Source organism: Phaethon aethereus (genome assembly GCF_964289735.1).
Source record: "Phaethon aethereus genome assembly, chromosome: 1".
Taxonomy (NCBI): Eukaryota; Metazoa; Chordata; class Aves; order Phaethontiformes; family Phaethontidae; genus Phaethon; species Phaethon aethereus.
Window position 1 is genome coordinate 25,342,243 of NC_138575.1, and position 72,089 is coordinate 25,414,331.

The 72,089-nt window shown below is 42.4% G+C and overlaps 2 protein-coding genes across 2 annotated transcripts; both read right to left on the minus strand.

Moving 5' to 3' along the window:
* Nucleotides 1-16,488: 16,488 nt before the first annotated feature.
* On the minus strand, nucleotides 16,489-20,409 carry LOC309416868 (hyaluronidase-4-like; the record flags this gene model as incomplete). Its single annotated transcript, XM_082014238.1, is given in 9 exon segments — nucleotides 16,489-16,596; nucleotides 18,588-18,626; nucleotides 18,630-18,799; nucleotides 18,802-18,835; nucleotides 18,839-18,889; nucleotides 18,893-19,221; nucleotides 19,224-19,291; nucleotides 19,470-19,531; nucleotides 20,338-20,409. Coding segments are annotated over 9 exon segments (933 nt in total).
* A 13,451-nt stretch (nucleotides 20,410-33,860) lies between these two features.
* LOC309416869 (hyaluronidase-1-like) lies at nucleotides 33,861-43,099 on the minus strand (the record flags this gene model as incomplete). The annotated part of the gene is made up of 3 exons (XM_082014239.1): nucleotides 33,861-34,289; nucleotides 35,433-35,522; nucleotides 42,182-43,099. 3 exons carry the CDS (start codon nucleotides 43,097-43,099, stop codon nucleotides 33,861-33,863), a joined length of 1,437 nt encoding a protein of 478 aa, XP_081870365.1.
* Between the last annotated feature and the right edge of the window lie 28,990 nt (nucleotides 43,100-72,089).

Genomic DNA, 72,089 nt, shown 5'->3' on the forward strand with positions numbered 1-72,089 from the left:
TCCATGTCTTGGTGATTGTTCAATAAAAGAGGTTCAGACACTTCTCTGCTGCAGCCCAGAAGGTAACTGATGGCCTTTCTGTCCCTGCCCAGCCTCCCCTGGGGCCTCCCTCCACCCCAGCCCATGTCCCAGAAACCCCATTTCAGCTCAGCCCAGGGCTGTTGGTCTTTGCCCCAGAGACATTGCAGGGGTACCCATCTCCTGCCCTGTCTCTGGCCCTGTCTTCTAGGTGGATGCCTTGGACCCATGCTGTCATCTCATCTCCAGACCCACCTCCTGCTGCTTCTGACTGGGCTCTCTAGGCAGCCCCTGGACCTGGCTTATCACCTGCCTCATCTGGGGCTGCCATCAACAGACACTGCTACCGGCACCTGGCTCTGCCCGCCGTGTCCATCCCCCATGAGACTGCGCCTTTTGGTGAGGGCATGGCCCATGCTGGGGCCACCCCTGGCTGCCCATCCCTCCTAGAGCAGCTGGCCCTCACAGCCCCAACACCATCTTTGGCTTTCTGTTCTGAGAAAATAATCATATTATATGTACAAAGAACAAAAGCTCCCTATTTTTTCCACAGTAATGTTTCAGCAAAAGGACTTATTTTTTGCATCACTATCTAAAGATAAGCTTAGTTAGAAGTGCAGGAGGCCTGGGTTTAAATCTCTGCTCCCAAACATCATCAGCAAACCAGTCTTTCAAATGCATTTCCTACAATACTAGGCTGTTGAATAAAATGAGATAAAGTTGGGGTTTATCAGGAGCAGCTGGTTCTCCCTCAGATATCCAAGAGATACGCTCTAACGACACTTAGCAAATCACTCTCTGCTGGTCAGATAGATGAGACTTCCAGAGAATCCCACCGAATCGTAACTGTGAAATAGGTCTCCAAGTAGCCAGGTAGCAAGAGGGTTCAGGTGGTGAGGAGACATTATGAGGAAAGCCTGATGTGCTAAAGGAATGTGGCAGTCTAGAGCACTAGGAAATACGCGAGCAGAGTTTTTTTAGGGGTTTGGTAACATCTGCATGCTCGGTGTGAGCATACTGGCTCACTGTGGTTGCTACCAGCCCACATCTATTAGTAAGCATAGCAAAACAAACCATCTGTGTGAATGTCCCCATGCATTAGGCCATGTCATTTCTTTTCTAAACGCAAATTTATGCAGACTAAAACCCCAAAACCCCAGTGCAAACGGTTGTAAAAACACTTGGTGATGATTTACTTGTCTATATACAGCACACTATAACTACCCTGTTCTGTCCCAGGTATCTCCATGGGGTTGGCAGATAGGAGACAGGATGCACAGGATTCCCACGTCCCTTCGGGACAGCAGCTGGAGGCCAGGTGGGATATACCTGAATCCCACCCTTAGCTTAGGAATGACCCAGCTCAAACAAGTAGCACGCTTAAACCTAAATAAGCAAATTCATGCAGAGTTTTTTTACCTGGTTCTGATGAGATCTGCTGCTTACAAGGCTCTGCAGGAGAGAGCTACCAGAACTGCCTGTTCCCAGGCTACCTTACCTTTATACTGGCTGGCAGAAATCCAGTTCTTCCAGTCCTTCCCTGAGTGGCACGGAGTGAAGTTTGTGGCACACCACTTATGCCCACATTCACTTGTTACAGCATGTACTCCCTGGCACGGTAAACAAAGCGATCCCAACCTCCTCCCAGCCTTTGAAACCAGGAGGGGTGAGGGCTCTCGGTATGTAGACGGAAGCACTTGGTGCCTTGTAAAAACTGAAGTCCCTGATCCGAGATGTAAAGAGAATGAAAACCGGCCACTGGAAAATCTGCAAGCCTCTGAAATGTCGGCACAAGTCCGAAGTGGGACGGACAGACGGAGGCTTGAAATGAGTGTGCTTGTACTTTGACTGGACTCCTCTTGAGCTACTGCATCAGGCCTCCTTAGGCAAGTTAGACATAACTCCCAGGCAAGCCGTGCTACGCAGCAGCAGGCTGTGGGGATGCTTGGGCAGCCCTAGCACCTTTATGAAAGCTCTGCCTGTATGCCAGTATGCCGCTGCAGACCCAGAAATGTTCTTTTCTGACTGCTCTGGAACCCCATCCAGCAGAAGCAGGGCAGAGCTGCCAAGGAGCTGTGCAAATGCTGCTCCTCATGAGCAGAGTGAAGTAAAGGGGTGTCCAGCTCTGCCAGTGTAAACGGGCTGCCTGTCTGCTTCCCTCTGTCTGCATGGCCGGGCGAATCGCACGGAGGAGTTTGGTTTGTTGACCCTGTTGCTGTGCTGCTTCAGCAGCCGCCCGGGCTCCTGCCCGCGGCACCGGGCGCAGGACGGGACGCGGAGACGTTCAGAAAGCAGAGCCCTGGAAGCTCCGGATGCAGAGTTAGAAAGCACAGTCAGAAAACTTTTTTTTTTTTTTTTCCCTATCACTTGAGTCATCCTGAAAATAGATTTGGATTGCGTTGTGTAAAATACATACTACATAGCGACGTCTGGAATAAGGAAGGGCGATGTCACTCTCCTGTTTTCAATCACCAGAAAGGTTTGCCTTGTTTTGGAAGTGGTCCTTCCCCAGGAAATAATATGAAAAAGTCATAACTCTCGCTTTATTTGTCCATTTCTGCACCATCAAATCTTTCGCTGAGCAAAGAGAAGATTAGAAAGGTTATCCGGCCATGTTTTTCAATGCAATTAATTGATCAGTGCTACAAAGTCTATTTAAGAAACCAGGTAATCACATTCCTCTAGGCAGATTTCAATAGATATGTGACTCTGTTCATGACCCTTTTCTGTCTGTTTCCAATTAATATTTTAATGAGCAAGTTTTCTTCAAAGAACCTCTTGAGGAAACAGCAGATTATATTTGAAAAGAGAGAAAATTTCTAAAAAGTAAATTTAACATTTTTCACCATTAACACTTGCCTTGAAGCTTGATTGAAAGAATTTGATTGATCTGGTCAGAAAAACCAAGTCACTCGGAAAACATGATAAAATTCTGGGTATTACTCAGGGTATTATTGATAACTTATCCTGAAAAAGGACAGAACATAATATTTAAAGATTTTAATGAAAAATTTGGGTACGGGGTACCAGCTATCAGAAGAAAAAACAACTCCATCCCAGCCGAAACCAGGACAGGGTTATACTCAAGAAGCAGACAAACCACATAAATAAAGCTAATCTGCTACAGCAAAGGAGATTTCTATTTCATAGGTTTGATGGCACCATAAATAAATACCTTTTCATAGACCGAAGTTCTTTCTGTTGATTTCTGTATGTGCAATAACATCTTCAGCAAGTAGAGGAGACAGTTCTCACAGTGCTTATTTGCCTATAACTTGGGTTTTAACACCGTGAACTAAATCAACGTTAACGAGGGACCACATGGGAGACTCACAGCCCTTCTCCCAGTGGTGCCATATGCCCGAAGGCGTGTGCTCAGGCAGGCTCTGACCCCACCGCTACAGACCAGGCTGTTCAAGAGCAGCACTGGTCCCTGTGAGCAGCCTGTGACAGCCAGGCAGGCCACCGAAGCCACTCACTTCGCAGGGATTTGAGAGATGCTTTTCAGTCGAGTGCCTCCTTGCTTTCTAGATCTTGAGCCTGAGGACCATGTTTTGAGGCGTGCTTCCACAGGCCCAGGAGTCAGCAATTTAGGACTTTCCTGTTCACTGGAACTGGGAGCGGACGGATAGGGAGAGCTGGGAATCCTGCTGTGGGTGTGCATTTAAGGTGAGTGGGACTGACTATATTAAAACCCTTGTTTGGCACTTTTATTCAAAAGCCTTTGCTCAAGTTGCTTTAAGTCACTCTAGGCATACAGGAAGACAGGGTGAATTAAAGCTATTTTTACTAGTTAAAAAGCGTTCAAGAAAGGATACGGTGTAGTTTAGCTAAACCAGTTCAGACAGATAAACTGCTCACAGCTTCCCTTGGCAAAGTCTGAAACTCCCTGCTGATTGCAATTCACGTTTTAAGTTCTTTTTACGCAAGTCTATATGTGGGGTTTTTGGGTGTTTTTTTCAATGAATGGAAGTACCCAGTACAGATAGACCACAGGTCGTTTCTCGTACCTTTCCTTGCATTTAGCTGCTTTTGGTGAGAACAGATAGGATCAGGAGCTCAGCAGATGTCTGCTGCTATAGCAGCACTGACTTGACAGGAACCAGGCCAGTGCTTTTAACTGCAAACACTGAAAAAAGCATGAGAAAGAACCCAGTGGAATCATTACAGATTTCTGAGGCAAAGGAAGGACCATTTGTCCGTTGGGCTCTCGCAGCACTGTGCTCTGGGATGTCTTCTTTTGCAGGATGTACCCTTGCAATAGTTTGTGATAAGGAAGGATCCTGTTCATCCTTCGGCTTTGGGGGTAGCACATTCATTTGGGGTCCAGGGGCTCTTGTCCCGTTCTTTGCTCAGCTACCAGCCAGATGCAAGATGAGCCAAGATAATTTGTCTTCTTGGATGACAGTTTGACTATTTGTAAAATGGTTGTTTATGGCCTTTGTAAAGCATTTCAAGATTCACAGACTGGATGTGAATCTTGAGCAGGTATTTACAGGAATCATTATGCAAGTGACTTGAAAGCCACCAACTATTAAAAACAATAGGCATTAAGCTATTACTGACATTTGACTTTATGGGTTTTCACCATATAGCTTAAACCTGGTGTGGCTTGAGCAGTGGTGGAGCACCTCTTTTAAGTGTTGGTCTTCTGGGGCAGAAGTTTTATAGCTAATCTGCAGAGAACACCTACTGTGTTCGAGATACATTGGATCTGGCATGAAATAAATGTGCTATATCTTGAAAGGGTCAGATTCAATGCTCAAATGTCACTTATTCGATCTCATCTGTAGCCACAAACATAAACAGAAAACCCAGACAAAATTTTCAGCCAGAAAAAGAATGCATGCTTGGAGAAGCCTGCCTGTAAGCTAACCCCAGCCAAATGCTCACCTTCATAAATTAAAGCTATTATTTCTTCTGTACTCTATCTCTTGCCAGCCAGCACTGGAAGAAATCCTCCAGGTATTGAAAAACAATGGCAAACCTGCAGGAGTTAGTAACGCTGGCTGCCCATATACCAGCCAAGGAGTTATATGATGGCCTCCAGCAAGTAGCCCAGCAACTCACCCACCAGTGCTTCACCCCGCTGCAGACCAGACAGGGCCACAGAGCCCAGCAGTCACATCTCACCTTCCCCTTGCCTCCAAAGCGTTGCACCGTTCAGCCACTCCATCTGGACGCAGCTCGGGTGCACGTCATGGCCGTTCCTCTCCCTGCCCGGGGGCTCACCAGCACCGCGAGGGTGGAGGTGGCGTGGACCAGGGTGCAGGCAGCCCAGGGTGTGGGCAGCTCCGGAGAGCACAGGCTGCTTGCAGCGCTGCAGCCGATGCCCGGCTCCACGGTGATGGTCGCCACTGCCCTTGCTGCTCTGCCTTCACATCCCACCACAGAGTACAGTCCCAGCTCTGCAAATCTGTGAAGTGAACCTGTTCCCCTAAAACCCTGTCTGCCAAGCTTGCACAGGACCGGTCACACTGATAGTTCATTATAAAGCCCTAATATGTATTTAATGACACCAATTTTTCTGTAGTGCCAGTCGGTATTTTAATAACCTTAATAACAGCACGTATTAGTAGCATTATTACTTGCTTGTGTAACACTCTCCACCTTCACTGTGCTATGCCAGCAGCAAATAATGAATGTACAGTCTAGGAAATTCATCCACCTGGAGCTGATTTCTTTGAGTAAAGCTTTAACCTCAGAGAAATGGGACGTCAGCTTGGTGTGGGAGTGGGCGTGAGAGAGACTTGATGCTCTTTTGCAGCTGTAGATCAGCTTCCAATTTCTGCTGATGGAGAAACCAGTTTAAAAATAGATAAGTCCACCTGGGTCATTTCTGTGCCTGCTGCTCCAGACCCAGCCAAGAACAGCAGACCTGCTGCGCAAGCCAAGCTGCTGAGAGGTAGGAATCCAAGATGGGGAGATGCCCATGTGCCATCTTTCAAATGGTCTTTTCTATCCATCCTCTATATGACTATTATTAGCTATTAAAAAAAGTATTAACAAGAACAGATGAAATTAATGATATTACTAGGTTACTATATCAGTCTGATGAGAGCAGCTCACCAGCAGCCTCATATATGCAAGCATTGGGGAAAAGTAGAAAACCAGGCCTAAGATTATTTCAGGTCTTCTGTTTGGCCTTGAATGTTCCGCTTTACCCAAAATACCATGCAATCATAGGCCTAATCTATCAAGTTGGCAAGATAAAATGTTAGATATATAGATAGCAGGAGCCAGAAGAAAGCTTGCTGCTGAGATAGGCCTCTGCCCCTGGGGAAATGCCATAACTATAGCTATAAATAGCATTTATTTATATAAATGCTATAAATGCTTTTGAGGTTGTTACTCAAAAGATGGTTGTTGGCAACTCCAATAGGAGCCCATACTTGGGTGATGCTGTGGACCCTCAGTGGGGGCAGATGTTGGCCAGCCTTGAGCCAACTTGTTCGGGTTGGATATTTGACTTTTGCTATCTGTTATATACTTGGCCCACTCAGTGAGCATCAATACCTCTACATCTTACACAGGTCATCCTTCACTGGCGCTATCCTTCCTGTGCCTGTTCAGGAATCTGCTTAGAATCAAAGAGCTGGTGCTAATTTTAGGCACACTCTTATGCTAAGTAAGACCTGTTTTGACTCATAGCAGCTCCCAGGATGACATGGGTGGGACAGCAGTTTGACACAGTCACCCAGGCTCCTTCCTTTGGTTCCATGTTGATAGTCAATCCTTTGCTTTTCCCTACCCATCTGCTGAGAGAAATGATCACAGCACAGAGGTCCCACATGGCTGTATTCCCATTTCCCCCCCTCCATGTACTTCCTGGCTCCTTACCCCCCTGCCTCAAAAGCATGTGAGGACATAGCAGCTGCTTTGAGCAGGACCTGTAACCACTACCTGGGCAGCCACTGAAACTGTGGAGACAATTTTCATTGCAAAAATTCCAGCAGAAAAGCCAGGGACTGAACTGGCAGTTGAATGCTATTTTTCACATACCGACTGAAAGTTTTTCCTATTGATTGGCAATTAGCCTGTTCTAAAACACTCAGGGTCAAATTCCCAGCTGGTATAAATCAGAGAAGTCCCACTGAAGTCTCCGATTTATTTTCCAAATGGTTTAAAAATTCAGCAGGAGCTTTAAACTGCCAATGCTATACATCAAACAGCTGGCTAAAATTCAGAAAGATAGCACATTTTCTGTAATGCTCTTTGACATTAAGTATTCCTTATGGACCAGATATAATCAATACGAGAGAGAACATTCTGAAGGTTTTAAAAAAAAAAAAAAACACACAAAAAAACATGGACCTGCTCAATGTAAGTTTAGGAATAAAGTCAAAATGCGGAACCAAATTTTACATTTCCAGCCTTTGTTATCCTTTACAGATGTGTGTTAGTTATCATAATGAATCAAAAGTAAGAGTCCTGCACTTCTCTTGGATGGATGTTTGACACTTCTGTCAAAGTGACTGGAAGAATTTTGCTAGCTTTTGGTGGGAGTGGACTGCATCCCTTGTGAAGCCCAATTCCCCAGCAGGTGTGGATACCGCCTATGTGCATAGCACAGTTGTTGCATTTTTGTTCCCTTTCTCTTTTCAGTTCTGCTTCTCGAAACATTCAACACGTTGCTGTCCCAGACAAATGTTCTAATGAAACCCCGGGAGCTGAATGGACTTGGGAGAATTAGGGTGACGAAGGAAGGCGAGGGAAGCTCCAGAACCTGTGTTTTCTCTGGTAGCAGACAAAGACTACGTCTTAGGAGATAAACAAACATTGCCTGGGCTTGTTTCATAACTTCTGGGAAGTCTAATGTCAGGCCTGCCTCTAGCATCTATATACTTTAGGAAACATTTGTAAACCTGGTAGTCCTGACTGCAACTTTTCCTGTTTCCTTCAGTTGCCTAATGAAGCAGAACTGGTTTGGGGCTGCTGCTCTTCAGTGTGTGCATCTTATTTTGGGACATACGTACAGTCATACTAAGTTTTCTCCATCTGCTCCACATTGTTGTGCAAGCAAGTCACTGCTACTGAAGTCTATACCGTATCAAGATAAGAGCATGATATATGTGATGTAGAGTGGTGATACCTCATTTTACCATCCAGAAGCTCTAATAATCATTCAGGTAAAGGCAAGACCAGGCTGTAAATTACACATTTTCTTTTATCTTGTGTTCATTTAAAACATAACCAAAGCCTTTTCTGATTTTAATAGAACAAGATCTTTTTTTAAATTTAGAATACAATAAACCACAATGCAGAATTAAAAAAAAAAAAGTGTAAGACAATATGTATTATTAAAATAAAAGCAGTATACTCAGAAAGTGGAGAAAAGGGGTTTACCAGCTATACAAACACCCACTTCTTCCCTTCCAGGAGTTACAAGTAAATCTTTTGTATTCATGTTGGTTTAACTGAATGCTATTTCAGTCTGCGTTGCTTTCTAATAAAGAGTGATTTTCTTGGTAGCAGAGGCACATAGCAATCTTTAATTTCAGAGATCCAGTCTTTCAAACAAAAGACTTCTCCCTAGATGCTCCACTGCCATCCCTCTCCCCCCTCTCTGGGAGTAACAAACCAGTGTCCTGTTTGTCGAACACAGATGGCTCTGATGGATGCAGCGATGACTTGAAGCCTTCACCTTCAGTACAGTGACCGTTTCAATGACCTGTACTTGAAGATTTGGAAAAAGGCTTGGCTTTTCTTTGCTGAAGAGCAAATGCCCCATGCAGCAGGAAACAGGAGAGCCGCTCCAGCTCTAAACAAATCTTCAAAGAAGCAGTGCTGGAGCCCTTGCCGACCACATCCACTGAGAGTTAAAGAGCAAGCCACGTTTTCCACAGTCACATCTAAGGTGTAACTGCAGCCAGTCCCAGCAGATTTCGACATCATCTTGCTTGTCTGCTGGGAGAGAATCCTTACAGAAACACAGACTTCAGCAAGAACTAATAAGCTTCTGCTTTCAAGAATTACTGTTTACCCAGAATCCTAGCAGAAAATAGATTCTTTGCCATCACTAAGACATGTGGTTTTGCTATCCTTGGAATAGCAGAGCGTTGACTTTCTGTTCAGGAGGCGTACCTTTACTTTATAGAGAGGCATGGGCTGAACTACAAATCTTGTTTGGATAAGGATCTGAAACATCTCTTTTGGGTAGGCTGGTGGTGTGACACTTCTGTCAAAACAAGGGAAGAACTTGAATCCGAATGTCCTGCCACGTGTGTTAATAGGTGATCATCAGCTGTTCTAGTTCATACTGTATTTCTTCTTTCCCACTCTCTCAAAACATGTTTGTAGGCAAAACACATACACAAATTCCCAAAGAATCAGAAGAACAGAAGTCTGTAGAAATAGTTAATATCTCATTTCTATATACTGAGGAAGTCACGTGTAGCTGAGACGTCATTTTCTATAGGGAGTTCATAGGGTATACCAGTCTGTGAAAAGTAGTCTGTGTAAGTAACCCCATTGATTAAGTTAACATAGCAGATGAAACCCACAATACCTCCAAATCCACTTTGAATTTTTTTTCTTTTTTTTTTTTTAAGATGGGCTTGTTCAGAAAATCCTGCATTAAAGTGGTAGTCCAGTAGAAAATTCTAGTACTAATTCACCAGCTTGGGGTTCAAGATAAATTAAGATTTAAATGCAATTCTGTAATTTTCAGAAAATTACATACTTCAGACTTTCACCAATGGAGCACAAGGAGGAAGTATATGCAAAATGATACAAGAGATCTGTAATTTGGTCCACTCTTCTCAATACGATGACAATGGTGGTTAAATTATTTGATGTAATCATAAAATAATCTTTCATAACTGAGAGTACTAGGGCACAGATAGGTAGTTACTCTTTAATCCCCTCTACATGAAAATAATAGAAACAAACTCCTTACTATTAATCTGACTCATTAAGTGTACTTAGGAGCCCTACTCCCATCAGTTTCAATACAGAATACAATTAAAAATGAATGTGCAATGCAATCTGTACAGTGTTTAAAATGCTGTATTTAATACATTGATACTGATAACTAACATTGATGTTAGTTATTGATATGAGTTTAACCATCATTTCAGGGAGTTAGGCACTTGAATTATGCCAAGGCAGATCTATTTTGCACTCCACTGTCAAATTGATCTGCAGCAAAGCCCCAGCCTGGGATTAAGATCAACATCCAGACATCTGGAACTTGTTGAATGATAAAGAAAAATTCCTGTCTGTAAGATCAAGCAGCAGAATGGGCAAGAAGGTGCAGCATTACCCTTCAGCTTCCTTGAGGCTAACGGGAGGAAAATAGTTTAGTCCTGAATAAGTTAGGATGATTGAGACAAGGGCTGCCTACACCAGATCAGAATTTCTGATTTAATTTGAAACACTAACTTTATCTTGCTGCCACTTGGATCTGTACCTCCTAACTGGCTACACATGCAGATGGAGTTTGCCTGATTGGATCTAGATGAAGGAACAAGGCCATGAATTTTACGGCCACTTCATGGTATGACTGCAACCAGGTGCCAGCTTCAAACGTCTGTCCTTTGCCAGGATGACGGTAAATAGAAGCAAAAAGAGATTATCTTCATCAACATAAAGCCAGTGGCAACTGTGGTACAGCGTGTCAATACGAGAGAATACTACAAATGGAGGTTCCAAATAACCTGAAATTCATAATTACTGTCTGATTTCCCATTTCAAAGTGACTCGTGGAAGTGCCTAGGAGGGCGATCAGCAGGCAAAATGTCAGAGCAGTTTTCCTTATGTGCTGTTCTCATTCACAACTACAAAACCGTTTCAATAACCTTGGTTGCCTCTGCTAAAAGACTAGATGTACTGAAAATTGTGCACTGTTTCCATTATTAGTGAGATACATGCATATTTTTAGCTGATTGATTGTTAAGCTTTTGGCTACATGAAAGAACATTTAAGGTTATTATCATAGCTTATACCGATAAATATTATTAAATACCAAATCACATAGGATATTTATTGGTTATCTAAATGCTTAGTAGCTTATCAAAATCTTTAACAACTTAGATAATAAGCTCTTTTAGATGCTTTTTAGATATTTTTTTTGTTTAGGTGCCTACACAATCTTCTTCAAAACATGTTTTTCCTTGTAATGCATGGCTTCTGATCTATTTTAGGAATGTTCTAGCATGGAAGAGGCACCCATCAAGGTCTCAAGACACTTGTGGTGTAATTTCCTAGGAGGCATCCCAGCTCAGTCCAGCCTTTTGAAACCAAGGGAAACCTAACTGTTGACCTTCACATGGCTTTGGGTCAGACCATGAAAAGTACTGACTGAAATATTTCTGTGCTTATCAGCTTTCCTATGATTTTTAGTTTCATTTGTTATTATTTTCACATGATATTACTAAGAAATGTTTAGCCTCTCAAAACAAGAAAGGAAGAATGACAATTTGTACTATAATAAGAGAAAGTATGTTTATTATACTTAAAAGCATCCATTCTCATGAATTTACAGAGGTTAGTTCATTTTATCACTGCCATTTAGTAGGTATAATAACATAAGATGATCTCTAATCCTCTGCAGGGAAAAAGCCTACAGCCAGAACAACTTTTTCTACTGTCACTTTTATGATGACATGCTACATTATGTTCTACACACCATGTGTGGCAGTTTTAACCATGCAGCTGCTGAGAGCCCAGGCACAGCTTCTCAGGCCTGACTAACTCCTACTGAAATCCATAAAATTATTTAGTCACCATAAAGGTCAGTTTTGGCATGCTTACATCTTAAGGGTTTGGACACCAGAGAGGAACCCACAATCTGAAGTTTAAGCACTCTAACTCTTTATAGGATGCTCTATGACAGTTAAATCCTGGGAAATAAATTTGCAAATACCAAGGCATCAGTTGAGGATCATGAAACGTAGCCGTCAGAAAACAGAAAGAGAAGAAAACAGAAATGTAAAAGGTTATAAAACTGGAAATCGGACATGCTCCTCACAGGAGAACAGAAGAGATGTGGTTTGATATTAAAGGTGCAGCTGATATGAATCTACACCAGATCTCACATAGCCTGAGTCTCCAGCTTCACAAGGAGAGGGATGCTAGCAGAGGAGTCAGAAGGAGCACCTAGTTCAGCTTTCCCCATGAGAACACACTCAGAGTACCCCCAGGGTACTCTGGGGTACCCTGCTGTGGGGGGTACCCTGCTGTGGTTTGGGACATCATCACCGTACCATCCTGCAGGTGGTCACTGGTGCAATGAAGATCTTGGCTACTTTGTCCTCACAAAATCATCTAGCCTGCCAATACTGTTGAGAGAGAGAGATTGAAATTTGATTGATACTTCTGAAATATCTGAAAGCTCAGTTTCATTGTACTGGCCTGTGCTTTGTTGTTTGCCTACCTGGGCTGCAATAATTAAGAATTACAATTCTCAGTGTAACCTGGATTTTGAGATCTTCCTCTAATTGCAGAATAGCAGAAGAGCGCTTAAAAATTATTTGAGTCTTTGGGGCAAAAAAACCCAACCTCTTTCTCTCAATGGAAGGAAGCAATATGACAGAGCTGGTTTGTGCTTTGATAAGCAGCTATTGTACCTCTGCCTAAAGAGGAAGCATGGCCCAGATTCAAGCCAGGCATGTAAGCCCTCGTTTGTTACTGAGGTAGGGCATAGGTCCCTCTGACCAAAACTGCCATCTCCAACAGCATCTGCCCAAGTTCTGTTTATGTCAGAACCAGCTAAACCCCACTGTACCTAAAGTGACTCTCAGCAGGTGTCCTTCCTCCTAAAGGGTTAGCTTCTAATTTAGTTGTCCCACTTCGATGGATATATTGGGTGGGAGAACTCTGGGCCTGCATACCTGGATCCATGTTTGGATACCAAGGAATATCATACCATTTATATAAGATGCATTAATGTATGACAGACAGTTTTCAATTTAACACATTCATAGAAGAGTCTGAAATTTGATTTTGTAAAACACTGGTTCTCTTTCCCATTGTTTAGTTGCTAAGAGCAGTAAGATGTGACCCTAGTAAAGACAGCAAGAAGGGTCAAAACTAACCTCTAATCTAATGCCGCTCAGAAAACATTAAGAGACATTTTGTTTCCTTTTAGCATGCACTTCAGTCCTACAGCACAAGCAGAATGTCAAATGAATCATTTTTACACCTTTCCCTTGAAAAATGTAACACAATCAGCTCTTTGATTTTAACAAACTGCATTTTTCTGAGAAAGCTGTTCATTAAAAAGAAAAATTCAACTAGAATTACCTCATTTTCTTCATTATAAAAATACTCTTCAGAAAATTTTTAGTGCATCTCCTTAATTTATTTTTGAAAGAAATAGCCTGAACTTCATTTATATTTTTTTCTTTTAAAGAAGGATCATTCTAAACTCAATTTATTTCTTATTGATTGGCTGTGGTTTAGTCACAGTCTCCCCTAACTTAAATGGAATTTAAAATATTTCTTTCTACAAAGGAGTTCTGTCAAAAAAAATAATGAAAGTTTTTCTCACTTGCCTTCAAGAGTTCTATTAACATAGTGTTTGTTCACCTTGCAATCATTTGTTTAACATAGTTATTACAGCAATAACTCACTGAGGTTAGATATGAGGATAATGGTATATGTTTGAAGAATGAAAAGCTGCTAAGAGGTGCAAAATCACAAAGGTCTAAGCTTTTAGGTCTTTAAGGTTCTGGGACAAAAGGAATAAAGGAGGCTGGTGGGAGTTGGATGTTATGTTTCACGTTTGCCTGGGTCAAATAGAAAAAAGCAGGGAAGTAAGCATAGGTCTCACAGGTCCCTTATTTGTCTTATGGCTATTTGTCTATTCTTTTTCTAGCTAGAGAGATTCTAATATAAAGAAACAATTATTTCAGATATATAATATATGTATGCATATTTTCATGTGTATTATTAATAACCAAATGGTTTGTAATTGTTTCATTCAAGTAAATTCTCTTTCAAGAATACTTAACCCCTGGGAAGTTGGGAAGCTGAGAAGCTGAAGGTTGACATAGTGCCCTAGAGACATGCCAGGTATGCTTTCTGCTCATGGTCACCTCTAGAAGAGCATTCTTCTCCTTGATGACTGGAAGGAGAGCCCTGGGAGCCTTTCCACCCTCTCCAGAGGACAGATCTTACCATGGAAGTTGGGACATAAATAAGTTACTTGTCAGCGATGATAAACTTGCCTGATCCTTGTTGATTGCATCTCTATAATAGCCAAGGGGTGCTATCATTAGCTTTACATTTAGAAGTCATGGAGTATTGTCATAGATTCAGGATGAAAGTAGACCTAGCTGAGATGGAGTTCCTGCTCCCAGCATTACTTATTAATTTTATTTTAAATAGCCATGGCATAAAAAAACTACAGGGAGAACTTTTGTTGTTGGATTAGAATATAGGCATTCCTTTGTCAGTAAATATACTAATCAATGAGTGCAACTTGTCCTTTTTTCTCCTGATCTCTGACTCTTTCATTCCTTTCTGCCTAAGTGGAGGGCTCAAAGCATGAACACCTCCATCAGGTGGTGCTTCACATAGGACATGAAAAAGGAGAACATGGACTTGAATTCACTCAAAAGGAAAAGAAACTAGAAACCCCCCATCGTCCATTTTCTGGAGGATGTTCTATCCAGTATGCCATCCAGTAAGAGGCAGATATGGGTAGACTCTTCCTCTCTTTACAAAGGGAAAACGTGAACCTACTAGCAGCAGGTTTCTGCTGCCCTGGTCATGGCTATCAGCTGGGCAGAAAGCTGGCCTCTAGCATTCTGAACAGCCTAATCTCAGAAGATGGGATCAAGACCTATTCCTCTGACCTGTGTGTCTTTCACTTAGCCTTCAAGGTGCCCCACTCTCTCCGTGCCTTATGGGCATTACTCCTCAGGGCACAGCTGAGAGGTTTAGGTTACATCTGGGACCATGACATGTCCATTCCCCAGCTGCAGAGCATGTGAGACTTTTCATTGGATCCACTCTACCACCCCTCTCAACTGACTCCCTTTGACTATAAGCAGCAGTTAGAAAAGAGCTATCAACGACAAAGGAAGCAGGCAGATCACTGCAGATCTGTGTGGGACAGAGCCTGCAGAACTCCCTGGACAGCCATCAGCGACTTTAACTTCCAGACAGCCAGTTCCTTCATAACCCTGATTGATAGCAGTGGCAGACAAATGTCTCTGCCATTATTTCCAGATCCTCATTTGATGCTTCTCGTCTCACAAGAAATCCTTGGTTCTCCAAGGCTCTTAGGATTTAAATGCAGATACGTCAAGGCTCTCCAGGTTCTTCACGCACATCGTCCAGTGTCCTGACAAAGATGCCTGTTGCGAACCTCAGCTACTGCTATGATGTTGATAATATAGGGCCCTAATTCTGAACCAACAAATTTTTGCACTTTTGTGCACTTACTCTGTAAACGGTAGAAAAGAAATTTTAGCTGATGCCAAACTAACCACTCTATTTTTTCCTTTCTCTTTCTGAAAAATATGCAATATGTAAGTAGCATTAATTCATTCATTCAGGATGATTTAAATATGACTAATTCAAAGGATTATTAGGAAGTTTTGTACAGCAAATATAACACAATGCGTATGCAAAGGGATTTAGCAACTTGCACTCCCCAGAAAACACCAGAGCCTGTAGATCTGGAAAGAAGCTGTGATTTATGCTAGAAACACAGGTGATGACAGCATGGCAAGAGTGTGGGGGTCTGGAGTTGATGCTGCAGGACCTGACCTTTGTCACTTTACTGGGTTGGAAGGAAGTTCACTCTCCTATTCACATTCACTCTGACAGAAACCGCAGCCCAATGCTTACAAAAATTGGCTGAAGTAATTGAATTTACTGAGGACAACTGAACACTTATTTTCAGCCATTCATTCTCATGCTGGCTGGGTTTTCTGTGATATCTGCCAGGAGAAAAGCAGCCCAGAACACCGATTTCACACAACTTTAAGGACAAAGTCTTCTCTCATGACAAAGTTTGATGTGTGGCTGTCTGAAAGCTCCAGGACATGACGAAGCCTCAGCAATTAATCTTTGGTTTTAATGTGGCTAGGTCTGATATCACGTAATACAAAGGCTCTCCATCTGATCTCAACAGCTTGTTTCATTTTACTTGCCCAAATGGAGTTCCCATAACCAGACAAATTGCTGGGCACCACTGGTATACCTAATCTTCTCTGACTGGTGTGCTAATCGGGCTCTAGCTCTTTCCCTGGTGTTTTATCCAGCTGGAACGGATAATATTGAGGAACTGCCTTCCAGAATGCCTGGTATTAGCCTGCCTTCCTTACCACTGGTTGCATCTGAGCCTCACAAGACTTTGTTGAAACAGAAAGAATTGACCATGTTCCATGGTCATCCTGACTGGGGGACAGCGAAGACTGGTTAGAGCAGTCAGCTCTGCTGGTACCAAGTGCTCAGAACTGATGCAGTCAGGCAGCATCTATTAATGTAATAAAATGAGGATCTTACACATTGCATTTAAAACAGGCACAGGCTTATCTCTGAAGAAGTTAAATTTATATCTTGCCAAATAACAATGCTTGCAGCTCCCAGGGCACTCTCTCCGATAGTGTTAATAAGATCTTGCTACAGCGAAAAGAGTAAAGACATCTCGATGCCAGGCTAATTCAGCATTTCACAGCTTTTCTGAAATAATCCGATGGTTTGTTATGTGGCTGTCCCTCAGACTACATTTTCTTTTCATTCTGATCCCTATGAAATATATTTTATTGCAGTTAAAGATTTGCTGTATAGAGTACAAAGATTATTAAACATAAGTTGCAAACTTAGGTACTACCTGAGATGTTGGTAATAAGCAGGTGAACAAACACTGGGATACAATTTACATTGATGCAAAAATTCACAGTAATTATTTGAGATCTCATCAATTACTAGAAGCAACTGAAATCTTTCCATTGAAGTGGGATTTTTAACATGAGAATTCCCCAAAGCATTACCTCAATTCTGGTTTTGCTGATAAGGGGGAGGAGAGAGCCATTCTACCCGTCCCTCTCCAATTTGAAAGCTGTGATTCCAAAGGCATGCATTGTTCTTGCTGCTTTCCCTAGGAGCTCGCTCAGCTTCTTATAAAAACCTTAGAAAAAGCGACTGTAAATAGGCACACACTATAGGAGGGAGAATGCTGGCATTGTGCAACCTTAAATGAAAGGGAAAATGCAACGCTTCATGAATCTCAAGAATTTCAGTTTCAGTTTTTGTGCTCTTTCCGTGTTTGTTTCAGAGGGATGTCTTTCACTGTACCTTTTCCTCATATCACAGGCTTTAAGGGGAGGGTATTAGGTGCTTGGATGTTTATCCTTAATTTGAACAGTCATTAAGGATCAGCAACAATTGCAATACTACACCACAAGCACCGAAGATGAAAGACCACTGATATGCAAGTGACTCCCTAGATATCATTATCGATTTAAGGGAGACAGAGGGCCACAGCACATCAAGAATCAAAGTAGAAAAACTTCACAGGAATTGGCTGCCTAGGGGGGAAAAGAGGCGGAAACTGGGTATTAAATGGCAAAGGGGATGCACAGCAGCCTGCAGCAGTTATTGATGTCCAGCTATCCTCTTCTTGCAAAGCTAAGGAAGGGCAACTGGATAAAAGGACCAAAGCAGGTGCCTACACCTACTTTAATGCCTTCAAGCAGGAAAGAAGCGTAGCCCCTTGCTGGGAGGTGTAATGGGTGATGGCAGTGCTGGGGGAGTGGTGGGACCTAATAGGAGAGGGAGCTAATGCTCCTTCCCAGACCCGGTGCCAGCTTCGGACTCTGTATGTGGGCTGAAAGACTGAACACAGTCTTTAAAAAGTGGATACAGCTCACTTTCTAAACTCTGAAACACAGAATTTGAGACCTGCTGGAAGTGCAGTCGCTGTCTACAGGGGAGAACTAAGGCAGGGCTGTGACAGACAGGTTATGCTGCTTTTTCACAGAAAACTTGTTGTCTTCATCCAGTTTCTGGAAGGATGTCCAGAATCACATAAAGAAGGACTAGGGCAGGACACTTATCTTGAAAATACTTGTGTGTGTGTGTTCAGCTGATGTGAGCAGTACTCCTTGGTTCTGGTGCACTGTTTGCCTGCTCCAAGGTAGATATGAGACTAAATGAAATGTTTTTTGGGATGGAGGCATACAGAAAGACTGTTGGCTTCAGTTTCCCATTCTGACATAACACTGAGCAAGTTGCTAACATCTCTGCCTCAATTTCCCTTCTATAAAAGGGGCAGCTATCTGGGGGTTAGTTAGTGATTGCATACCTGAGCAGAAGAAAGTACATCGGGGAGGATTAATACATTAACTGCCTCCTATGTACATCAGATTGCTGAAAACCTTTTAATCCACTCAAATGCATGTTGGAGTATAGCATAGTGATGAATTAAAACAAAAAATAATAGGTATTTGAGACTGCATTTTTCCTTCAGAACATTAAGCTCTTTAAAGCATGTGGACAATTAACATGAACCAGCAGAGCTGGCCTGAGTAGGAGGTTTTTGATCCTGATGCACCATCTGTAAGAACGGTTAAAGCACAAATGCAGCCCACGTTGTTCCAGCAAAAGCTTACCATAGAGAGAAATAATAAAGCTTCATCTCTATAACCTAGTCAAGCATACGCAAATACAGGCAAAGCATAATCTTGGGATGCTGTGGAGGAAATCCTTATCGATTCATTCACCCTAAACTGAGAAAAGCACAAAATGTTTTGATGGTTTCCGAAAGATTTCTTAATGCCAATGGAAGTATACAGGGCTGCACTGCTATCCCGGAGACAGGAAAGTTCCTCAAAACTTCACTCCTTGAGCAGGAATCAGTCTAGTTCTGATCGTGGAAATTGTAATTGCAACAGCCAGGGTATATATAGTATCCCTACAGTCTGCTTTTCATTCCTAATGCAATTGTTTCCTTCATAAAAGCTTTTGCACTTTCTTCAAAGGAAAGTCTTGCTAAATGTTTAACATCATTTGCTGAAATATTCCCTTCCATTTTGGTTATAAGTTTCCTGGTCTTTCTTCTGTAGACATCTTTTGCATCCCACTTGCAGGCCCACTGAGAAGTCCAGTACTCCCGGTCTAATCCACTGAATTCCTTAGCTGAGGTGTAATATTTAATGTCATGGCCAGGTTTTTCCCGATGAGTTTGCAAACTGAAGTTCTGGGGTAGACCACCATTAACAGGGACTTCCTGTGATATGTACCAAGCCTACTAAAATAAAATATGGTCACATTCTGCCCTCTTGCTTTAGCTAATGGCCTTCCAATTATATGGAACCTTTCCAGGTTCAGTACGATGTCAATGCCTCAGGAAGCACTGGTCTGTCGGTCATTCTAGGTGGCTATGAAAGCCTTCCTCTCCCAGTCTGGTGGTCAAGCTGGTTTTGTAGCAAAGGAAGTCCAGATGAGTGCTATATGCAATCATGCCAGGGGCTGAAAGGTGAATGATGCATTACGTTGTCCCATTTTCAGGCAGTATGTTCTTAAGAGACAACATTAGGCAGATGTCCCATTTTGTCTGTAGAACACAACAGAAGAGGCATTAGTGCTTATTCCATATATAGCTATATGAATTGGTATCAGCCACTTCTAAGGTATCTACCATGCTAATACTGAAGAAATGAAGTGGGCAGAATATAACCCAAAGAAAGGGGGCAGATTCCCAGCTGAAGTAAGTCAGTGTAAGTCTGTAGAAGTCAGTGTAACCACAGTTGCTTGTTTTATCAATTCAGGTCTTACTGAAATCACTGAGGATGTTGCCATCACTTCAGTGGGCCCTGGGGTGTCTAAGTGGCTGTGGCTGTTGCAGTTGGAAAGGCTGATGAAGAAATGATTTCCTTATTCTTCAAGCTTTCTCAATAATAATGAAGGTAAATATAAATTCAAACCTTGGCTTTTATCACCATCTTCACAGCTTCATGAACATCCCTGAGCTGTCTAGCACAGTGCCAGCCAGAGATACTCCAAATAGTTCTAAACAAGCACGCATATTTCATTGTCATTGTGCAGTACCATAAAGGGATACAAGTTCAAACCCCTGACAGCAATAAAGCAGATCCATTAAAGCTTACTCTGAACTATTTATTAGCCTGGCTGCACTATCACATGGAGCTAGTGCCTTCCAGACCAGCTCTGATAGCTCTGCACAGCACTGCATTGTGCAATGTGGACTTTGACACTAAGGTCTGTGGCCACTGCTATGAGCAGAATCATTAGTCACCAGGTCCCTGACGATTAGGTGTGTATTAAGCAGAAAAGCAGAAAAGAAACCAGATATAGAGCAAAACCTACACACTTACGTGCAAGAGACAGAGAGAGTCTTACACATCCTCCTACTCCAGGCTCCCCGCTGCATTCGAAACCCTGTGGAAATCCCACAGCTGTACAATCATCCATCGGGGATGATCATGGATTTGTATTTAAGTCCTACTTGTAGTTCTTCTCAGTCCTTGCCTGTTTATCTCTCTTGGGATTGTGACCTGCTGGAGGTGAGGATCATGGGTTTCATATGGGGAGCCAGATTGTTACATATACTAATGGGAATAGCACATCTATGTTATCCTTCCTTTATCTCAAAAGAAAATTACAATTGGTCGTAACTATGTACCTGGGGTACTTTTCTGGACCTCCCCACTCCCCCATTTCTTTGCTATATTAGGGTAGGACTAGCATGACCTAATTTCAGGTACCTGCAGGAAAAATATCAACATTCAAGGTAGCCAACCTAGGTACGTTTAATAAGCCATGGCTGCTTTTAGGATACAGCCAGCTGACAGTTTGAGACATCAGAGCACTCTGGAGTGTCCAAGATGTCCCTGTTCCTCCTGCTGACCAGGCAGGCAGGACCACAGGACCAATGCAGTGTGGTGTAGACACTGCAGAACTCAAGGTTTCATCAGAGAAGTCTCACCTCGTAAGACTCACAATACTTTGCATTTAGTGGCGAGGAGGCCCAGTTTTCAAAACCGCTGTCCACATATCCACAAGTGCCATATCGGCATCAATGGGCCTTTCAGAAAATGGTGCTAATGAAAATTAGCCCGACTTGCCGAGTATCTCTCAGAAAGCATATACCATACCAAGAAATCAAACTCGGCGAAGCCACCCTGGGCCCGTCAGCATTAGAGGCCAAGCTGGATTTCCTCACTAGAAGGCTGTGCAGCCGAAGCTGGAAGATGGTGGGCTGGCTCTTGTGAGGAGATGGCCAAACAGAGGAACAAAGGACCCGCTTCAGAGAATCAGGCTTGCTGCCCCATCTGCCCCAGAGGGATGGAGAGAAGGGACGGGGGCTCTTGCCAGCCCAGCAGTTCTGCCCCTTACTCCAGCCCCTGCCTGGGATCAGCATGCGCTTCGGGCTTGCCAGGAGGGACGCGGAGAGGCTGCAGCAGCGGGGCCCAGCAGCGTGCCCCGCTTATGCCTACAGCCAGCTGGGAAGTTTGCCTACAACCGCCAGAGACCTCGCTGCGATCGCCCAGTGACACTCGGGCCCCTCCAGGCCGCAGCAAAACCCGTGGGGCTGACAGGGAGCTGCTCCTGCTGGGGTCTGCCCACTGGTGGGAAGTGGGGAGGCCCCACACTGCCCCGCGCCGTGGGTCTGCACGTCCCTCCTCGGCAGCCCCACGCTTTGCGCTGTGCTGGATACGCTGGTGTGCTGCCCCAAGGCCCTCTGAGCTGACACAACGGGAAAGGCAGTATCAGCAAGCTGCAAGTAATAAAGAATAATTAATGAACAATGAATAATGAATAATGATGATGATAGTAATAATAATAATGATGATAATGATAATAATAACAACAAACTTCTTGAAGACTGCAGGGTAGTGGCAGGCCACCCTGCCCCTCTGAGAAAACCTTGTCATGGGGGACTTAACACAGAAAGATATTTGTACTCACTCTATTATTAAGGAGGCAAGAGTTGCCATTTTATATTCTGTGTGAGGGCAAATCACTGAGGCTTACTGACTTCTGATTTTATTCCGTTTGATGCATTTAGCCACCACACAAGCACGCACGTGCTGCAGCTGGGAGCAGGTTCTGAAGTCACTCATTTGCAGCATGCAGAAAGGATGTCCTCTGCCCAAGCTCTGCTCAGTATTTTTCCCCATACCCAGGCTTTTCAAATTTGCTTCCAGTTGTGCAGGATTGCACCACAATAAAATATCCTCATCTTTTTGCTAGGTATTTCTTTCATTTGTATCTGTCATAGTTGACAAAGACATAATTAATGTATCCAGTTATACCCCTTCTGCTAATTATATTTTTCTCTGTAAACCAAGGCAACACAGAGGCAGCCCATCTTGGTGGCTAGTGAAAATGCACAGCGGGCAGCAATTCCCAACAGAGAGAAAGTAGAAACTGTTTTTCTTTATTAGTCAGCAAACATCTCTAGCCAAGATTAAGCAAAATCAGCTTAAAACAGGCAGTTCTGAACTGAATAGACTTAGAGAGAAGTACTTGAACCAGATCACAGGATACTGCTGAAAAAAAGAGCTGGCTAAACGATAAGAAAAAGACTAAGCATTCATCAGATGATATAATCTCTGTATCCCTCTCCCGCAATTAATCTAGAGGTGAGGAATGTAGTTTCAAGATTTGGCATTTATCCTGTAACAAAAATCCTACTCCAGTGACATTACACTATTAATATCAAGGGATTAGAGAAATTACAATTTATGATGAATAAAGACAATGATCTTTTCTCCTTTATGGTTAACATTGTTACAACAATATGACATTGACACAGCACAACCCTGATGGGCTTAAAACAGGCTGTCTCAACAGGCAAGCTGATCGCCGAATACCCTTATCAAAGATGCGCATGGTTTTTGAAACAAGAATTTTCACACCCACAGAGATCCAATAAAACCTTGGATTTTTACAGAATAATCCTTTTGTTGACTTTTTATCAGCAAAGCGAAAGCTGATATACTCGAGAGTCTGATGAACTGGAACCAGTTTTGTCCTGCTGAAGTCATGCTGTCAGCAGCAAATCTTGCTCTCTGTTTCGGGTCTGGATTTGGAGTCAACGTGCTCGGGGGCTGGTGACAGAGGAGATGACCCTGAGCGCCGCAGAGCTTGCAGCAGCCTCAGGGATGGGACAGTATGGGAGGATGCATTGCTGCTGTCCTCTACCTCCCCTCATGTGGAAGGGGACTCATTAGACCATTGCATCCTTTAGCAATTTGCCTCGAAGGCATTTTGCAAAGTCTCTCTGTTATGTTCATAAGTGCAGGGAACCAAATATGCAGCATAATGAATAATAAAAATGGCACAGGACCTCACCTCACCATTACCTGTCTGACCCAGTGACACTGATGGCTTAATTATAGCCGAGATTCAAACCCCTTCAGTACAGTGCTTCGCTGATCCCGATGAAGGTGCTAGGAATCCTGAGCAGCATGAACTGCCAAGGGACATTTTATAGTGTTTCAAATTTAGGGCAGGGAACCCTCAAAATGCTACAAATTAAAGTACAAATCTGTAGCCACAGAGCTATTTCCCATAGAACCTGTAAGGAATAAGCTGTATAAAGCATCAAAAGCTATAATTCAGCATTTTAACACACGTATGGCAGGTTGGAAGGCAGGTACTGATAGGAATTTCGTAGTAAAATTTAATTTATTATGATGAAAAATTGGGACTGCTGGACAGAGGAGAGCAGATTTTAGCAGACGAGCTACAAGCCTGTGTGGGGCCCATCAGGACAGTCATCTGGCATCTATCATCTCAGCTCCTTTTGCCACTATAGTGGACTTTTCTTACTATGTACCTGAGAGCACTTGCATCCTGGTGGCCTACTAGGTAACTGGAGTCCTGAATATGGAAAACAAAGAAAACTGATCAAGTGTCCTCATGCTATTTACTTCTCCTCCACTTCATGCTGCATGCACTGTCTGTGAGAGACAGCTGTAGGCAATTATAGCCAACAGTTGTCCAGCCTGGGAGATTAGACTCTTGCTCAGTCCTAGCAAACAGGTAGACAGACTGATTTAATGGCCCACTGAAACATCCATAAAATCCGTCTTTATGCTTAGCTTGTCCCTTTTTGCTTTTGATGCCAGTAACTGCGTCATTTTATGGCATACGCTGAAATAATTCAAAGCTTCTTTGGCCTATGTCCAGCCTGGCAAGGTTCTCAGGGCTCCATACCACAATTTCCTCCCTGCTTTAAGCCCAAAGGTTTTCCAGGATCCCTCTTTTTTCAAAGAGGGTAGCCTTTGCACTAGCATTCATGTTTAGAATGCTTATACTGTAGAATCAGCATAACGGCCTGACTCTTGGAATAGCCTGAGTGGCCTGCATTGCTACTGTATTGTCTTGATGTGATAGAGTATTAAAAAATTCTATGGATTACACCATGTGCAAAGCAAGGATATTCACATCCTTTGAGGGCACGTCAGCCTCAAGGCGTGAAGACTGTGTTCAGAAGTTGGCTTAAACTCTGACTCACAGGATGCTCAGGTTTCCTGTCACATTGCTCATTTATCTGTAGTTCAAACTACCCACAGAGCAAAGAGCCACGTTTGGGAGTTGTGCTTAGAGGACCACAACACAGCGTAGCCAGATACCTGACTTCAGGCTGCATTATAAAAAAGTTGGAGCCCATTTTAAGGCACCAGAACTGCTTGGGCTCTCCCCCTCCAGGGAGCTCCTGAGTACACGGTGCATCCATGGAGCACGGACCAGATATAGGCTTCATGGCATGTCATTACCATCCTTTTTTTCCTACATTTCTGAGGTTACTGAGATAAAAGATCAAATACCAACCTATGAGTGCTGGCTTGCTCTTATTCCTCATAGCATTTTAAATTGTGTTGAATTGTTGAATTGATTCTTTTAAGAAGTAGCTTTCCTCTCTGTCCTTTTCCTGATTCAGTTGTATGGTAAATACCAACTGAAAACTAAATAAATGATGCTTGATGTTCTGAGTATGTTCTTTTCACTAAAATTAAACAAAAGGTCAGCCCTCCACAACAGGAAGGAGTTGCCTCTCCTCCCACTAACTTTCTGGGGAGTCCAGCAGAGTCACTCCGTATTTGCACTAGGATAAGATCGTGCCTCAGACTGTGCAGAACAAACGCCCACGCGCACGTAGGAGTGATTACCCAGCACCAGCAGATTCGGGTGACATTCCTTTCTTCCTACTCCTACAGAATAGCTGTAACACAACAACAACAAAAAATCATTTGATATCCCTCCCCCCTACCCAGCTGAGTATTACATGAGAACTAAAAGTTATCGCTGGAGGAAATACAACAATTCAGTGTTGTCAGTCTAAGGGTTTATTGCAATTATTTTAAGCCAGGAGTCATGTAAACCTTGGTAAGCCTCGTGTGTGGATGGAAACTTTGAACAAATGTAATGGCCTCGCTCAGTGGCCATGCCCAGCACAGCCTCTCCATCTAGCTCTCACCAGCCACCATATGACCTGCTGCTTTTCTGGGAGCACCAAGGGGATATGACAGAATCATTAAGGCTGGAAAAGACCTTTAAGACCATCAGGTCCAACCATCAACCCAACACCACCATTCCCACTAAACCATGTCCTGAAGTGCCACGTCCACACGTTTTTTGAACACTTCCAGTGATGGTGACTCCACCACCTCCCTGGGCAGCCTAAATTTTGAGGAACTGCTGCTGACTGTCCTTGCAGCAGCTGGTGGGTGCTGGGAACTAATGGATTAATGCCAGCCTAAAAGGAAAAATCCCAGGCTGAACAAAGCAAACATGAATGTTTCATGCCTGGTTTTTAGCTACTGCAAATTGATAAAAACATACCATCTTACATCAGATGAGGCTGTGCCTCTTTGTCCTGGTTTCAGCTAAACCTGAAAGAGCAGAGAAATCACAACAAAATTAAAATAGGAGCTTGCATTCTGGAAAATCACAAATCAAATACTTTCTGTCAAAAGTGGGGTAACTCTGCCACTCAAACTAGCATCTTCACTGCAGCCAGGTCAGTTTATTATAGGGTTTTAATTCAAGTATACTCAAGAGCTGAGTATTGCTGCTGAGATATGAATGAAGCAATGTGCTTACACATCGTTGCTCCTTCCAAATCAAGGTGCATCAGTACCTGAATTCCTACAGAGGTACAGGGAGAGCTTGTCTTGTTCCTCCTTACTTCTAGGTTTAGAAAAAATGTTATTTGTCCAAATTCCACAAAATGAAGTTTGATGTTGAGGCTTAAGAAAAAAGTACTTGCCTGTGGAGCAGTCCAAAGTTTCCGAAGGGCTTCAGTTCATGCTTGTTCTAATTAGCCCCACGCAATCAGCGTTGCTTACCATTGTAGGCACTCAAGGACTTTGCAGGATCTTTGTGCGTGACTTCGTTTCACCAAGCTTGAAGAAGCACCTTTGATAGAGCAGCAAAGTGTCGTCCACTGGCCCTGCCAGCTTGCAGCCTGCTGAGGGTGAGGAGGGGCAGGAGGAAGATCAGCGTTGCCACCGGGGCCTGTGCTCTCCCACGCAGGGGACCCCCATAACAAACAGCCCCCACCAGTGCCTTGGGTCCTCCCTGTGCCCGCGGAGCCATGGCAGCCCAGCACAGGGGAGGCGATACCTGGTGTGAGCCTGTGTTAACATCCCCATCGGGAGCCTTGTGCCGAGCCTTAAAATGCTGGTATTGAAGCTCACTTCCACTCGCCATGGGGAGAGGCATGAGCAGCCGTACCCGACGCAGGGGTAACGACACAGGGGGAACGCAAGTGTCAGCTGAAGAAAACCCAGCTGTCCTCTGTGTACGTGACCCCCGCCCCGAATGCCCTCGAGGAGCGAGGCGCCAGTCCCGTGGGGTGTCCACAGCACATAGCGGACATGAAGCCAAGGTAAGGAGGAACTTCAGTAAGGGGGAAAACTGAGTGCTTTTTGTTCTGCCCTGGAAACCCAGCATCTGAAGGAGCAATATAAAAAAAAATGCTCTTAATAATCTGCTGTCTAATTGACTGAGAAGGTTATTACTAGGATGGAAACAAACATCGTTTTTCCAAAAGCTGCCCACAAATGTCAGACTTCTTGACTGTCTGGGGAGAAAAAGCAGGACTGAACTCTGCGCTGCTTTGCTTCGCGCAGATATTGGAGAGCACCTTAAACAAAAGCCAGGAGAGTTCTTGCTGTAATGGAAAAATGAGAAAGGAGCTCTGACTCCCTCTGAGAAAACAGGCTGCCAGCGTGTTAAAATATCACCCTAGTAAAAAAATAAACAGAATGTCTGAGGAGGCCACTTTTATTGTTGAAGTCGGAGGAGCCGCATAAGCGAAGTTTAAAATACTGTCCTTCGACATTACAGGAATCAGCTTGTTTTTAGCCTGTTAGATGCTGATAGCTTCCTGTATAATATTCCTGTATATTCCTATATACACGGTTACGTAACAGCCACCACCCGCGCGGCGGCAGGGGCCATACGTGCCCGGCTATAAGGTTACGCAGCTGCCTCCCAGCTTGCTCCCGCCGGGCAGAACGTAAAGCCTCGCGCCCCTCACAACCGCCCGGCCGCTTCTAGGCCAAACTGACGGACACGTGTGTTACGATATATGCACGCATGTGCGCGTTCATACACACACGTACATGCAGATGTGTGCGTACGTTAACACAGACGCGCATCCCCTTGTTTTCTTGTTACAGCTTAAGGTGTTCGTCAAAGCAGAAAAATGCTGCCTTGGGATTACTCTGGTGACATCACACAAGGGGTAAAACGGGTGCGTTGTAACTATTAAAAGCAGCAAAGTTAAATCTCAAACGCACGCTTACTTTGGGAAGCTACCGAAAGAGTTCTCCCCTCTTTCCTAATGTGACCTCTAACTGCTCCGTACCGCTGCGTGCCAAGGTCTGTGGAAAGCGCGCAGTGCCATCGCTGAATGAGAACAATTTAGGAGCTTTCATCTTACATAGATGTCACAGCCTTATGTGACATCATTGTTTTTCCTTGGTTTTTTTGAAGGACTAGACTTCTGTCTCTGAGAAACTGTACTCTTCCCAGCCGGTATTGTTCTTCGAAGTGTACAGAACTATCACTCACAACTTATTTTTAGAGTAACCTGTGTTTGCAAATGCTCCTACTCTCCAACTCTGGCCCAGATTGACAGGAAATTACTTTTCCTGAAATGTAAACAAAAAAGAAGTTGTGGCTGCCACAGCATCTTAACCGTATCAAAGTTTCTTTGTGAAAGTCTTTCATATGTCTTCTTATTAACGCATGATGTGCAATTTTAATTCACTACCTACAACAAATGCTTTCAGTGCAAAACTGAGGCAATTTTTAATTTAAGCAACATTTTTTTATTTTAGCAATTTTTAACAGAAAAAATGCACATGCGCATATTTATGCACACTGTTACAAAACTGGTCTGAGATTTCATTCTGTTGGTTTTGTCTGTGAGGGCTGTTAGCAATTTTTTTCTATAACAATATCATTCCCATTTTTACAAGGCCACTGACCCTAGCAGAGAACATTGCATCTGGAAAAATCTGATGAAACACAAAAATGCCGGTATGATTATGTTCAGCCAGCGAATCTTTCTCGTCTTTTTTCACCTTTAAGTCTCAGCAGCAAAAGGGGAGACTTCAGAAAACATGATAAACATTCACGTTCCCAAGTTGTGTCACTCCAGGTGAGGTTCACCTGCCCTGCCTTTGGCATCTGGTGAGGCACCAAGGTCTGGGCTGGTCGCCGCAAGGAGCCCTCGGCCTTTGGGGAGCCCAGCAGGCGCCCTGGCACGGCAGTACCCCCCATTCTTGGACCCATGTGCCACTTGCTGTCCCCCACGGAGGCACGGAGGAGGGCAGTGGCTGCCCGGCGCTGCCTCTTCCCTGCCACACGGATGCCGGGGGATGGGTTGGATGAGCCATGGCCAATGCTGCCAACTACATACCAAGGCTACTTACTCACCGTGTACTGTCTTGAGGGACAATGCTCCACTTACGGCTTTGCTACCACTTCCCTATGGGTTTTCCTGCTTCCTTAGCCCTGGCTCAGCTGCGTGAGCAGCGTGATGTGACTCAGAGGATAATCTGACTTTAGAAAAAAAAAGAACACTGGAGGGAGGCACCTTTTTTTTCACAAGGGAACTTTTGACCTGGATGGTTTCCCAATCGAGGTCAGAACAAGGGTACCCAAACTGCCGTGCCAGAACAAGCAGGGGCCAGCACACCATGGTACAGGGATGGGAGTGAGAGGAAAGATTGGGAGAAGGTGCCAGAGGCACCCAAAGCTGGTCAAACTGGAATTGCAGCCCCACATATCTACCTGTTGGACTGAAGTGGATTGAAATGAGTCCCAGCCTTTCCATACATTTATGAGTTGACCAGAACATACAACAACGCCCAGCAGTGGCGAGGGAGAAAAAGCAAATGAACACAACATTTCCACAAATTTCTAAATTTTGGAAGGCTAAATCAGCAAATTTGAGAAAAGCTGGAGGCCTGTCACTCATGCTTCTGTCAGTAGTGTTTAACCTCTGATGAGAAGTAGAGGATTAGACGACTCTACAGCTCAGCATTTGGGAAGAGTAAAGATGTGGGGTCTGAGCCCGTTATCATCTTCAGATGAAATACAGCAAATCCTTGTTCCTATTATCTCCAGAAACCAGTGCCCATTTCCCAGGATCAACTATGCTTTAAGAGCTGGTTCTAGTTAAGGACATCATCATAAAGGTTATAGCACAGTTCTCTGCTGCTTCAGACTCTCCCTCCTCCAAATAATTCTAACACAGATAGAAACTGGATCATACCTCTTTGAAGACGGGATCATAAGACTAGACCAGAAAAAAAATCTTGGTAAAATTATATGTACCAGAATGATCAGGCAAGACAATACTAAATAGGCTGTAATGAAAAATGTATTTTGCAAAGCTTTCTCTACTTTGTTATTTATTATGTGTACTACAGTAGCCTCTGGAGTTTGATTTGATCCAAGGTACCATCAAAGACAGAAGTGTACTTACAAAGAAATAAATTGTCAAGGTTGTAACTATATGATACTGTTTGGGAGGATCAATGAAGTACGGAAAAAAAAAAAGATACATCTCCTCTACCTTCCAGGTAGCTGGGCTTTGCAAGAAAGCCTATTCATTTGAATTTGATTTCAATGTTCAGACCTGGACTAAGTGGATCAATTAGTTCATCACTTATTTTGAAGACTAATATTAATGTAATGCTAGCAGAAGATGAAAAATGCTCATTACCAATGTTTTTACTGTATTTCACATTTCTCTACAGTGAAGAGGAAAAAAAACCACCAGGATGTCAGTAAGACCTCCGCTGCAAGGGTGCTGAAACCGCTGACGAGTGCAAAGCACCCACAAAAGAACGGAAGGGAGCGGAGGTGCTGTTGGCTACCTTTGCTTTTGTGGCAGCTGGCCAGCTGGCCCTGCAGGGTGGTGAATGCTCTGTGGTCCTGCTGAGCATCAGGCTCCAGCCAACCTTGGATGATCCCATCCTGCACCCGCCCTAGTACAGGGCACTGATGCAGCATCAGACTGTGCTTCTATCCTGGTAGGTGACCTAGGGCATCGTCACCTGTGGGGCTAAGGGGTCAAATACATCCTGACTTTGGTACTGGACGATGTAATTAGTGGTCCCACATGGGAGCACGCAAGACATGGAAGCCCTTACCTGCAGCTGTGCAACCTCTGCCAGCCCTCTGTCAGCAGCACAGCTGCCTCCAACCCCACCACTGGCAGCTGTAGTTGTAAAGAACTTCCAGGGATACTGTCTAATGGTAAATCTTATTTTCTTTATAGAGAAAAAAAAATCTGTAAAATTACATTCACTTAGATACTTGGTTCCTTCAGTAATTATTAAGAAACCCAGACAAAATTCTGATTTTGGTATTCTACCCAAGACAACCTGGTCATGAGGATGCAAAACTGGGCTTGCAGTTCTTCACAGAAATATATGAGACAAATTCCAAAACCTTTCTTTCCATGCAGATAAACTACCACAGATGCTCATACACTCTTCTGTGTGAAGTGGCAACCTAGACTAAAGAAGAGCCATTGGGCAAATTTACACCTGATGTAAACTGCAAGAGCCTTATGGACTTTAGCAGGGCTCTGTGAGCGTAACATAATAGAGAATATACATCACAGGCTGAATCAGGAATATTGCCACTTCACCCACAGAATTTGTATTGTTTGTATAAATTTCCCACAAAGTACCATAAGTTTAGCTGATGACTACCTTATGTCAGTTTAATTGAATTTCCGCTATCCAAATAAATTGTATATAGAATTCTTTACATAGTTTATTCTTACAAGCTTTCTTTATTCTTAAATATTCTTATATTTCTACATAAATAATGGAAACACTTTACAAAGCAACTCACAACATATTTAAAAAAAAAAAACAATTCAGTGACACAATGCATGGACATTACAGCATTTGCACATCACCCCTGGTTTCAGAACACAGAACAGCATTACACAAAGCAGGAACATCCAGTTTAAATACAGACCTGCACTAGTTGCAGGTATTTAGAAAAATTGGGCTTAGTTTCTATGCTCTGAATACACTAGAGTATGTGTAAATTCCCCTTGAGGTTTAGCAAACTCTGAACTCAATAAAGCGGCAAAAGCAGAATATATATAATCAATAAAAATATTTGAAAAGGTAAACACCCTAGCTTCAGTCTAAAGGAATAGTTCTTAACAACTGTCAGTTTTTCTAAACTTTAATTTTAATCTTTTCTCTCCCACACCAAAATAATGAAGTTTTTGACCTTCACTTTTGCTGTCAACCGTTGCCGTTACGCATTACAAACTAAAAGGTCAGTGGCAAAGCTCTCCTCCAGCTTCTCAGCACATGTCATTACGGAGTGGCTCACTATAGCTAGCATTAAGCCTCTATGTAACTGAAGTCAGTCCCATTTCAATGTCTGGGTTTAAGGGGCCATTGCAGCCTTGACATAGCCACTGCAAGTCTCTTAGGAGATGGGTCTTCGGCTTGAATGAATCTGAGCATCGCAGTTCACACCGGCTGTGAATCTGCTCCTGGCCAAACCAAAGAAAGTTTGTTTTGTGGCGTTACCATGAAGAAATGTTCAGAGATAACAGGAGATTACGAAGAACATAGATCACCCCAGCAGATTATAACACATAGAGGCATGTTAATGTTTACAGCAATTTAGGACAGCATCAAGAAGGGGTCCTGGCTAAGGGCCAGATTCAAACTTCCTTACTCAGTTGAGTAACCTCTCCACATGCTGATTTTAACCAAACTGCTGCAGGAATAGGGTACTATGTAATGTGAGCAATGAATTCTGGCCATAAATGACCAAGACAGACACTAGTCAGGGTAAAAAAAAAGTGGCTTAGACCCACATGTGGGTTTCTTACTAATTTCTGTGTCCATGCTCTGAAATGGTACTCAGTTCAACACATCATACGAAAGCCTCAAAAGAAAATTATTTTAATATCTTCTCTAAGTCAGAGAGAGATGTAGGGAATTTCTTGGTTTTATCATCAATTCAGTGAAGGCATACATTTTTTGTTATGTTGAAAGGCTGTGTGGAAGATAGATAGGTCTTTGATGAAATATATATGCTCACACATGAACATGGACCGATGAATAACTGCAAATTGACATGCCACAACCTGACAAGATGGCATGTTATGGATGCTAAATTAACCAGTAATCAGTGGTTGTTTAAGCTACATCACCTTGAAAGAGGTCACCATCTGAAGCTGAAGGCTGCAAGCCAAAGTGTTGCCAGTGAGTAGTTTTTCATCGTCTCCTCTCCTGCATGACGGAGATGCACGCCGGCAGTGGGATCTGCCAGCATGTTGCTGCTTCCCGGTCGCTTGGGTGACTGCACAAGAGCTGTAGGAGAGCAGAGCTACCAGACCTGTGTAGTTAACAGAGCAGAAAGGAAAGAGCCGCAGCGGCCCCAAAGGCAGCAGTGATGCCAAGCAGCAAGGCTGCCTGCTTCCCAAGGGGCCGGAGCAAGAGGAGACGTGCTCTCCCATCACCTGCCAGGGCAGTAGCACTGGTGCCAGCTGCCAACACCACTCTCAGAGCTCAGGATCCCCTCACCTAAACCTGAAGGTATATAGCTATAGGTATATAGGTGTACCTTTATACCTAGGGTATAAACACCTATACCTAAAGGTATATGTGTTTACATATACCCTCTGCTGGTTGGCTGGCACTGTGGGAAAATGAACATTTGACCCACTGCCTGGCAATTGCAGAGATTTTCAGTCAAACAGTGTCTTTGAAACTGATGGCACAAAACTACCACTGGAAATACTAATACCTCCAGAAGTTATGTATCAAATTAGGCCTCAAAATACTGGAATATACATTTTTTTAAAGTGATGTATAACTCTTACACTCTCTATGCAGAAGCAGTGTGATCAGTGGGTTGCAGTGGATGTGGTTGTGGGCACGGTGCTGCTGCTGCTCACACAAAATGCCATTTGACTTCAGCAAGAGCTGCAGTGAACAGTATGTGATCACTGGTCCACATGAAAACTCTCCTCATCACCATATGTTAAATCATACGGCCCTGAAACAAAGAGTCGCTGTGTCTTTTTTAAGCTTCTGTGTGGATGAATCATTGTACAGGTTTATTCAACTTTTTTTACTCAGTTAAAGCTTCCACTGTGGCAGCAGAAGTTCATCTGTTGAAGGCATGAGTAAAATGTGAGTTAAGAGTAAAGGAGATGGTAAAAAAAGAGGAGGCTGCTTTCAAAATGTTTAATGTCTGAAGCAATTCCAGGATTGGGAGATGAAGAAAACAAAATAAAACTATTTAATCAACAATGTCTTTTCCCTTTGTAATAAAAACTTGCTAAGGAACAGAAGTCTTAGTAGTACCATTCTTATTTCCTTGCACAGCCTTGGATGACTTTAGTGAGCGGTATGAAGCAGAAGAAGCTGCATGGCTCCTAAGAGGAAGACATAAAGCTTTTGTTTTCTTGATCTACTGAACACAATGTGAGCCCAGCGCTCCATTAGCCTTTGGTCTGGCAATTCACAAAATATTCCTGTCCAGCCCTGGTAACACTGACACATGAATCTCTGCCTCATGGCTTCAATACTCTCCAGGCTGGGTTCACCAGTCACCTGGAACCTGGGACCCTTCTGTGAGTGATGGACTCGGATCTTAAAATTAGTGGGTGACAAATGGAGGTAAGCAGAGTCGTCACTGTTTTTGCGGATACATCTTCCATTCTTCTTGCACAGGACTTTGCTACAGAGTTTGGCTGCTGAGGTCACATTAATGACGTAATGTCCTAAGGGTCCATCAATGTACCGTTTCACAGTTGAACAGCTCTCCTGTAGAAAATAAAAGACCATGACACATTACACAGTAGCTAGCATTGTGTCCAAACTTATTATATCTAAGAAGATGCTTGGTACAAAACTGTTCTTGGCTAAAGTAACCTGTTGAGATAAATCTTTTTGGATTTACATACTGGAGTAACCTATTGGGTTTAAATGAGTTTACTTCCATGGGTAAGATTAGCAAAATATTAACCTTTACTATATTGTCTATTTGGGTGCTTGGTAGCAACATACAGTATTAGACTAGGGAGGAGTCCTAGCAAACAGGAAGAAAGTTTATATGCTAATCTGAGACTAACTAGTTCCTTAAGAAGAGACTTCTGGTAACTGCTGACACGGAGCAGTGCAGGGGTCTAACAGGTTTTAAAACACATATTTAGTCACTGCTTTGGTCCTGATCTCTCCAACTCCTTCAATTTACTAGGAGCCAGATCATTTTCAGAAATCAGCACAGAAGTTGCTGCAATTGCAGCTAGACAGTTCCAGTTCAGATTTCCCTCTTCCTCTGCCCAAGCCTGTGGTGCTTCACCAGAGACTCGCGGAGGAGGAGAGCAGGCTGCGTGAAAAGCAGAGTGGGCACCAAAGCCCAGCCCAGGTTCAGGATGTGCCTCTGCGAAATCCCAGCGCAGCTCCTGCCGCCTCCATCACTTCAAGAAGGATTATTTGTGACAGCCTGAGGAATCTGGGAGGAGGAAGTAGGCCTTTTCTCATAGTAGCATCATTTTCCATCTGTCATTTCAGCACAAACCTCACCAGTAAGCAGAGAAAATACCCCCCGCTCCAGACTCCATTCCTTCTCTGTGGATCTGTACAAATGACCATAGCTAGAAAGTAGAACACTATAAAACAAGCTGTGCTTATATTTGTATGATTTTTTTTCACAACGTGTCTGTCTTCTAACCTGGACTCATTATTCCAAGCTCCTACAAATGACCTGCCCAAAGCAATGTGCTCTGAAGCAACGGGATTTCTCAGCCTAACGAAAGCATAGAACCGAGACCTGAAAGTGGTACTGAGCCATCATCCTCAGTCGCTGGCTGATGACATCAGTAAAGATAAGTGCTACGGAGATCGTGGTGGCAGAGAAGAGGTATTGAGGTGATTCCTAAACACTAATAAGCCAATACAAGCTACCTTTGAGCTGGCGTATTGCATACTGCCCCAGAGAACAACTCCAGCTGCTCCCAAGGCCGCACTTTCACCAATGGTATTGACCAGATCTGTCTGAAAAAGAAGGCAAGTCCAGACATCAGAAAAACAAAGATATAAAAATAAAAGCACTAGGATATAGACATCACTTTTTTTCCCCAGAGGAGACAGGTCCTGTGGCATGTTCTTGAAAAATAAAATCACTATTTTGTTTAGAAATCTCTCGTGTATCTCCAAAGGTCCGCATAGGTTGCACTCATGAGTGGGACTACTAAATAATGAAATCATCATAGTTTATTCACAAGGGGTCATCCAACAAATTTGGTGAAGTAAGAAGTGAATGATCTATTTTTTTCTACCAGTCTTTGAATGATTACCATACCTGCATAAGCACCATTTTTGGCAAGGGATGGTAAGTGTGATCACACACCATCGCATCCCTCTTACAGTGTCTAATTGCAGTTGATAGGCTTTAGGCAGGTGTCTAACTTGTGCTGCTCTAGTCGTACCAATATAGTTACAGAGCTGCTGTTCCTATCAGCGTGAATGCCATCATATCTTTGAAAAACCAGCCTTCCCCAGTGCTGCATAACGCAAATGGGGGGGAAAAAAAACCCAAATATTTGCATACTGACTTAAACATGTCCACTTTGAGAGCTACACCAACAAGCAGTGGAGTTGTAGCAACAGAAGTAACACAGCTCGACAGACTGTGTGTGGAACAGGACTCACTGGTGCCCTGCCAACAACATAACAATGTGCCTTGTAAGTGTCTTAAAGCCATTCCCCGAGACTGTGAATATTGCGTCAAAAGAAAGGCAATTAAATCTTAGAAAATATGGAGGAAGGTTCTTCTTCCACCCCCATATTTCAAAGCATGATCAATTAAAGCCATTTCTACCTACAGTAATTGGTTAGAAAGACATTCTTGATCGGTATTTGTAATGATAGATAGTACAATATTTCTCAATTTGATGAAGAAACAGCAAATTCCTTTAAAAAGTTAGTGATTGTCTTTGATACAGTCTTTTCAGCTCTTTTTAGGAGAAAACAACCCAAAATACCAGCCAAATTATCACAATTTGGTGGTGGCACCTTAGAAATGCAAAATGATAGCATGGAAGAACCATGTTATTATTGTTAATTACTACTAAATAATTTATTTCACTGTGTAAGTGGACCTGTTAATTTACCAACGCACAGTTAAGGAGTCCCCATTTCTGAAACATTTAGGGCCCAAGAGATATAAAATTAGGCACAAATAAATGCCTTGGGAAAGGGAGATTCTGCCTAAGAGTTGAAGACAATTACAGAGAAGTCAGAGCAAGCAGTGACTTTGACCCTTAACTAAAATGTTGGACAAAACAGTGCAGGAAAACCTGCAGAAATCTGAAAGAGTAGAGCTTGCCTACTGGCTCTTAGTGTAGCTTTCAGAGTGATAGAAAGTACAACTGGTCTCACCTGAAGTTTGTGTTGCTGCTGATCATCAAAGCAGTCTTTTAGAGAATGCCATTACCCTTAAAAGTATATAGTCCAGTGCTAGTTTTATAAAAGGGTAGTGGTGTGGGCTGCAGGTGTTACTTTCATGTGGGAAATGGCAGGGTTTTTTTTCCTGTGGGAATTAATTTATCAGTAAAAAAAAAAAAAAAGGTATGTGAATTAAAGATCAAGATATTGAATATTAAGTGAAATACAGCCTCACCTCTTTTTAAAGAGGGTTCCCAGGCTTTCCTTACCTGCAAAGCATTTTATGAAATTACTCAGGTACAAAGGCTGGCCTGATTCTACATTAGCCACATGATGATTGAGTGGTTTAGCACTAACACGGTCCAGATCACATTAACAAATTAATGAAAACTTTTCAGACAGCCAAAATAAATAGTCAATAGATATTTAGAAATGCTGGATGAACTAAGACCTGAGAAAAATCCAGAATAATGATTTTGTTAATAATACACTTTAGGTATTAGGGTGCTTGACTAGGAGTCAGTAAATCCAGTTTTTACTCTGTCATATTCCACAGCTTGCTTCTGTTACTTGTAGAAGGGATTTCAGCACTTCCTGTCTACTTCATATGAATATAAAATAATCAAATCTAAGAGCATAACCCTTAAAGCTTTTTCTCCTGGTCCTTTGGATGCGTGAAGTCCGGTGGCACTGATAACTTCACAACTGACGTTGCCGAGGCACCTAAGCTTCCACTTTTGTGCACACCTAGGATCACACCACGTCCCCAGTGCTGAAAAACTCAGCACTTTTCTCAAGCTAAGGCAACAGTCTGGCATTTGATTGGAAGCTACATTCCCCCAGGGGTGCTTAAAGGGCACATAGAGCAGCTGCCCAGGTGTTGGATGCTGGCGAAAACAGCAGCTCACTGCAAAACAGTTGTATGGGATTTCACCTAAACACTCTCCTTCCACCTGATGTTTCCTGTTGTATTCTTTAAAACAAAGGTCAAGTGCTAAGAGTACTCCCCAGGAGCAAAGAGAATTAGAAAGACACGGGCTGATTTTTTCTCTCTTCCCTCACGCTTAAAAGGTACGTCACCTCCAGGTAACCCTCCATCAGGGGTTATCTTCACCATGAGGTTACAGACAACCTTTAGAGGGCTGCCATTTCACCTTGCACCAATTCAATGAAGGTTCAAAGGAGAGCAAGAGAAACAAGTGGGAACCTGACTACAGCTGATATGATTAATTCCGCTTAATAATTAGGTAACTTGCCCACAAGGAAGGAAATAAGGTTTCTGAATCTCGCTTCTAGCCATAGTTACATCTTTTACTGAATGACTGACTCATGTTCAGTACCTCAAAAGCCATCAGCACAGAAGGGCTCTTCCCTGAATAACCTATGAACAGGAGGCTGCATCCTCTCTTTTATTTTTTCTCTCTTGTACACCTGTTCTTTTTGGTCTGGTGATTCCTTAATTCTTTTCTAGTGTCTGACACAGGGTGCTGGATTAATCCTGAGCAGGCTGGGAAGAGAACTGACCTGAGAGCTCCTGCGCCAGAGGTGGGTGCTCTAACCACTGGATGGTCTCACAAAGAGGGAGGCACCACCAACAACCCCCCTGCCACACACAGGGTTAGTGAAATAAATGTCTCTGTCGGGTATTTTGAGAAGAGGAAACATAAGTGCCTCTCATAACAGCTGAGTGTGGCAAACTGGGAGCAGAGGTAGGGAGGTGCATCCCCAAAGCCCCGGGTGAGGCACATGAGCCCTACCAGTGGCCTCAGACACAGCAGTCCTGGTGTGGGGGCTGAACTTAGCGCTGCTCCTCACGCAGCACAACTTGGCATTCGTGGAGGCTCACTGGCATGGCTTTACCATGTGAGTGTAAGTAAGTACCTCATATGGAAAAAAAATATGCAAGTCTAAAAAATTTTAGCTATCATTTTAAATATAACCATCTTGGTATTTGTCTAGGTGGGGAATGCTACATCAGTCTTTCTATCAGATCCTCATCCACACATGTTAGAGGGCTGTCCTGAAGAGACAACTTTATGGGTCAGCTTCCACTTAAGTGTCTGGTATTTCTCCCAGTGATAAGTCAACAAAGCCTCTTCCCTTCTGATGCTCATTCTCATTCAAACTTTTGGGGGCAGTGTGCAACCAAAGATTCTCAAGGTTATGGTGGGCTATCTCTGAGCAGACAGCTGATTTGGCAGAGAGGAGGAGGCTCTAGTTCCTGTGAATGCTTCTCCATATTTTGATCAGCCAAGACACTGCATTGGACACTAAAAAAATAGGAGACGAGCTAAGGTGTTTCAGTTTTGGAGCTCAAGAGGAAACAGGACAGTCAGTTCTAGTTACTTGTTGAGGAAATAATCAGAAGTACATCTGTAATCTTTCCTTTAAATTTTGAACAGTCTTAGTTTCAGACATGGTTTTTCGGTATTCAGGAACGGTAGTGCAAGCCTGGCGTGGTTGCAGTGAATGGTCTCTGTACACATGCACACCTGGTCATAAGAGGAGACTATCTGTAGATGAACGAGAGAAGTTGTTGTCCATTATCCATCATTTGTTGGTTGTCATCCTGCTTTATTAACAACTCCAGCCACTAGTCAGGAAGCACAGATGCTACTGTGCAACCTCCCTCTCCCACAGAGTTAGTAGTGAATTGTCAAAGCAGATAGTTTCTAACTACCCTACAGATGGCAAACTGCTTATATGCATTTCTAGCAAATACAGAAACCTTTCATGCTGATTGGGATCCCAATTCAGAATTTATAAACCATTTCCAAGAAAAAAAGCAAGATGAATTTCTCAGATACTTTATGCACAACTCACCTGATTTCCAGGTGCAGTCAGGGTGAAAGGTACAGCAGACATAGCTACAGCATCCTGGCGCTTTAGTCTTTCTGAAGGTCTGGTAGACTTGTGTCTCTTCCTCAGTGACTCTGACTCACAACCATTCTTTCTATTTTCTTCCACTGTGATATTTACTGTATTTTTCATACTGTGTACAGAAGGGCTTACACACAAGGCTTGAATGTGTCAGCAATTAATTCTGTTGCACCAGAACATCACAGGTCTTGCACAGCTTGATGGAGCAGGACAGTGGTTCTGGCCCAGTCCCTGTCAGAGCTCAAGTATCCATTAGCCTGTTATCCCAATTTTCCTATGGCCATTTAGCCTGGATGTTATTGTACTACACTGGCTCCTTTCCTTGTCACATTCACACACATTGTTGCTGGAGCTCGGAGGTTTCATGCCTTGTTTTCAGGTTTGTGAGCTTCTCTTAGGGGCATGTCATGGGTCAAATGAGAAGCTCCAGTCTAGTCTAAAATCTGAACACATAAAACCATATTTAAAATATCTTGGTGTCTTCGGGGCTATGAAGGAAAACAAGAACATTTTCCTGACGATTCCTATTTAGAGTTTTCTTAAGTGCAACCCTGCAGGTTCCTGGCAGTCCCCAAGCTGTTTGCACAGATGATGTGTATAGTCTGGAGACATGTCAAGCCCTGTCCCCATGGCTGCCTGCAGAGTCTGGTGCTGTCCTTATTAGAAAAGATGTAGAGAAGCATAACCCAAAGATGTTTCTCTGGCTATGCATGGATCTTCCCTGGCTGGGGAGTTGTAAAATGATCTTTAAAGCATCCAAATGTAAATGGCTGCATGCAATTTAAAAATGGGACGGTGAATTAAAGACCATAACTTAAGAGGAACATCACTCCAAATTACCGCTGTAATGTTCAGAAAATAGCTTAAGGTAGGTAGAACAGTAACTTTATACCACCACAGATTTGAACTCGTGCATAACTGGTAACAGCATGTTAGTTTTCATAGAATTTAGTAACGTTTGTGGTATTTTTATATTGATCAAGGGATTGATTTATATTATAAAAATGTGTTATTACAGCCTTCATTTGAAAAATGGCTTTTTCATGGCTTGAGTTCTTCAGTGAAGGAATTTTGTATGAAACCCCGCCTGTACCAACTCCAATGGCCTTCAGTGAGACTCAGCCTTGCCTACTTGCCCATGATTTCTCAGTCAGCTAGGACCTGCAGTTTCCACATCGCACAGAAAACAGCTCCAAGGTGTCCCTGGTTACTAAAAATGAGGCAGACTAAATTCATGATTGCTTCTATGTACCATCTGCTTGGGGGGGCAGACCGAAACACTCCCCAGGCTGTTGGGGCTCCACCACGCCTCCCCAGCCCCCCCGTCCAGGCTGAAGCCACATGCAGCCTGTGGTTTGCTTGACTGACTGTTGCCTTTGCCCTTGCCCCTTCTCTCCCTCTTGCTGTTCCGGTTTGAGTCAAGAACTTGTATCTGGCAGCAGCAGAAGTGAGCTCTCACATAAACCAAAGGGAGAGAGCACCCCCAGATGGCCCTTAGCCATCTAGGGCTTGTTTCCGTGAGCTCCCTGCCCCAAATTTCCTCCCTTCTTGTGGTATTGATGGCAATCAAAACAAAACTTTCGGCACTTGGGACAACTAGTAGAGAAATCAATAAGCATTTGTGTCTCTCTATTATGTGCATAAACAAAGTCAGAGCCATAATCATGATTACATACCCAGAACATCAGGGATATGTACGCACCTAGCTTTACTGTCAATGTTGTGACCACTATATATTTATTGCACTTTACAATTGGGCGAGGGAACATCGCGTGACTCAAACATTCAGCTTCTTTATTAAAAGGACTGCAAAATGTTAGCACTAAATGTTCCATCATGAAGATATTTGAACGTGTTTTATCTCTGAAAAGCAAGGTGGCCAATGCTCATCATGCAGGAGTTAGGAACTCCAGGCCAGACTAGTTTACTTGACTGGTTTATTTCTACACTGAATGAATTTACATTTGGATAAAGAAACAAAAAAGCCCCGAGGCTCCTTCCTCATGGAAGTTTATCTTTCCATTACACTAATTAGTTTTAAACTTCATGAAGATTTGTGAAGTTCATTTCACAAACTGTCCTGAAGAATTCAAATATCAGAATGAATTACTTCCTGAAGGAAACAATTTCTTTGCTTTTTCTTTCTAAATTACCCTCATTAAAAATATACAATGCTATCCTACAGAAGTAGGCCAAAGCCCTGCAATAGTAACTACTGAAAGGTGTAGAGTTCTGTACTGTGACTACAGTATTTCTTTTTAGAGGGGATGTCTTAAATATGAAGAACAAACGCATAAATGCTTTTATACAAGGAAAACTTATAGAAAATACTTTTTCTAAGAGGCTGTTTCTAAATTCTAAATTTCTAAAGAAGTCTGTCTGCTTACCTCTGTTAAAACTTGAAAAGTATAGGCATAAAATGGTCTGGAGTAAACAAAAACAGGTAAAACGTAGTCTTTTCTAGCAATTGAGGCAACACGTATTGCCTCCTTAACCCGATAGTGAACAAACTTTAGTGCATTTGGACTTGACTTCAGTATATAATCCAGGTATATAGAAGGGTAGAGAGCAGTGCTTTCCTTCCACAGCCAAAGCAGGAGGTCGTTGCGGGAAGACTCAATGGCTGGACATTTCCCCGTGTATGTTTGGGGATGTTCTTTGTAATCGTAATTGTAGCAGTCTGGGTAAAGATAGTAACCCCACAAACCATTTGGTCTCATATGTTCAGCCAGAAGGATAGTGTTGTTCATAAAACTCTTGCCAGCATTTTCAAATTCCTCTTTAGCCACTTTCCTAATTTTGTCCTCTGACCACTGAGGATGTCGCCTCCTAACCATCTCAAGAGATTTATTTCTATAAATGCTTTTATTGCCCCAGTTCCTATCCCACTGGGGTCTCCAGTTTTCCCAGTCAATGACTGCAAGTCCCTGAAATTTCTTCATCGGTATGCAATAGTCAATGTCAGACTTTGCTTTATTAAGGTGTTTGATAAGACTTTCGTTCTGGGGCACCCCTCCATTGACAGGATCTCCGTTATCTGAATAGTAGGGATAGTATCCCAAATGAGTGTGATAGAAGATTGTCACATTGGACCCGCTCAGAGTCTCATTGGTGTTGGATGCAATGTCAAAAACACTGAGATCCAGGTCCACCTTGTACCGTAGCCTGCACTGCTCAGTCGGTGCGTTCCAAACAACCATGAAAGGCTTGTGCAGAGACAGAGGGGCCCGTGCCGGCTTCGGCAGCTGAGCATCAACCATACTAAGCAGTGCTGTCACTGCTAACCATTTGACCCAAACGTCCATGGTATGTTTTTTTTCTGGGAAATTGTTATGATGTGTCCTTGAAAACAAAAATGAGAGAAGACATGTTAGAAGGACAGTCACCACCTTGGGCGCAGATAGGGTGACGAAGGGATGCCTTCTGGTTTGATTTGCTTTTTTTAACTTTATACTCGGCACAAACAGAGAAAAGTGCAAATCTGTGACCTTGTAAGAATCTTAAGCCTTATTTCAAATGCTTTGAAAGACTGTCTGGAAGTGTATTCTGATCCTCAGCTTTTTTTTCGTTTCCTTCTCACCCAGACACCTTTCACAGTTGATTCAAACTTTTCCTTAACACTTATTTGCTCCCTGATGTCTACAAAAAATGAGTTAATAAAAGAATGACTTAAAACAACAGTATAAAAAAGAATGTGCTGCTCATTTGAAATTTCAGCCGCCAGGCATGTTCTGCTTCGGTCAGTCTGGCTTGCCTAGGACATCATCACAGTGGGACTAAGGCCTTCTTTACCGTCTGTAGGTGACAATAGGAAAAGTAATTTAAACAAAAGGCAGACACTTCTACCTCACACAGATTAATCAAGAAAAGTCAGAAACACTCCAATTTTCAGGATATCTGAAAAAAAACTGTATTGTTCTCCACCCCTGCATTTAATTTCCATTTTCTAAATGAATAGATGCAAGAATGATAATCAACGTGCAGGCTAGAAGGGTGATACTGTTAATGACTTAATGGTTTAAGCTACTTATTATATTGAAAGCAAATTAAATATCAATATGTTAAAGAAAATAAATTATGTTAAGCGGACCTGAACAAGCCGGAAAAGATGCTGTAACTTTGAAAAAGGGACCTGTCCATAGAAGTGGAGGCTTATTAGTATTAATTTTTACTTTCAGAGTCTGCTGTTTTTCCTGACACTCACACTGGCTTGGGGAACTAGTAATACTCTGGGAGCTGCCAGAGCTGCACCCCGGGCACCCACACCCCCACTTCTGTACCCCGAGGGGCAGCTGTTCACCCGCTGCCTACAGTCGGCTGCTCCAGAGTCTGCCCCTGCTCCTGTCCCTTCTCCAAGAAGGACAGCTCAACTCTGTCCTGGGTTTGTCACTCAGGTCTCTGCGGGGGAATACGGTACCTGGTATTGGGGCTGATGAGCAAACACTACCTGGTGGGGTCCAGCTGATATATCAGCTTGAATCCAGAGATCATAAAAAACTGTTTGCTTTTGTGAATGCTACTGCATCTGTAGTTTGACATGGTTTATTCTCTCAGTTGTTATCTTCTATCATTCACCTGTCAAGTTTCTCCATTTTAGTCACACATTAAATCACTGCAATCACTATCTGCATTGTGAGTTCAATTCACACACTAGCCATATGAATTTGAAATGTCCTGAAACTAGGTATTTCCCTATTTTTGCATCCATTTTTAATTATTTCCTTCCTTGCCTGTAAAGCCAGACCCAAGTTATCCTATCATTACTAGCCTAGCTTAACTTGTCCCTGGTATTTTCTCACTCAGTTAACACCGGTTAATCACTTAACTCCTTTCCTGGACAAGGAGAGCTCTTCACACCTACCCATCCATTAGCTCACAGCTGGCATTGCTAGGTTTCTTGCTTTCCAAACCAGTATAGACAACACACTACCCTAAGTACTAGATTTTGTAGTTCTCCTTGGATATTACCTTTTAATCCATAATGGGATGCCAAATCTACAGGAAGGCTGCAGCTACCCCTCTGCAAATCTGCCAGCAGGACTTATTAAAGAAAAAGCATTTTCCATTGTTTGAAAAATGTTGAAATGTTGAAAAACATCATGCATTATATAATCCAGGATTTTCCCCCCTGCCACTTGTCCTTCCTTGCCGTCTTTCCAACCTCTGGGTTTGATGTTTCTTTTCCTGTCTGCCACTGCTTCTCCTGATCTTCTGCCTTTCCCTTAAGTCTACTTTCTCTTTTCATCTCCTACAGAACAGCCTTTCTCTCCTCTATCCCCAGTCTTCTGTTGTTCTGTCCTCAGTCCCATAAAACCATTGAGTCCCCCGATCAGTGGTCTGGTACAAGGGCACCTTCCCAAGAGGTGGAGGAAGGCAACGTGCACCACGCAATGGCCTGGGGCGGTGAGTGAAGGGCAGGACTCCCCAGGAGCAAGCTCTCATTAGCAAGCTAGAGATTTATCCTCCTGTTGTTTCCTCACCCGCTCTCTGGCTGCTTGCTTTGCATGCCTAAATATAGATTTAGCACCCAAGTTTTAAAACTTTGTTCACAATCCTTTAGATCCTATTAAGGATAACACCGCTGCGTGAAATGGGCCATCAAGCTGGTACCAGCTACAAGCGTGCCTGTTGGAAGAGGATGCCAGGTTATTTTCACTCCACTGATCTGCTGGAAGGAAGTCTTATGCTTGCACCTGGTATCTTTTTCTGTTTTCCTGCAGAGTCTTGCATAATCATCTAAGAAATGATGTCCCAGGCTGGGAAAAAACAAACAAACAAAAAGCCACCAAAAATGCCTTTCCCTTCCTGTTTTATACAAACTGATGAATGCATCACAGTACTTTTCACTCCTCTGATGCAGCAAACTGACTTAGTACATTTGTAAGTGCTTTTTTGTGATTTGGACTGGATTGCTTTGCAGTGCATGAGAACAAGCCCCTAATGTAAACAAAGATTTTCTCAAAAAGTGATAGCTCAGATGAAATGGGAAGAGCACCAGAAGAGAAAGAAAAGACCTTTAGTGAACTTCTGCATAAGAAAAGATCTGGGAAAAGATCTCAGCTGCCTACTCTCACAATCCAGATGTTGATATTGTTCAGTCTGGTGTTAGTGTGTACATATAATTGGATCATTTTGTCAGGTATTAATGACTAATACAGCACAGTTCTTGTCTAGATCTGACGGTCCTAGGAATTACAACATTGCAGATAATAAACCATAACAGAGAGAGGCCAGGAAATAATAGTGCAGGATAATTTTAAGTTTTATTTTTAGTTCCTGGCCAGTTCTTGTCACTGTCCCTGACAAGACTTCAAATCGCAGACTCACAGACTGGTTGAGGTTGACAGTGACCTCTGAAGGTCATCTGGTCCAACCCCCTACTCAAGCAGGATCACCTAGAGTCGGTTGCTCAGGACCATGTACAAAACACCACAAATGACAAAATGAAAATGTTTATCTCAGGACATGTTGAATAATTCTCAAGGGTCTTTTGACTGGATTGACCAAACCTTCGTTGAAGTTGTGAGGTCTGGACACCTTGCTCAGCTGTAGACGTGCAGGTGTCCGCATCTGCAAGATGAATCCCACAAAAAAGGGCAGGAATCTGTCTAACCCTGTTCAAGCTGTTTAGAGATTAGGAGTCTGGTCAAGGACCAGTCATTCAGGGTCCTCCAGCGAATACTGGACACCTCCCAAAGCTACTATAAATTCCCTATTTAAAGCTATATGGAATTAGCTATCCACCCAGATATCGCCATTAACCTAGAGAAGGAGGTGATAAGGGCTTAGATAACATGCCTACCTTTGAGATGGCTAAAGCATCTAACTGCAAAGCATCTCACCTTTCCTGCTACTTTCTCACAGAAGACACTCCCATACGCACAATTCCTTTAAAGAGGAGACAATTCCAAAAAATTGTCCTTTGAAAATGTTCCAATCCAGTTGCTTTAATCTGCAATCAACTCTGACGTTATTTGCACGTGGGAATTTAATTGCAGATGCTTATTTTTTCTTTATAAAGCCATCTGAAGCCAAGTGAAACAATTTTTCAAAGAAACAGGTAAGCCTATAGTTCTGAAAGAGGGGAAAATAAATTATCTGTTGTTTCACAAATGCACAAAAAAACCCTCTAAATAAGAACAAAACATCTCTTATTAGTTTCCACTGCTGTATCTTTGGACTATGGCCTTTTTAGTCTTATGCATGGGCACTAATTGGACTGCTTTAATCCCTGTTTTTTAATGAGCACAGACACTAACGATTCCTCTTTGAAGCTCATTATCAACCTTGATTCAAATTCTCCTATTTTTCTGGTTCAGTGACATATTACCATGGTTAATTTAACTTCCCAAAGATGCACATAGCTTTCCGAGGTGCTACAGTGTTTTCAGAGCAGAATCGGTTCTCAGTGTTTCTGCTCTATATTCTAAAAACAAAAATGAATTCTTTATAAATGAAAGAAGTGGGGCCTGATCACAAGTCCGTTGAAGCTGATGAGATTTTTTTTATTGTATTCAGGAAAGGTTGGATCATGTTCTTACTGAACAAAATAACATGTATCTGTGCAGTTTGGGATGAAGAGGGTTATGGATGGATTTCAATATATCCTTTAATAAGTGTGGTGAAATTCGACAGTTCTTGAATAGAAAAAGAAAGTTCATTTCTGCATATTCCTCTCAGCACTTTTGTAAAGAGAAACAAGAAAACGTTTGCTTTTCCCAAGCAAATGCTGTTAAACTTAGTCTAACCTTTATTTCAACTGTGTCTATCGGTCAGAATCCCACTATATTTCCATTTCAAAATAGTTGATAACAGCTGAACTAGACATCTTAATTGCACACAACTTAGTTCCAAAATAAACAACTTAAAATTAGTAAAAATATAGACTCTTCCCCTAAAGAAACCTATTTGCACACCATGTCTTACAATACAGCCCAATGGTGTTCCCCAGACAGCCAGTTCTACTTCTCTGCTGGTTTTTATTGATTACCCCGGCATCCTTTGCACTGTAACGCATGATGTTACAGCTAGTACTTTTGATTATGAGTCATATGTTGGTCATACAGCCAGCCAACACAACTTCATAAAAGCCAGCAAATGCATCCTCTCATTTGATACTTATCCATATGCTGACTTTTCAAAGAAGTATAATCCATATGCTTAGCTATAATACCATTCTGTGTTTTCATCTTCTGCTGAGTTTAATTGTTCTTGATGTCCAAGGTTTATAATCTCTTCTGGATGAAGCGGTCATTTGTATGGACATACTTACTATTCAGATTTGTCTTGCAGGAGTGGGACATTTAAGTGTTTTGACTGCCTATGCAGTTTGATGTCAATGGGCAACAAGAGAAGAAGAATCTTCTATCAAATAAGCATTTCATAGCACTTAATAATCTTTCACTGTATACTTTAGTTAACAGTTGATGTTCTGAAGTTTTCATTTCATTATAATTCTTTACCTGTGAGGTGAGAAACTCACAGGATATCTATGTAATTTTTTACTCATTCTGAAGAAACCGGTGCCATTTCTCCAGAGCTATAATGACAAAGTATGACATAAGGGGAAAGAGATTTCAAGCATAAGTTGCAGTGAAGCAGAGAAAGGTCGTAGACTTAGACCTAATTTCAAGTAGGATTTTAAAAGGTGATTTAGTTGACATTTTAATCTTTTTCATTGAAATAGCATAAAGATGATCTTAAAAATTAAATCACATGATGATTGTAACACCTGGAAGCCTGTATACTATGACTAAGTTGGGCTTATCTCACTCCTTCAGGTCAGGCAGAGAAGGGAAAACTACATTCCTGGTTTCAAGGCTGTTGAAATGTATCCAATGTCATGTGCAGCAGAAAATTAAGAACTCACAGAGATGTGGTTTTACCTATGAAGTATGAGGTAGGCTGCACATCTTTCATTGAGCTTCATCATGATTTCGGAATTCACAAATATATTTTTCAAAAAAGAAGAAGAAAAGAATCTTAAGTTCCTGCAGTAAGAGCCACTTCAGATTCCCTCATTAACCAGTGTCTGGCTAGCATAGTTTAAAACCCAGAATAGGAAATAGGTACAGTTAAATTGTAGAGGAAAGTTGTTTTTTCCCAACTTATTTAGCAGAAGAGAGTCATGCTTTGTAGCGTAAACTAGTTTTACAGCACTTTACCAAGCTTGCTTTCAGCCTCTCAGATGGACTATTGACTCCTGTCTTGAAACTGCTGAGTGCAGCACTGCACTTCCCTGCATTGTAGACACACATTCATTTTGATTAGTATTTCTCATATCTGTAGGGAAGCATTTTGCTTGGAAAATAAATTAAATATAATGGCACTTAAAAAGGAAATTAATGTAAGTGGATTGTTTTACATTCCACTGAGGAATGTGCAAAATTGGCAGCTGAAAGAAATGACCTTTTTTTAAAATAGGCTGACCACATTTGGGGTAGAAATTATTATTTTGGCTAAGAAGTATGGACATTTCAACTGTATTTAAACATTCTTTTTCACCACAGAATCACATTTAAAAGTAGCTTGCAAATAACTTCAGAAATCTTGTGCGTCAATAATTCATTCTCTGTATGATTTATATGCACCCAATATGCATTTACAAGATACCTTGGATTTATCTACACATGTATGTATACTTCTCTGTTGTCTTAGGAAATAAAAGAAAGACCAAATCTGTCCATCTTGTCTCTTTCTCGACTGTTATTAATCTGTTTCAAAATGATGTCTAAAGCCTTGCTTTTCCTGGTTTTGTTGAAAAATTGCTTGCATTGAATAAGGTGGTAAAGCGGACACAGACTGTATTTCTATCATGAATCCTTCTATGGTCCAAAACTGAAAAACTGCATTAGAGGCAGATTAAGTATCTCCTAAAGTCTCTTGACTCACATGTCATCCTAATTCTCCAGCTATTTTTCTCACACTAGGTTCCAAGTTAAAAAGTGAACAGGAGAAGAATAACACTAAATTTTTTTCAGTCTTCCTTACAGATCGATAAAAGTACAAAACAGACACACAATTGACTGTTTCCTTTGCAATTCATATCACAGTTTACTTCCAGTAGTTGAACAGAGATACAAGAGGTTGCAAGGCACAAAGTAGCATCCCTTCATTTTTATGCAAAATATGTGAAAAGAAATTCAAAGAGCAAGGAGATGGGGATTCAGTCCTGTGCTGTCACGGCTGACATTTTTGTAAACGGTGGATTGTTCCTCTTAAAGCAAATGCAAAATGCCAGAGGACATTCTTGGGTGTGTATCACAGTTTTGCAGTAAGTCATATTTGGGCCAGAGATCTGCTTAGGCATTTCCTGTTTGGCTTCGCTGTTTCTGTTACGTGCAGCTCGTGTCATGCCTTAACTTAAGAAAAAAGACTGCGAGGAAGCATGGGAATGGAAGAGAAAAGAATTGGTTTGGAAAAGATATTCTTTCCATGGAACCCATAATTATTCTCTTCTATTAAAAATAAGCATTTTAGTACTTCATGTGTCCTGGTCTATCCTAGTCTACGTGTAACGTCTTTGTCAGACAGTCGTTTGAGGCCAGACTCTTAGTTCTTTACACACAGCGTCTCATGCCAAGTCATCGCATTAGTACCAACAAGACAGGGCTACTCGGCACGACAAGTGGCGATGGCGTTTCACCTCGCCCTTGGCTCTAGGGCTGGTTTCATAGAAGCACAAATCACGCCTTAAACTACTTTCACCCCTGAGGTATAAACCTCAGTAAAACCAGGAGACCAGTAATTTTTCATTTCCAGTTTGACTTTCCGTTTCCAGAATGGCGGAGGTTTCAGTTGTGTTTAAAAGCGAGAAATGACGGCGCAGGTTAGCCAAGGGCAGAAAGGTCGGGCTATCCCAGCTCGCGGGCACCGGCGCCAAAGCCCCGGCGTGGCCCAGGGCCGGCTGCGGTCGCTGCGCCGTCACGAGCGCCCTTTTGTCCATGCAGTTAAGGCTTGGGCTCTGGCCACTTCCAGATCCCCCCTCCACGGACGAAGACGCCTGCACCCGCGTCTTCACCAAAGCACCGCTGGTAAAATATTTGACCTTTCCCCTTCCACGTGTGCGGTTTAGGCGCCCTAAACATCTACCGGTCTGATGCTCCAGTGCTGCAACCACTCTGTAAATTGTCCCAAATGCCTCCACATCCCATCGTTGGAGCCTGCATCCTCCTTTTGGTTTTTTGTTTGTGGTTTTCTTTTTTTTTTGGCTCTGGCCATTCAAGGCTGGATACAGCCTACTGGGTGCTGGGGTCTGCCTGTCCTCGCTTCGTGCCCACGCACAAGCAGTGGAGACAGCCCTGGCTGGGGATTTCTTTCCCTCCCGGCTCTTCTCCCTCACTGCCCCACAGCCCGTAACACAGGGACCTCAAACTGTATTTCAGATGTGAATTCTTAACTTCCTGCTGGAGAGAAAAACGTTCCCTGGTGGGATACTGAAACTTTCAGTGATTTACTAGCCAATCAGTGACAGAGGGAAAATTAAGATACAGGTCATGGTTCCCAGTACTGTTTTAGCTAAAAGACTGCCCTATCATTTGAAATCACTGCAGATTATTGATCACACTTTGAATAGCAGGGAAAGATAAACTAATACGTTTTAAATCTGTCTGTGCAGCAGAGGGAGATGAAATATATACGTGTCACAAACAATTTTTCAATTGCTGAAGGACTGAGTAAAGTATTATTTGAGTGGATGAAACTGTATAAAATATAGACTATTATACCATTTTACATATCTAATACATGAATTTAGATTGCATCTAATATATGAAGCACTGATCTGATTTTTTAATGAAAAAGCCTGATGTATTGTTATTTTCAATTCCATTCCATCTGCTTCTATTGCATTATAAACTGGAGACATATATATTCTAGATATTTAGAGTTGTAAGGTTTATGTTAAAAGTATAACCTTTTATATGTGATTTTAATATTTATTTCTTCCCCATATGCAAAGAATAAAGGAGAAGATATAAATTGTATTTTTTTGCCTTCTCAAGGAGCCATACTGATTGTCAGAGATGTTAAAGCCTTAATTCTCTGAATAATTAAGACTAATGTCCTCAGCAGTGCTCAGTACACTGTTCTTCTGGCTCTGGCCCTTGATGGGTGAAAATAAAAATGCCTACCAACAGTATTCTGAAAAGAAGTTCTCACTGTTTTATAGATTCTTCTTTTAATTTATTACTAAATGCTTTTCACTGAAGATTGTGAACATTAATTGGCACTGAGAGAATACATCCTACCTTCTGGCATCTAATTTTAGTAGCTCATAAGAATGTATGAATGGGTAATACTGTACAATAAATAATACATGAGTTTACATTGTTGCAAAGCATTTGAAATAGTTTGCTTCTTTCACACCATCTGCTTAATTCACACATTCATTTTCTGAAAGGTTTATTGTTATTAGAGGCACTTATGAAAGAGAAAATTAAGTCGAATTGATAACACAGAGAATTCCTACAATCAGGCCTTGGCTTATTCCTGAGAAAATGCTGTAAGCTAAATTAACTTTAGCTCTCTCAAAGATAAATTTTGCTTTCAGATGGTGTAATTCAAGAAAATTCAATTGAAATTAATTGAGGGGTGTAAATCTGGAAATATTCCAGTTGAATTAATGGAGTTATTAAGCATTTATAATCTTGTGAGAGGAAAAATGTGTCCTTTAGTCAGCTAAAAAAGCCTAATATGTTGTCAAATGCTTAAAACAGTTGTATATTTCCACTGTAAATCTCTGCTTGCAGTAAATAATTTCTATTCTTTGGATAACACAAAAGGAAATATTACACTTTGCTGAACAGAAACGCAGGACAATTTGGAAAATATGCACAAAGCACTTGAGGTGAAATTAACTTCAGACTTTATTTGCATGCCAGTACACAGCTTGTCTGGTGTCTACATTGTCCCAAATAAGTGAATTAAAAATATATCTCTAGCTCTACAAGTACCCAACACAATATATTAACAGAAACCATTAATGAACAGAACTCACTGTCAAACAACTTACCGCGTCCTCTTTTGGGCTCCTCTTAAGATTATTTTTTTGTAGATGATGGACTGCCTTACTGTGAGTTATCTTGAAACAATTACTCTGAAAGTTTTGCTTCTAATGAAAGAAGTATTTTTTAATTTTTCATATAGGTTTAAATACATGACCTACATATGATTAGCTGCTTTCTAGGTGTGTAGTGTTGCACGCACAGCCCAGTGCATCTGAGTATTAAATTGAATTATCAAATACTTAAATACCTTTAAAATCAAAACTTGACTTTTTTCAAACGTGATTTTTATTCACTGACAGCATTTCAAGATCAGTTTTCTGATTTAAAATTGCTGTTACACATTGGAGTGTAAAGCACCAAATAGCTATTTGACAGAAAAAAAAGAAATAAAATATAGTCCAGAATTGACATGCCACAGAAAATAACACAGAAAGCCTTCCTAACTGGTAGAGTATAAACAGAAGTGAAAACTTTATCTTTACTGATTATTAATTGAGTAAATAACATGGCACTTACCTTTATAAAATCAGTGAACAGCAGAAAACTTTGGCAGAACAATTTACAACAGCTGATGTGTTTGTCCCAGGAATGTGCTCTTCCTAATGAGTGGGCTTTTAACTAATGAGAAACTGAGGGCATCTGAAGAGAAGGGCAGAATTTTACCTACATAGTCATCATGTCATTGCAAAATAAGTAAATAAATTCATTAAAAATTTAACTGTATTACTTGTAAGCAGCCTGGCTCTTGCTATGAAAATTCTGTATCACTTACTTTTACAGGCTGATAAGGGAATGACCAGACTGGTGTTTGAGAAGAATTAAGTTGTGTTTTGAGTTACATGCTCTGGACTCAGCAGTGACAGGCATCAACAGCAGGGACAGCTCGGTCACTGTGGCACAGGGAGAAGCGGGGACGCTTGCAAAACCGAGCAAACAAAATAGTTCAGGAAGAGCTATTTTAAAGAACTGGCTGGATGGCTGGACCCAAAGAGTTGTGGTGAATGGAGTTAAACCCAGCTGGCAGCTGGTCACAGGTGGTGTTCCCCAGGGCTCGGTTCTGGGGCTGGTCTTGTTCAATATCTTTATTGATGATCTGGATGAGGGGATCGAGTGCTCCCTCAGTAGGTTTGCAGATGACACCAAGCTGGGCAGGAGTGTTGACCTGCTGGTAGGAGGGCTCTGCAGAGGGATCTGGAGAGGCTGGATCGATGGGGTGAGGCCAGTTGTATGAGGTTTAATAAGGCCAAGTGCCGGGTCCTGCACTTGGGTCCCAACAACCCCATGCAATGCTACAGGCTTGGGCAGGAGTGGCTGGAGAGCTGCCCGGTGGAAAAGGACCTGGGGGTGCTGGTTGACAGCCGGCTGAACATGAGCCGGCAGTGTGTCCAGGTGACCAAGGAGGCCAACAGTGTCCTGGCCTGTATCAGAAATAGTGTGGCCAGCAGGAGTAGGGAAGTGATCGTGCCCCTGTACTCGGCACTGGTGAGGCCGCACCTCGAATCCTGTGTTCAGTTTTGGGCCCCTCACTACAAGAAGGACGTTGAGGAGCTCGAGCGTGTCCAAAGAAGGTCAATGAAGCTGGTGAGGGGGCTGGAGCACAAGTCTTATGAGGAGCGGCTGAGGGAATTGGGGTTGTTCAGTCTGGAGAAAGGGAGGCTGAGGGAGATAAGGGAGACCTTATCTATCTTATCTCTACATCTACCTGAAAGGAGGTCTCTTCTCCCAAGTAACTAGCGATAGGATGAGAGGAAATGGCCTCAAGTTGCACCAGGGGAGGTTTAGATTGGATATTAGGAAAAATTTCTTTACCAAAAGGGTTCTCAAGCATTGGAATAGGCTGCTCAGGGAAGTGGTAGAGTCATTGTCCCTGGAGGTATTTAAAAGATGTGTAGGTGTGGTGCTTAGGGACATGGTTTAATGATGGGCTTGGTAGTGTTAGGTTAACGGTTGGACTCGATGATCTTAAAGGTCTTTTCCAAAAGAAGTGATTCTATGATTCTATGATTTGGGCATAAACATCCCTAAAACTTAACCTGAAGTGCTCAGTCTTTGCTATTCCCTGAACATGACACCTGCAAGCGGACCCCAGGGACCGCCAATTCCTGATCCCGGTGGCTGAGCGCAGTGGGATAGTGTGAGTAACCAAAGCAGGGCAGGAGGGACCTGCAATATCACAGCACCCTTGTGTGCTCCTCAAAGGGGCTTTTAAAATGATTCAGCATGACAACAGCTTGAACAGCTGCATCTTACCTCATCGACAAGTCAAAGCCCCATCAGATGTATAGGGACGGATAAGAAGGAGTCCATACATATACAGTTATGATGGTCAAGGGCATTTTTGTATTGTAACAGTGCAGACAAGGAGGTCAGAAACATCGACATCCCCGTGTGGGAACTGCGAAGTGTAACAGAAGGAAACCCTGGGTTTCCTCATCTTGTCAAGGGTGACTGTTGCCACTTAAGTATTAAATTGGAAATAAATACAGGAAACAAGTACAGAGAATTATTGGAACAACTACAGACATTGTTGCTGTTGTTGTTGCCACATTTGTCTCCGAATCTGCACAGCTATTTGAATGAAATAGGAAACAAGTAGCTCCCTGAGCCCTCAAAATAATAAAGGCAAGTTTCCTATGGGCCCATGTCTCATCCTTGACTGAGCTCCAAACTAAGGTTTCCCAAAGCTGAGGCATGTACAGAAGATCTCTCATGTGCTGGTTCTCCGGCTTGCAGCACAACTCCCTTTTTTTTCTTGCCTTTTACTCAGCAGGTTGTTTTCAGCAATGAGTAGAGATGAGATGGTCTCTGAGACCAGAGCCCCTCCTGAGCGTCTGGCTGATGTTTGCTGTCAGGGAAGGACATGCAATTATACAGACAGACAGACAGACTGGTGCCCACATCTACACTCTCTGCAAGGGCTTTAGCATCCCCTCTACAATGAGAAAGGCTGAAATAACTTCTCTTTACTGACTGCTGCCCAACACCTTCAGTAGATATGCTAGAGGGTGCATTTAACAGCTGTCCCAGCCATGCCATGGGTCAGGCAGTGCACCCCTGCCACGCCGCTGAGGTGCCCCGGCCACCCGTCCGCCGCCCGGCAGCCCCGTGCCACAGCCCTGCGCTCGGTTCCCACCCCGGGGCGCAGCAGGCAGGCTCGCCCGGCCAGCGTGGCTTTTCCTGAGCACCTGCCAGGAGCCAGCAACAGCGTATTCAAAACAAAGCACAATTTCTTCGCCTAAAATAGAACATAGAACAAAGGGTAAAATTAAACAGGCAGCTTTTCGTATTTCGCCTTATATCCATTCTCCTTTTTCAGTCATCGGTCAAGATCTCATCAGCCCAATTATCTCAGCCTCTAGGCTCAAGAGTGGAGACCAGCCTGAGGCATATGCGAAATGCCTCTTTCTCAATGTGTTTCTAGCTGCGTCTTTCCCTTGGACGGTGGCTGCTAACCCAGGTGCTGCCCACCTCCCCCTTACTACACCCTTACCCTACTTGTAAGGGTCAACAACCCCTTGGAGCCTCAGCTCTGCACAGCTCAGCCGTGCCAGCCCTGCAGCGATACCCCCCCTTTACTTTGATTCTTGTTCTGGGTCTCATTTCACTCCACTAAAACGTTTTCCTTTATCCTGTGCTCAGGTGGAAAAATATTAAGCAAACTGAGACATAATTCGTGAGGAATTGATTTCCATGACTCTGTTCTATCTGTTCAAATATACCTGCAAAGAATAATTTTCCAATTAAATGTTATTAAAAATATTACTATGTAAGAATAAAATATATACATGCTGTGCACATGTATTCGGTTTGTATACATATGTAGGCAAAGTCTTTGGTATAGTCAAAAAATAGACCTGAACACACTTAAAATAGAGTGGTAGGGTGGAAAAAAACACTCAGATAAACCCGTAGAAAGTATCGCATTTCTTTGACTAAAGTGGGAAAGAACAACAAATTTGAAGTAAACATCTGGCACCTACCAAGATACCACCCACTCCAAGGTTTTACTCAGAACCAGACACAAAAGTGAATCCTGCAGGATAAACAGGAGACAAAGACAACTCAAGAACTTGCTTCTCCAAGGCATCACGAGTCATTCAGGCAGCGCTCTGAGCTGCCGCAGCAAGAGAAACCCCTCCAATCGCTGGGGAAAAAAAGCCAGCAAGAGCAAAAAGTGTTGTGTTCAGGATGATGAAACAGCCCCAAACAACCCAGAATGGAAGAAGCACTTTTGAGAAAAAGTAGTTTCTGTTTTACAATACTATTTGATGGCAATACTAATAACTTAATAAACGTCAGTGTAATACTGCAACCCACCAAAAGTTTTGGGGTTTCACCTTTCTTTCCACCTGCACTTGTGCGGGCACTAAGATCTCAGGGTGCTTTGTTGCTGTTGTTATTTATACTTGATATTGCGGTTATAGAAACAGCTATCTAGCTAAACCACGACACATCTGATATTTGAGAAATGGAGATCACGAGGGAGGTCCAACAAGTGCCGTGAGTCAGCAGCTACCGAGTGCTGCCATCTGACAAAGGGATGCCTGTGCAACGTACATCTATAATTCTGACAGAGAGGAGGAGAATGATGCCAGGATTTGGAGTCTAACTCCTGCCAATCTCCCCCTGTGCCATAGAAAGCTTCTGCTTTCTGATGTAGAGACCCCATCACTCTCTACAACTACCTGAAAGGGGGTTGTAGTGATGAGGGTGTTGGTCTCCTCTCCCAAGTAACCAGCGACAGAACGAAACGAAACGGCCTCAAGTTGCACCAGGGGAGGTTTAGATTGGATATTAGGAAAAAATTCTTTACTGAGAGGGTGGTCAAGCATTGGAACAGGCTGCCCAGGTGGAGTCACCATCTCTGGAAGTGTTCAAAAAAACGTCTGGATGTGGCGCTTCAGGATATGGTTTAGTGGGCATGGTGGTGTTGGGTTGATGGTTGGACTTGATGATCTTAAAGGTCTTTTTCAACCTTGATGATTCTGTGCTTCTGTGCTTCTGTGCTTAATCCAAAAGCCCGGAGCAGCCTTGCCGTGTCTCCCTGAACTCAGGTGGTGGGCATCTACGTTAGGAGCCTTCCCAAGTTCTGCTCCTTCTCGGTGGCCAGACCTCATCCCCAGCCATGCAGAACATGTTCTGTGGGAACAGAAGCAATGACAGGCTGCAGCAGAAGACAGGGAGAGACTGTTGGGGAGATAACGCAGAGAGAAACTTTGAATTCCAAATGAAACCAAGATCTTTAATGGAAGGAATTAGAGGAAGAAAGATGTACTTCCCATAGAGCGGTATTTGTTTAGAGCTGGAGAGGAAGCTCAGCTGTTCCCAGTCTCTTATTACCTATCTAAAAATAATGATATCTTTATTTCAAAGTTTCATTCCTGATAAATATAATCCAGCTTCCTATGCATCAAGAGAGAAATGCCTCAGGAAATCACAATAGGAATATGGGTTGCCACTTGAATAAAATGTTCTCAAATACAGAACTGGTTGGTTGGTTTTATTTTTTTCAGATAGCTGACAAAGTAATTAGAATGCATGTTTCATAATTACCAAGTAGTAATTAATATTAGTGTTTAAAGACTATAAGAATAAGTCCTGATATATATTAAAATCCAGGTTCTACACCATGTCACAAATGCATTCTGAACAGTAAATGCTTCAAAAAACTCACACCTTATTAAACAACTGGACTAACACAGCAATTCTATGAAGAAGATACATTTAATAACAAAATTAGTTTTCAGAATTTTAGAAAAAGTTAAATTCAACACTGCCTACACAATAACTCCTTATGCTCCATAGCTAGGAAAAAAAGGCTGAGAAGGGGTACGGGAATAATCCAGTATTAGACTGAATTTTAATATCAATTTTTAAAATAAATATTGTCAACTTGATTAGACCTGTGGGCTCTGGGCTTCACTTCAAGCCCATACATGTACCTGGAACTGAATTCCACTCCTAAGGGTCTATTTTATTTAAAGTTAACGTGAAGTAAGAGGGCTCATGCCCCTGTGGTCAGATTTCCAAATCACATTATTGCCTAAAGATGCAAACAGGCACTTACTGACATTGTTAAAAGCGGTTGAACTGATTTGGCCTCATAAGACTAAGGGCTTATATCTGTAAAATTATTCACATATTTAATTCCTGTTTATTGGTGATTTCAGTGCAGCCAGGCACCTAGCTATCTTTGGGTGTAAGACTGATAGCACTGAACCACGTTTGTTGCTTTTGAAAAATATTATTAGGTATCTGCACTTTAAGCCCTTATGTAATTTTATAAATCTATCCCTTCAAGGGTTAGAGGGTTAAAGGGTTAGGCCCCTCTCTTGCATTTCGGAACACGTTTAATCGCTGGACATTTGATTTTATGGCTAGATAAACTAAAGGTAAAACACACCCAAAAATACCTAGCTAACTGTGAGACAGAATAAGCTGCCTCTCCCAGCTTTCTTTTTGGAGAGGGACAAGTTTGGGATGCTGGTACCGACGGTTAGCTGCCTTTTTGCCAACGCTTATCACCGACCCCTTCTTGGGGAAGAGCACCCAGTTGTGACAGGCTTTCGGGGAAGTTTGGCTGAAGTTAGGGATGCTCGGGTCACCTCTGCCAGAAAAGTGCTTGGCACCCGTTGCCGGCATCCAGCCTCCGATCCAGGGTCATATCCACCTCCCTCAAGTGGCAGGACCAAATCCGACCTACCCCCTCACCTCTCTTCTTCTTCTGGGAGGCATCAGGCTGCCTGCTGCTGAATCGCCAACGCAACCCACGGACGCCAAACCATATAGAAACTCTTTCCAGCAGGAGCGTCTCTGAGTGACATACGTACCGCCTGCCCGCGAGCGGCACTCCTGCCGTGCAGGAGGGGACAGTGGGTGTGCACAGCTTTAGGGTGACTAAAGGCCAGACCTCCGAAACCCAAGGCAATTACAAATCAGCCAGCACCGACGCAAAGCTCGGGCTAGCCACTGGTTTCGTCAGGAGAGAGATCAGGGATTTAACAGCGTTACAAGGAAATTTTGCAATAAGTTTAGAGCTTCCGGCCAAGGAACATCTCGTGTTCCCTCTTAGCCTAAAGCAAGACGTAAGGAACTAAAGGCTCCCCTTCACTTTCCTCATGCTTTCTAAACATAAAAATCCATTTAAGACAGAACCTCTTACAGCAACACCTCTGCATTTCCACAAATGTTTAATTCTGTGGGCGAATGCAAAAGTGAGCACTTTAGTAACATTCTCCGGATATATCCGGTGGTTTGGCCGGTCCTAGTTCTTAGGCACTCTTGCAAGGAGCTCCTAAGAGTACACTCGGCGTACTAGGCCTTTGCACTTGGACAGCTGAGACCTTACTCTGGCCACAGTTAAGTTTAGAATACAAAGGTGCAATACCAAGGTAGAAAACGTGTTTAAAGATCAAAGCCTGCAAACATTTGTAAGCTTATCACACTCAGAACATAGTTTTGGAGAGATAAATGCTTTAGTAACAACCCTCATAAAATCAGATCTGTGGCTCCCCAACTCTTGGTACCTCTATCGGAGAAAAGTTGGGCTGACTTGCTAAACATATTTCCCTGAAGATAAGAGTCACTGGGTCTGAGATGCTGCTGTCTGAAGAGATACTTTACTCAAAGACCTTTTCCTATTTTTTTTTTTGTGATATTGCCATGATTTTGGCACTCCTTTAGAAAAAAAAAGTTGTATGATGTTCACTTTTTTCTAAACATAGATGAATTTTCGTTGTCGCGCCAAAGGGAGTTGGTAATCTCAGCACAGAGGAAGGGATAAGTAACAGACCTCGTTCCTGGTTGAACAGAGGAATGAAGTTATATTTAAAGTGTAAGGAGGAAGAAATGGAATTTATTGTTCAGCTCCGTGTGCAGAGAGGTGGCTGACTCATGGGCCTGTACGGCTGACGGCACTTTCAAGCAACAGCAGGAGATAAATGAATAAGGAGAAAAAAATGTCAATTTATATTGACTAAAGAGGAAGCTAAAGAACAGCCTTAACTTCCCATATATTTCTGCAAGGCAACTTTCTTCTGTTGTATAGCCAGAAAGCAGAAGCTGGGGCTCGTGGCTAAATCATATCTCCACAATTTCCAGAGGTTTTCCACCATGGTATGAAAACAAGCAGGATCATAGAAAACACATGAGATCAGGTTATTCCTCCATATTGAAAAAGAAGATTTTTCTCTTCCACAATAAGTACTTTTGGATGCTGATAAAAAATGATTAGACAGCACTTGAGAAAAAACTTTTTGTGGAAAATAGGTCTTTGCTTATCTATGTATATATGTGTGTATACATATACAGAAATCACAATCAGAAACCCACTGCTCACAAAACACACTTCACACTTTAAACTCGTTTTCTAAAGTCTGTCCTGTAAACCAGAACTTGGATAAGTGGGGATGGTAACAGTAAGCTACTGATAAAACAAAAATATTTGGGTTTCTGAAATTATTTATCTCTTTTCTTTGTTGAACACTCAGACTCACGAAATGTTGTCAAAAAGTTGTCAGCTAGCAGAAATATGATAAATATAGAAATTTGCAGAAGTGTTCACTTTAGTCATGCCCCTTGGCCTTTTAAAAGCTCCTTGGGTGGGAGAAGTGAAAGAGGGAAGACTCTAAAAAGAGCTGAAGATGAAACAGGGATGGGGGAACCGTGACCCAGCAGCCGGACTCCTCCGGCGCTGCACACCTTCGGTACAACACGCTGAAAGAGGGAGCAGCCGGGGGATTTCGTAGCACCCGGGGGCAGCTGCGTCTGCAGGGATGGCGATGCTCGGCAGCCCTGGCACCAGAGAGGCGGCAGCGATCAGGCATGGGGAGAGAGCCACCCCATGCCTCTGGCACAAGCCCTTTCCCGTAACCACCCTTCTAATGCATGCACTTCCTTCCCAGCTTCTTTGCCTTCCTTGAATTATTTTTTCTCAGTCCTTTCTGCTTTCTGTCTGAATGAGAACCCATTTTAGCCAGGCAGATCGCCTTAACCCCGCTACATTTAGCTTCGCACAGCCAGATAAAAACCAGTCCCAAACAATCAGATCTAGTTCTAAAAGGAAAAAAAAAAAAAGTTTTCCATGAATTGTAGAGAGGAAAATAAGAGCAAAAAGGCAAATGTTTTTCCTGGCCCGAAGAACACAGTTTGGATCGTGTGCTCCAACAGCTACCCAGATGCAGAAGCTGTATTTTCCTGCCCCTGCTATTCCTTCCTCTTTCCCCTTCCTACCAGAGGGCTTTGTTTTGCTTTACAAGGAAATATGGTTGAATTTTAACTGTGAAACACAAAAGCCACTGTCTGAAATCAACACTTTTTTTTTTCCCAGAGGCGGCATTAATTAGGACTTCAAAGACTACCAAATGAGAGGGGTTTTTTCCTCTAAAAATATGTTATAATATTACAAAAATTATATTATAAAGTGGGACTATTTAGAAATACGGTGTACTGAAGTTTCTAATAAGATTTAACCCAAATTATATCCACTTCTTTGAAAATCTTAACCCCAATTTTGAAGCCAGAAGTTTTCTTTCTCCCTTCACTCTATTCACCTTTCTTTTTTTGGCATTTTAATGAAAATGAAATGTAATTTTGCTTCTTACATAACTAGTAAAAACCAAGGGCCTTGCAACTTAACCTCAAATCCAGATTTTTGTGCAAATCGAGGCAGTAGCACAGTCATTTTCCCTGAGAGCTTGTGTCTCATCTTTAAACTAATTTTCATTTTTCAAGCACAGGCTGCATATGCATAGGGGGAACTCCCATAAGGAACCGGATTACTTTGGTATCGGAGAAACACCCTACATGATTTAGGCTGGGACACATCCTTAGGCTTACAGCTTGCCTAAACAAACTAGGCATGGAGCCGTCATACTACCCTGAGTCATGCAAAATCCCATACTTTTGCAATTTGAAGGAAACAATCCCTTTTGACACCCATTGGGATGGTAACGTGTTTCAGGTGGTGAATAACCTGTTCCCTCCAGAATTAGGGATTACCATAGGGATGACACCGTATCACCTGGGCCAGGCAGAAGCTGGGTGTGAGCGGGGAATTACCTTGAGACAATGACTTGTTTCATGGTTGGGAGTTGAATTAATGCTTTGTCATCCAGCTACTTGTATTAGGGTTTCTGTATTTCAGAAGAGTTTGTTGGGCAATAAAACTACTTGAAACCATTTCAGTCATTCACCCAGCTGAATAGAAACCATGTGAATAGAAACAATTTTGGATTATACTCTCAAATAAAACTCACAAGACTGCCTGACAGATGTAGGAGCATATCTGCTTTGACTTTCAGTGGGAATCAGGCATACAATTCATTTGAATACGAGGTTGATTTTTTCCACCTTAAATACAGATTAGGATTTCCATGATAAAACACAAAATTACACCTCCATTCTTAGTAAATTAAAATATATTCTCATCATGTGTTGGGCTGGCAATGATGCACATGGTCAAGTTTGCCCAATGTTTCTGCACCACTAGACACAATTTTGGGGGTACTTGAACCCTCCACACTGTTTTGCTCCCCTGCCCTTCTTTGGCTGCCCCACAGAGGAAGCAGCTACTAAATGAGTGTGAGGGGAAGCAACCAGGGAAGCAGATAGGAGATGCTGCAGCATGGGTGGGAGAAGAGGGTTGAAGGCCAGGGTGTCCAGAGGAACTGGAAGGGGACGAGCAAAGGGCAGCCAAAGACAAGGACAGATAGCTGCCAAACAGCTGCCTCTTTTGCCACCTCCTGCCATTTCAGTATTTGACTTGAAGATATTTTTACAGATGAAGTGTTGTACAAAACCATAAATCAGTTTCTTAACCTTCTTCCAGGTTTTCACCCTTAATAAGATGACAATAATAATAAAGAGCAGCTACCATCACAAAACGTCTTCTTCTGAAGTGACTACAAAAATGATACTGTGAATGATCTGCTTTTTTACTCTTCCTATGCATTTAGTTTAAAAGTTAGCAGTGTTTTGTCGTCTTTTTCTAACTGCCAACGTCGTAAACCCAGCAGCAACCTAAAGGAAAGCTGGTAGCTGGTAGCTTTCCACCCGATTAATCATTCCCACCAACGAAGGTTCTCAGACGTGTTCTCGGACATACATTGCAACCCCACTCTTTTTAAACTGTAGTTATAGCTGTGTAGATCACCCATCCTCCGTATGTTTCCTTACATATATACCGTTTTGAAATTCGCTAAACGATTATTTTTACGGTGCACGGAAAGAAACAGAAACCCACCCGGACTGAGCGATGTGGCTCTGTAGAGCTAGCAGTGACACTATGCAGGAGCAGATTATTTCTGTCACGTGGATTAGCAAATACGTCCCTGACTTCATGCAGGATGTATCTTACTCTTGTGAAGAGGGCCAGCACAAGGACCGTATGTCATTTAAACCCATTTAAACACTATTTTAAAGGCACTAGTAGGACTTTTGTGTTCCATCACCCTTCTCATGGGGATTAATTTCATAAATATAATTTTTATACTGTTTTCAAAGGAAAATTGCACTTTAAATTGAGGAAGTGGCACCATCTTGTGGGTGAAAATGAAAGTGTGTTTTTCTTTAGTAAATTTAGTTGGTTTTCACTTTTTTCTCATTCCCCCCTTTTTCTTTCTCATAATTCTACAGAGTAGCCTTCTGAGCCTAAAAAATAATCGTTTCAGAAGACTGTAGAGCAGAGCTGTGCTCTATTATGCAAAAAGTGCACAATATTTTGATAACTTACCATGCTACAAAGATTTCTGAGACATCAGCTAATGTCTACGAATTATTTTTTTAAAAACCCTTTTGAGGTCAGCCCCAGAAAATTAAAAAAAAAAAAAAATTAAAAAGCAAGCTAAAATATGTCTATCAAGAAAATAAGGGCGACATTTGCAGTGGCAATGTCTTACTTCCAGAACTGAGTCAGAATTGATCAAATCCACATATAGAAGATTTCAGTTTGCTTAAAAAATGATACTTGTGCCTTCACTCTGAAAATTATCAAGATGCAGACTCGTTTTTCTCAGGCTTTTTTTTTTTTTTTAAATACCTCTATTTCTTCTACTTTCAAAGGACTAGTAGACTTGTCAGCAACCTACTGCGGAGACAGAAAAGAGAAGACCAAGAATATTGTTGATGACATAGTATTACTGGCTTGTTTAATATGCAAACAGCTGTAGGGCTAAGAGTAAAATGCGTAGTGCTTCAACTCATTTATTTAAAGGCATGCCCATAATTACTGGCAGTCATCTCAGTGGGATTCACCTCTCTTTAGATATCACCAGTACAAATGTACGTACCTGAAACGGTCACCAAGGCTCCCTTTAAAGGCTCTAGGGAGTAATAGTTGTTTTTAAAGTGCAGTTCATCTCATCATATACCAGATATCTGAAATAGATCAGCTGACTCATACCCTTGAAGTGCTTACTTCTCTTCTTTGGTTATAAAGGGAAATTTATGTGATTAGCATAGACGTAGATAACTCCTGGAGAGATCTGCACGCAGTCAAATGAATCCCACCCCTTGTGCCTCATATAAATGACATTATCAAGATTTTCTGAGCCCTGTGGATGATATTTAATTCAGCACTCCAAATGGCTTCATACAGTCCATCTTAAATGTGGGTGTCAAGAACAAGCTCTAAAGATCAAAACTGAATTAAGAGCCATTAAAATAGCTTAATATACGGCTGCACATGCTGTGTCAGGAGGTTGGCATGATCCTTTGTGGTGAACCTATGAGAGGAACTATATATTCTAGTACTGGTTGCTTTACATTTAGAGGTGTTTTCTGTTCTTTTTCCCTTTGCAAGTGTACATACAAAATGGCATTAACAAAAATTAATGTGCAAAGTAACAATAACTGCTCTTTTCAGTCACTGAAATACAAGTTAACCCTAAGATTTGTTGTTAATCAATCACAACTATTTTCCACAACCAGTGCCAGAGCATGAGCTGGGCTGTAAAGCAAAGCCCTGCTCAAAAGTATCCTCCTTCCAAAATCAGATACTCGTACAAAGAGTATGGTCCTGTATTGGCATTAGCCCTTGCGAGCAAAGGTCAGAGGCCATTGCTGAACAGAAGGCTGAACTTCACAGCACCTGGGTACAGCTCCTTCCCTTGACCCCGTCGCAGGTCGGGCTGCTCCCAGAAGCATGGGGAAAAAATGGGAGGGTTGGTTGGTTTGGCTGCCCAACAGTTCCCCTACACCTGCGAGGTGTGGAGGTCACCTCTGGTGAGAGGAAGAGGTGGGACAGGTCTTGTCCATCCTCCTGGTGTGACACAGGACAGCAGTTCAGAGCTTTCCGCTGCCCCAAGCTCCCATGGGAAAACAGACAACATCCAAGTGCTTCCACCTTCACCCCGCCCTGGATGGGGACTGCTCTCTGCCCCTCACCTTTGTCACCACCATCTCTGCTTCTCGGCCAGGACTAAGGCACAAGCCTGCCTGGACATACCTGGAACCCACATGTTTCTGGACACAGCTCTCAGAGTTTCCAGTTCTTGAAGGTTAAGCTGATAGGAGATTATTCATCTGGGCTTTATGCCGCACCTTTCCCTCAAGGAGATGAAGGTCTCCATTTCGGAACTACTGACTCAGGAAACACCTACAGGGATTCCAGATGGGATACATCCTCTCCGAGATCTCCTTCCCATGGTGTGTTCTTCTCTTGAGAAGGGATATTGCAGGGCACTACATGGATGCACGTTGTAAATTAATGTCAGCATTTAATCATGAAGAAGCATAAGAATATAAAGAGAAATACCTATAATATATATGCAAAAAAAAGTTGTAAAGGCAAATCATAAGAAAAATCTTCCCCGAAATCTTACTTAGCAAGACCATAATTATCTACCTGTGAATTTCTAGAGATTAAGCAAGACAGATTAAAAGTGCATATAGCAAATCAGTCCAATTATTCATCCGATGAGGAAAGACATCAGAACCTTGTGCAACACACTGAGAATATATATTAGAAAAATGGAAAGTTACAGAAACACAGCATAGACATAATTGGGGTAAGATTCATTGTCTAAAATTTAAATGTCCAATGTTTAAGGAAAGAGGACAATTCCCAGTCCAACACAAAGCCCTTGGCAAATTTAGGAGTTTGCCTAGGCTCTCTGCCTCCATGTTTTGTAGGCAGCATTTGCACAGACCAAAATCATTATGGAAATACTGCCTTAGGCAAGGCAAGAAACTGGTTGACCCTTTGGCCAATTCTTGGACTGAGTTTCTTTTGATGTTAGAAACAGCCTGGCTCATTTAAATGCTGGCCACTCCACCCACCTTTTCATCTCCTGCTGTGTTTCTTGGGTTGAAAATGACACAGAGTAGAAGCTCTTCCTGCAGCACCCAGGGCCCGACAGGAGCATGATGCAGCTTGAACCCACCCCCAAATCTCTCCTCCTGCCATTTGCAGCCCATTGTCACGGGGCACGTAATTTCAACGGAAAATCCTCTGAACTTTAAACTTTGCTTCATCAGTTTGAACAAAATTTTGAGTGAGACTGAGAGAACACAGAGCTGGTTTTGTAATTGCAGAAAGCTTGGTCACCATTATTTGTCATACTGATCGCCATGTTAATTGCACATTCTCTGCATTTCCTTGATCTGCCTGTATTAGAACGGGCAACGCCTTCTTATAGTTTCTCTTTTCCAGCATTTGTGATGGGGCAAAATGAGGGAGCATTCGAAACTGGAAAGAAATTAAATGTTCTTAAATGGAAGACATCAAAAGATTTATCCAGATTTATCATCATCAAGATTTATCAATCAAAAAAGATATATTTAACATTACTATAACACAAGACACAAGGGGATTTTGGAAGTTCTTCATTCAATAATCACTTATTTAAAAACTCTTAGTATTTATTATCAGGTCTCTATACCTTCACCGTCTGCCATTAAGCTCAAGAGGGGCAAGAATTATTTTCAGTAACATATCAAAAAGGGCTTTGACAGGACAGTTTAGGATTTTAAGTCTTAAAACAGGCAGTGGCCGAGAAGAGAATACACAAGGGTTGAGCACTGAGCTATGGCTGTTTGGGGGTCCTGGATCGTTCCCACACCTTTCATTAGTAAAAATCTCATCTACCTCACTGCAGATAAGACTACACACTGCAGAACCAGTCAGGTTCGCAGTGCATTTAAACTCTCATGCATCTACTGACTTCAGGTTGCAGCCACTACAGATTTCTTTGATTCATTGTTAATGTTTACCATAGGAGGAGGTTTACATTACATGCCAGCTGCTTACAATACCTGCAAACACATTGGCACTTTGAGAGCAGGAGGTTTTTTCAATTCAAATTATCTTGCATGACCAACATCAACTTCAAAAATCCATGTGAGAAAGCAGAACTATTCAAAGCTTTCTAAGAAAAAGCTCTACTTTCTCGGAAGTCCTGCCTGTCCTCAGGCCCTTGGCTATAAAACCTCATCCAGACAGTACAGCTGAATTAAAGTTTCAGCTATAGCCTTAGCTGGTGTAAAAGTTCCAGTATAATGTGCATGAAAGGCCAAAGACAAATGGTGCTCTTCAAGATAGTTGAAGGCAAATCGTTCTTCTCTGGTGAGAGTTTTCCTTTACCCAAGCGGCCAGGATGTATCCCTGTTGGAATAGCAGTACAGGAAAAGAAAAATCAGTGATACATACTAATACATATACATAAAAATAGACATATATATACGTGTACAAATGCTCTCATCTCTGCAAGACATGGCAATTTTAACGAAACCAACTGTAAATGAGCATGCTGCTTTCTGGATTGTGGGCTACCATGAGGCATGAAGTACCGATGTGTTACAGACTTGTAAAGTGCCTGTTTTGTTGGGGGAGAGGGGTTACTCCCCGGTGCAAAAGTACCGATAATCTTTAGAGAATATATTACAGCTGATTAACTTTATGGACTGCATTGGTTAATGGACGATTTTGTTTCCAAATATTTTAAATCTCTGACTGCTGGCTCAGAAGCATGTGTTGGAACACAACTCACTCGTGTAGATTGCTTACTCGGTTTTGTTTGTTTGCTTGTTAAAACTTTTGGCATATCCTCAGCTATTCAGTTTCATCAAAAGAAAAATGAGTATGGCAAAGCACAAACTTTGAACTTTTATTAGTAACTGTGCTTTTGAGAGAGAAGGGAAAGTTAGACCAGCTGACCCCCAACAGTAAGCAACTGTTTGCTTTCATTTAGAAGAAATAACACGTAGAAGTGGAGATGGTGAATAAAATTATTGCTACAAGACAGAAAGTGTCAATACTAGTACTCTCTAACAGTGGCAAGGCTTCACTGCATTTCCCTTTTGGCACTCCTCTCTTCTGATAAAGCACAGTACCGAGCTGTACAGGGTTTGCATCCACACCTATAGCCATCACCTTGAGATGCCCTTCCCCAGGAAGCTATGCCAGTGCCATACCTTAAGAGATCTGGAGGTTGTGGTAGCAGAATAGTGAAAACAAGAAATGACGTGCACAGCATTGTGTGCGTGACCAGCCATCGGCAGAAGGGATTATGTTGGGAGTGGTGGTTTTTATGCTCGTGTAGCTGTGTAGGCTTTGAGAACTGCACTGAGAATTGCCCACCACCAAGGAGTGCCTGTGCCCAAAGACTTCACCACGAGCCCAGCCCAGAGACTTGGGGCAGCTTCACAGCAGCGTGATCGCGCTGGCACTAACGGGTGCTGGGATTCCATCAGAGCAGGAATCTCACGCACTCCCAGCCTGCTGGTGGTGTCTTCGCTGCTGTTCCAGAAAGCTGTCCAGCATCTTCACATCTCCTTTTTACCACATTCTTCCTTTGCATCATTACATCATCTGTGATCTCCCTAGCTTTCTCCTCGGTGTGTGTGCTCTGCATCCTGAGTGGGTTGACTGGCCTTTACATTTGCCAAACAATTATTTTTAAAATTGGAAAAAAATAATTTCCCCTATGCGTATCTTATTTTTCTGTGACAAGGGTGGTATTCGCATTTTTTAATCATTTTTAGCACATTTACATTTTTCACTTACAGGTTAGTCAGAGGTTATAAGGGTAAAACCTGTGGCCAAATTCTGCAGTTGCATGAGAGTGAACTCAAAATGAAGCCATATTGACAGTTACGGGAGATAGAGCAAATGTTGATGAATCCATAAGGTAAGTTTAGAGGAAATTGTTTCTCTAAATTTTGTACATGTAAAATACATGCCAGGAAGCACTGTAATAGTTATTTGCATTTTATTGACATACTTGTTTCAAATGATTCTTGCAAGAACAATATCCAGCTCTAATGGGATACTGAAACAAAACCCATTGATTTTTTATTTAGGTGGCTGTTGCTCTATTCCTGTGGATAAGCACCATTTAGATAATTGCTGCTGGCTGGTGTGTCCTATACCTTTAGATATCCCGTCCTCCTGATGTGATGCTAGAGGTGCTCTAGCCCGGCAGTTCCCAGCCTTACAGCTTTTCATAGCTACACAAATTATCTACAGGCTGTTCTCCAAGATACTGCAGCTTAGTGCCCCCGCACCCAGTGAAAGAAACCTATCCTTCAGCGCTTATAGAAGTGTATTGTTTAATAGGATTGCATTTACATTTCTATAAAGGTTGTCAGTCCAACGCTTATGACTCAGAACAGAAACTTCTTCCCAGAGAGACTTTATTTAACCACTGACTTTTAGACACAGAGAGTGAGCTGTACACTGTAAAGAGACGTTATAAATTTTTTTTTGTTTTAAACTAACCAGCAATCAGTTCTGGCTTCAACAGTTTTATTATTTTTTATTAAATGCAGATTATCTGTTATTGGAAAGCGCTAAATAGAATGAAAAAGCTTTTTGACAAGAGCCATTAGATATATTTTATCATGTATTTTCTATTCAGAGCAATTTCACCCCTGCAGACTAAACAGAGACTTAAATTAGGATTTGTCAGATTTGTTTAGCAGCTACTGTTCTCCAACAGACCCCAAATCATTTATTAGTTTTACACAACTTAAGACAGGATTCTGAATTCCTTCCACAGCAGTGACTGGTTTTATTATTACATTTTAGATGGTAAAATACCTAAAAGACAAATATGAACAGAAAAACTAAAGGGATTTTCTGAATTATTGAGTCCTGCCCTTTGGTGTTAAAAGCAACACTTTGTAGAATCACTTTGATAAATATCTTGAGCTCCATCTTAAAAGCAGTTCAATTTTTTTGCCCCCACTTAATCCTGCTGCAGACATGCTACAGACTATCCTCACAATTAGGAATCTGTAAATGTCTGTCTAAATGTATCCATGATTTCTAAAGATTTTTCTTGAATCAATGTTGCCCTTCCCTTTAAAAAAAGATATTTATTCTCTGATGTGTTCCTCATAAAGTCCCTCATCACCTGATAAACGAGGATGCAGTCACTGCGGATTGTTTAAAAATTACACGGCTGCACAGAAATTACATCTATTCAACAGAAATTGTATCTATTCAACGATCAGGAAATACACTATATTTAATCAGTTCTATCTTTTCTCAGGTCTTTTGTCATTTTGTTTTGCTCTGATACCTCACCTCGCCCCTCCGATTTTCCCAGACATGCTATCTTTCCTCTGAATCTGTTCCAATTAAATTAATCTTCCAGAAAACAGGCGGAGAGATCATACACATTATTTCTGGCGGGGTGCACAAGGGCACTAACGCCTCCCTGGCTTCAGCGGGGACCTCTGCCCCGACGCCCCGGGACGTGCATTCACCTTCCCACGGCCACGCTGCCGCGCCAGCCCCCCGCCACCTCCCCCTCGCTCCTTCTCGGCCCAGACACTTAAGCCCAGAGCTTTTTACTACCGAGTTTCATCTCATTCCTATGACTCATCCTCAAAGCCACTGTGCTCTTTCTGTCTAATATTCTGATCCTCCTCATACTCAAAGACAATAAATAATGGATAAGGACAGCTCCACATTGCAAAATTAAGCAGGCTGCAGGTTATGGATTGCATCATATTTGAAATAAAGCACACATGGTTATAGAGGCTTTGGTAAACATGCTGTATATTCAAGAACAGCATTAAAAATTGCGTGGGTTATTATTTCGTAAAAAACTTTTTTTTTCGGTGTAAATATGAATTGATTTTTGTCTTACCTTTTGAAAGTTTAGAGTTCACACATTTATTCCAGTCCATCTGCTCGATACCATCCTTTAGGCAACCGGCTAACACCGGACTATTTCCGTGTGAAGGAAGTCTCCATACGACACAGGCTGGTGTAATACTCTCTTTCAGCCCTGACTCTGCACACAGACATAGCCAGAGGAAGGAGAAGTACAAACACAGTGCA